Genomic DNA, 66,274 nt, shown 5'->3' on the forward strand with positions numbered 1-66,274 from the left:
ACTGTCCCCCCTCTGAGGGTGATAACCCAAGAGGATATTGATTTAGTATATGTTGTTCTTTGAGGAAAGTATAATTTTAGTTACTTTGTATGCATTTCTAGTTAATGCCATGCCATGCCACACCAGAGAAGTTTAAAAAGGCAACCTTAAAACCTTGTCCAAACACACAAGCCTGTCATTCTCCCTAATCCAGAATATGTATATACAGAACACCCCAGTCATTTCTTATATAGCAACAAGAAGTATTACAAGTTAGCAGATTAAATTTGTCCCTGCTTTAAAACCAGCAAATCCACAGTAATTGCTCTAGGGGATGAAGTCAACCTGGTCTATCTATCAGTTGTTCGACAACAGTGCTAAATTTGCAAAGATGACTCAAATCATTTAGGCTTTAGAAAACATCTACAGGCCAACATAAACAGATTATAACTTCCCCAGGCTCAATAGAAGCAATTAGTTTCTGCAGTGAAAACCTCTCCCATAATGTGCTGTTCTGTGGAAAACTTAAAGATGCATCTAATTACAGCTCTCCCTGAAACATGTTTTTCTGTGTACCTACAATTTCAAAATACCCAGGAGGCAGGAAAACACTATCCCATTAAAGATGTGTGGTCCTTCACAAGCAGGAAAGCAGCTTTAGGAAAGCTTTCAGTCCCTGAGCTATATCGGTGCAGAAAGTACATGCAGCTTCCCTCATCATGCCCTACACTGAATTTTGTGATTACTCCCAGGGTACCTTTCTCAGCACTTCATGTCAGCCACTGTCCTATAACATCAGGCCTTGTTAAAGACATGTTGATAGACAGCGGAACAGAAAAAAAGGTCTCAGGAGGCAGTTCATATGGAGAACTTGCTCAGCATCCAAGAGGCAGCACTGGAGAAACAAGCATCTGCTATTCAGCTGTTCAAGATTATATTATCAGCACAGCAAGGAAGCAGAGAATGAAATTAAGGACAAGGATAAAATAAGATTGCAATATTTGTTTTCAAGCATGAGTGGGGATAGACAACAACAAGAGAGACAATAAAAGAAAGAAGAGCATGGCTGTAAGGAGAATCCAGAGAGGGGATGTCTCCTTAGGTAAGGCAAGAAGAAAAACAGGATTTGTGAAAGCATCAACTTCTGGAATGGCAAATAGGGAGTATATCTCTGAGATCTTACATGGGTCAAAAAGCGTCAGGGAAAAGAGAGGGGGAAAAAAAAAGTAGTCTAACCTAAGATACATAGCACATTTTAGTTAAGAAATAGAACAACTACTGCTTTTTTCTTTATATATCCTCCAAATACCAACACAAACATTATTTCAAGTAGTGTTGGTTCGAGTTGCTACTAGCCTGTTGCCACAAAAACATTTATAGAAGTATTTCTTTAGTCAGTTTTGTAAGTTTCTTGCATGGTATCATTCTCACCATCACTTTACGTCCTACTCCTCTAAGATGATTCAGTTCTTCCATAGGGATGTGGCCTTCAGGGTAAAGCAAATTGCATGGTCATGAGTCATAAGAACCTCTGTAGAACTGGTCAGACACACTATAAATTCAGCTTACCCTTCATATAAACTGCAGAATCCTTGGAGGCATACAGAGCAGCGTTATTACTCCCTGCACAAAACAAGGTACTGTAACTATTTCTAGAGAATATTTAATTCATGTACTTTTGGGTTATGTTGTTCATTGATAAATGATGGGGGGAAAAGGCAGCAGGGATCTGAATTGGAAACAACAAATGTTTGGAAATGTATTTTATTAAGATATCTCAGGATGATCTAGAATAGAATCTTAAAAATATATGAGAAAATAAATTAATTGTAAAGAGCTCTATAATTTCTAGAGCCCCTGGACAGCATGCATATCACAGCACAACAGGAACCACTGTGTTTGCTTACGTTAGGTAATTTGTTGCTGGGTTCATTAGTTCTTATGTAAAGCAGGTCAGTTCCTGCTTTGCAAGCTACTCAAGGCAAAAAAATTCTCTATTCTGTGGTGACCCTATGCTGAACATATGTTAGTTAGTCATGGCTAACACAAGTTAGTTACCTATGCCTATGGCTCTCAATGACCTCTGCAATGGAAAGAAATATAGCAGGACTTGTAGTCTACTAAATATGGGAACTTGTCCTGCAGACAACCAGGGAAGCTACAGTCTGGGCTGGCATTGTAGGACAGAGCTTCAGGAGGTTTTTGAAAGTCAAAGAAGGACTCTAGGATGCTTAGCATAAAACATAGCCTGGGCAATGTTTACCCCCAGTACATCAGAAAGTGGACAGATTTTCTCCTGTCCTAATGGAATAGTTTGACTGTGTTTGTTCTCAGCGTATTCGCTCACTACAGTTACGAGTATTAAGAGGCTCTTGCAAAAAAACTGAATTGTCAAAAAACTCATAGTCTTATCTGAGCATCCTCAAGTGCAGGCATCGGTGTCTAATGCTATGAACTGTCACTCCAAGATGCTGTAAGGATGGTGCCTGGTAAACAGATGCAAGAAAAGTTGGAGGGAGCTTATTCCCAAACTCAAATGACAGCTAGTGTCATCGGTGATTCAGGATAGGCTAATTTTTAGAAGATTTTATAATACATGTCAATATGAAGGATGAGGAAGATCAGGTACCATCTTTCCAAACTAAGTTCTTTTTGACTCTGTTACATTGTTTACATAGAATTTCACTGGATAGTTATGAATTACATGGATTTTTTATTATTTTTTATTTAGTATCACAACATTACCATCCTGTTTCAACGAATATCCATTTGTTCCTCCTGGTTGTGCCTTGCATATGTATCTGTCTCCCTAGGTGAACTTCTGGTCAGTCTAGGAACATTCATTCACTATGAATAGCAAACACAGTTGGCAGAAATAGACAGTCTGCAGGCACTGAAAAGTCAGAACACTTTCACTTACTTCCTTAAGATCAGAACCAAAGAAAATACTTGACAGGCCAGATTTTCCTTTTGGACTAACCTGCTTATACTCAGTAAGTCTCAGTCACACAGAGGATTACTGTGCTGCACCATCAGCCCTCTGAGAAGCAAAGTTTTGAAAATCCTTCGGAGAGAGAAAGTTTTGAAAATCCTTTTAGAAAGCCTCTAAATCATGGAAGAGACTTCAGAAACTGGAGAAACATGGGCACACACAGAGCAATCTCTGTTAGTTCCTTACAGTATCCTTCCTTTCTGTGCAGGTTTAGGACAATGGAAACTGTGAACACAGCAAACACGAGGTTTGCTCTCGACTTTTTCAAACATGAGTGTCAGGAAAATGGCGACAAGAATATTTTGTTCTCCCCATTCAGTATTTCATCTGCCTTGGCTACAATATACTTGGGAGCCAAAGGAAACACTGCAAATCAGATGGCAAAGGTAAGTCTGGGCTGTAAAATCTGGTTTTCTGAAAGGGTAGATCTCTTGGATTAACATATGCAATAAATTCGTCATGATGGATCAAAGAAAAACTGCAAGAAGGAAAATTAACCAAAGTCATACGGTCATATATGCCTGTATCTATTTCTCCTCTGACGTGCAATGCAGTGAGGAGACTAGTTTTCTTACCTATCAGAAGACAAAGCCTATCATAGCCTATCATAGCTTCTTCAAAGGTTCCCAACAAAGGGGAGTGTTGCAGTGGTGACATTACCTCCTTTTAAATTACATCAGAAGAAATAAAGAATGTTTATACCAGAGCTCAGTAACCTGAGCACTTGCCAGGGAATGGGAGACCTGAAGTCTCTTTCCACCCTGCCACAGACAATACTCGTTTCCCTGGGAATGACCCCATGCAAAAACACTCCCCCTGAAGCTCTTGTAGATTTTGCAAATGGCTGACAAAAGTCAACATTCATAAGGTCAGATTGGAAATGCTGTTGGGGTGAAATTACACCTTCTCTTTGAGGTGTGGATTTTATAGGGAAAATCACCTAAACTAAATCAAATCGTACTTGTCTAAGTGTCATAACTTCAATAGGTGGCAGAGAAAACAGCTCCAATATGATAAGACCAGGCTCCTGCCCTAGGAGGTGAAGCTTGTGAGCTGACATCTGCTATGACAGAAAAAGTTGTCGCACATGCTGAGGCAGTGATCTATCTACCTAGATACAGGATTCGAGAGCGCTGGCAGAGTTACAAATAAAGGAAAGATTTCCTATTAGGAAGAAGGGAAAACAAATAAAAATAGGTCTTCTGAAGAATTTTCCAAGTTTTGAATTCTGCTGAAGGACATATCGCTTTAAAACCTAGGTAAGGTGCACATGTCCCCAGTAGGGAATTTAAGGCACACAGCTGTCCCCAGTGTTATCCTGCTGCCTGAAATACAGGAACTCTCCATTTAGAGTGCCGTTTCGGTGTTTTCCTCTTGGAGATAGCTGGTTCTTCTCATATTTTACCCTGTCAGCCTAACAGCTAACTCAAAGGAGATTAATTCCTTTGGAAAGGCACACGAGAGTTTTGCCCTGCAACCCTCAGCTGCATGTGCTCAAGCCATGTTGTACGCATAAGCCTAAAAGCTTATTATCCCATGTTGAATCAGGAATGATACAAGAATAAAATTTGATCTTGACTTGTTATAGGATCACCAATCCCATGACAAAATTGCAACATTTTACTGAAAGAGCACATTTTCTAGCATCGTATTTATTATCACATTTCTGCCTATAGGTACTTCACTTTAACAAAGCTGAAGGAGCCAGTAATGTCACTGCAACCATAAAGGTGCAAGTCTATTCCAGAACAGAAGAGCATTTATCAAATCGATGTGCCTGTTTCCAGAAAGTATCTCACCAAGTAAGTCTAGTCACCTAGCTATGGGAACTGTCGCATCTTATCTTGCTTTTATTTTCCTTCCACATTTGTATTTGACTAGGTGTACCTTCCTCAAAAGTAGTGTACATAACTAGTTGGTACAGCATCCTGAGAGGCTTCCTGTAATATCTTCACATAATGCAATGCTTAAGACACGCTTCCCCTTTTTAGGCAGAATTGCAAAATTTAACCTCAAATTTGCAGAATTTAAAATTTAACATGACCATTCTCTGTCACTTAGTTTCCCAGTCTTTTTTTCTTTAACTTTGAGGAGGGATCTCTTTTTTCATTTTTTACTGTTCAATAAAAAGCTATTTAACAACATAGTCTTTGAACAGACACCATCCCTATCTCAAAGAACTAATGGAAGATTATAGTAGACTGCCTCCCACATATTTGATTGCAGTATCAAGATTACAAAAAAATGAACTTGTACAAGCTATATGTGGTTGATGCATTTCAGAAAATAGTTTCCTTTTCAGTGAAAAAGTTAACAAAATCAACTGAGAAAATTCCTGAGGTGGATTAGTTTATTGTAGTAATTCAGAAAATTTAAAACTATTATATTCACCAGATATTTTTAGCAGACCTTTACAGATATCTTTTATTAAAGTATATCTTATTTAACATAGCAGAAAAATCTGAAAAAGCAAACTGTGTTCTTCTATATCAATAAAGGCTTTTTTATTTCTGCTGACAGAGTTCTGCTAGTTGAGCAAAAGGATCTAACTGTTTAGAAACTTCTATCTCTGTCCATGCCTCTGATTCTGAAGTAATGGCAAGATTAATAGAGCATAGGTCTAAATTTTGGGTTGACTAATTTATAGCTTATTTTCCTTGAGCTGGTTTGAGAATCTGAGTCTACATCCATTTAATCCTATTAATTCCTCAGCAATTTAAAGAATCTTCAAAATCAGAAAATAAAATTAAAATTTAGACATTTAGGCGGCAATTCTCATAAAGTTGAGAGGAGTCACATGGCTAAATCTCCATGTATTGTGTTACAGTTACATTCTCTCACTCTTTGGATATACTTGGTATTGCAGAAACCCCTTTAGAGGGGGTTTCTAACCCCTTTAGAAACCCCCTAACTGTTTTACAAAGTTCAGGTTCTTCTCACTTGTGCATTGAGGCTCACAGAGAGCCTATGCTATGTCTACAAATTTTAATATTTTGAAAATATACTTTTAATAGCTCTCTTAGAAATTCTGAACTATTTTACACAGCAGATGAATAACATTTTTTTTCTCATTTTACTCAAGACAGAAATTGACAAATCAAGTAATATCCATACTGGATTTAAAGCACTTAACTTAGAAATCAACCAACCAACTAAAAGTTACCTGCTTAAAAGTGTCAACCAGTTATACGGAGAAAAAACACTGCCTTTCAGTAAGGTATGTAGGTCATTTATCTAGGTAACATCATGCCACTCAAATTTTATGATCACTCTACGACAAGATAGTATGAGGTATGCATTTAAATACTATGTTGTTATTGTTAACCTATACATTTTCTATGAGACTCTTTCTGACTCTTCAGACAGTAAAATTTTACTTTTATAGAGTGTGTGCCTAATTTCAGTGCCATTTCTAAGTTTGCTTAACTGAATAATATGACTTATTAATCATAACTTAATATGATTAACTGAAAAAAATGAAGTATTTGCCACTGGAAAATGCTTTGTTTAACAAACATTTTAAAAAATGCAGTGCTGGTGGTCTATATCATATTTATGATGGATACTCTTTACATGGCTATAATCAATTACTAGCACTCATATTGGCAGGCAGCAAACATAAAGTAAGTTCTCTCTTGCCCCCTGCAGGAATACTTACAGTTAGCTAAGAAATACTATGATGCAGAGCCAGAATCAGTTGACTTTGTGGAAAGAGCAAATGAAATCAGAAGAGAGATCAACTCGAAAGTCGAATACCAGACTGAAGGTAAGCTTTGGTTTCTCTTCTTCCAACTGAAAAGAAAAAGGCCATGTGAAAGAGAAAGAGAGAAGGAAAGAAGGAAAGAAGGAAAGGAAGGGAGGGAGGGAGGAAGGAAGGAAGGGAGGGAGGGAGGGAGGGAGGAAGGGAGGAACTCTATAGACAGGTAAATAATCCATTTCTGAAAGTGACATTAAAGCATTTTTCCTGAAGCATTCATCTACTGATAAGCCCTCACTGAAACTGAAGCCTTCCATTTGAACAGGGGAGGAATATGGCTTATTTTTCTTTACTAGTCAAGGTCACCCACAATCCATCCCATATATTTATGGATAATTTCCATAGCTGCCATACCGGCGTGTACAGCTTCCCTAGATTATATCTGCAGAAACCACATCAACATTTACTCCAAAACAATCAAGTTGCACAAATATGTAAATGTCATTCTGTTTTCTATAGGTAAAATTCAAAATCTGCTGCCTCCTGGATCTGTTGACTCGCTCACCAGGCTAGTCCTGGTAAACGCACTCTACTTCAAAGGAAACTGGGCAACAAAGTTTCAGGCAGAAGCTACCAGACAAAGGCCTTTCAGAATAAATACGGTATGGGAATATACTGTCATATACCCTGGACTGGAGATGGCAAAAATAGTGAATAAGATGAGGGAGAGACAGTCCTGTCTACCTTCAGACCTCCACAGCATGAACATTATTTCCCTTAAAGCAGGCAGTATATTTTCCTCACCATATCTTCAGTACCAAACCTGTACACACATAATAGCACTGGAGCCAGAAGTATAATCATCAGAAAGTGGCTCACACAAACTTCCAATCTCCTCTCAAGATGAGGAAAAGAGGTTAACAAAACTGTATTCTGTAGTTCCAAATATTTTCATTTATAGCCATAAAACAAACCAGAGTGTACTGCAGTTTCCTATGAATGGGATTGAATTTAGACTACAGAGATATCCTAGCCTCCAAGCAGCTTTCAAGAAGACTCTGGTCCTCTGCAGATCCTGTGTCCCCTCCCCTAGAGCCATAAGGATATCTCAGACACGTTGGACAACTTGTGTAGTAAACAGAGTAAACTTCTACTGTGCTTTTAACTCAGTCCTTTACTGTTCAGTCAACTCACAAATGACAAGTTTTTCATTTTATTTGTTGCAGAATACAACTAAACCAGTGCCAATGATGTTCCTGAGTGGTAAATTTAATTGGTGCTACATTGAATCAGTCCAGGCCAACATTCTTGAACTTCCATATGTCCACAATGATCTCAGCATGTTTATACTGCTACCCAGTGAGATCACTGGCCTACAAAAGGTAAAGCAACTAAAACTCAGATCATGTGAAAATGAAGAATGTTGTTATATTTTTATTTACTTCACATCAAGCCCAAGGAAAAGGAAATCCCTAACTCAGTCTAGCATTTTAGAAACTTGAACCTCTTTGAACTAGACTGTTAACTGTAGTAGCTGGCACTTTTACATTTCCTAATATTGATCAGTCCTAGAAGCAATTTCCTGAAGCCCAGAAAAACAGCTCCTCTTCCAGCCAAATTAAAATAAGGATGGGGTGGCATGTGCGAAAGATTGCTAGCCCCAGGGAGATTCACTGTATCTATCCATATACAGTTTTGTTCTAAGAGAAAAGCACTGCTTGGACAGCCTCCTTTACTTTCCAGGATGTCCAAAGTTCATGTATATGGACTTTGCCATCTTCTGTGGGACTGATACATACTATATCTTTACATTAATAAGTGCTCTGAAGAAAAAAAAAAAAAAAAAAAAACAACTCTGGTGAATTCTAAGATGTAGGGAAGATGGAAGTGGCAACAGTTAATCACCCAGAGTATTGCTATGTGACATTGCTGTTATTATACTACAAATGCTTAGATCTGAATGTGCAGTTATATTCCCTGAAAATTACTGAGAGGAGTTAAAATACTACAGTTACTCCATGCAGAGTAATGTACTCTTTCTGGTAGAAATGATCTCCAGAGTTATCTTTCACGACTGTTATTTTGTTTTGTTTTGTTTTGTTTTTGTTTTTTGATATTTGTACTTTTAGAGCATCTTGAAAAGTTCTCTGTTTAGAAAAAGAAATAGCCCTTTGGGCAGAGGTTCTGGTAAACTCCGTAATTTTCTGATTCTGTTTTTAACTAACTGCAGCTAGAAGAAGAATTGACTTTTGAAAACTTGTCTGGATGGACGAGCCCGGAATTAATGGAGAAAACGAAAATGGAGGTTTATCTGCCCAGGTTCACTTTGGAAGAGAAATATAACCTCAAATCCATCTTGAGCAGGATGGGGATAGAAGATGCCTTCATTGAAAGCCGAGCTGATTTCACAGGGATGGCAAAGAACAGTGATCTGGTTTTGTCACAGGTTTTTCACAAGTGTTATGTAGAGGTCAATGAAGAAGGCACAGAAGCAGCAGCTGCCAGTTCAGGAGTTTTAGCATCACGAAGTCTTGGTGCTACTATTATTTTTGTAGCAGATCACCCTTTCCTTTTCTTTATCAGGCACAACAAGACCAATTGTATCCTCTTCTTGGGAAGGTTCTGCTCCCCATAGAAACTCAACTATTACCTAAACAAGCCTCTCAACAATGATAAATATATATATATATATATATATATATATATATCACAAGGTGTATTTAAATATTTTGGACTCTTTCTTCATTTTTCTACACATTTGATACCTTTCTGCATGTTAGAAGAGAGCATGTATTAAAAATAATCTATAATTTGTGTCTCTGGGTTATTTTCCTCGTCAAAGAACCTGAAAATGGTAATACCATTCTGTAAGCCCAAACTATGCACTGAAGGACACTGATGCCTCTTTGCAGAGCTTTCAGAACCAGAACTGCTGCCTAACAATGATCTTGTGTCCCTCCATGCTTCTCAAGCACTTTCTGATGTTCCTCAGATATAAAGACACAAAAACCATGATGGAGACGGGGGGGGCAAGGCAACGGAGGAAAAAGATCTTGATAACATGCATCCATCATTCGTAAGCTTTTAAAGTTAATAGAAATCTCAGCCACTTTTCTCTTTCCTTCAAGCATTTTAAGAATGGCTGCAAACATGACAGAGTTAACATCCTCCTGCTAGTGCCAGACTAGTAATGAGGAACAACGACCATGAGGCTTGGGAGCTTCTGTTGGACATTAGGAAACAATTTCTCCCCAGGATAGCTACCATCTTGAGCAGATTGTCCCAAAAGACTGTGGAATCTCCATCCTCAGAAGATTTCAAGGCTCAGCTAAACAAAGCTGCAGCTGACCTTGTCTACTGATGATCCTGCTTCAGGCAGGAGGTTGGCCTCTGAATATCCCTTTTAACCAAAATCCTATGATGAGAGATTATCTTTCTGGTTCTCTATTGTCAAATGCAACTCCCATTCTGTCTTTCCACCTCCTTGTTTTCATCCTCTCTGGCATCTTTGCATCTTCAGCTAGCTAATAGAGTTAGCTCACTTGCTCTTGGCATACTTCTTTGGTACTCATAGTCTCTGGCTTATGTTTACCACTCACTGCCTAACCATTCTGTAGACCTTTCTCCTACCCTGCTTTCTTGATGACTTCACTCACCTTACTGAAACCACTGCTTGTTCAATTTCTGGCATTTCTTCATTGACTTACACAACACTGATTTCTGCCACTTTTCAGAATACTTGGCCCATTCTGTTCCTGTAACCAGGTTTGCAGGGAAGTCCTTAGCACATAGCACAGCATATACTTCCCCTCTCTTCTTTTCTGGGATAGTATCAATGACAAGCACTAGGCTATGTCTGATAATATGGCTGTATTATCTCACCTTATCTTTGCTTAAGCCCTCCCAGAGAGGTTACTCTCATACTTGCCCTCCTCAATGCATGCAGGTGCAGTGCACCAACTCAGTGTTTTGCACTGTTTCTCCAAGTATTTCTTACCATGATTGTAATGAGATCTCTTCACCAACAGATTGGGTGTTCAACCATTATTTCGAATGCTCCCTCCTGACCTTGCTTCTGCTCATGCTTCTAGCGGTCTTCAGTTTTAAGCTGGACTCTTATTCAGTCACTGGCCTCTTCCTACTTCATACTCACATATCTCGTTCAGAGCTAAAGCGTAACAGCCAGGCAAATCTGGAAAATCAGGCCTACATTATCTGCTTTTGTCTAAAAACCCAAATCGTGTGCTCTAGTTCTGTGACTTTTTCATTACATTCATTTATTATAAACAACAGTTGTCTCCACAGTATTAAAGGACCTTTGGAATGAATAAAACATTTTACTACCCAAGAAGTGATATTAAAATAAAACTGAGATTATAATTCATGTTGTCCTTCTGGTCTAAGACTACTAAGTGACCATCTTGTCAACAGAAATGGTAAACTTGCGTAAGATCTTTTTGGGATTTGGTAGAAATTAACTTCTCTAGGGTAGGCAGGAACAGCCTGGGTGTAGAGGAGAAGGAAAGGGAGGTGCAAGCTGCACTATATTTCTAAATTTATTCATTGCCTAACACAGACAGAGGACCTGGCTAAGGACAAGAGTTAACTCTCCTCTCTCATAGGATCAGAGGTAACCATTTAAATCAACTTTTTCTTTTCTCATTCTTTTGTAAAGATGCTTTATAAGGATTTGTGGCTACATGACTGCATAAGTAATTTACAACATATCAGTATTATATTGCGATTGCTGGTTTTGACCATGTTTTTTTCTGGATGTCAACTCTTAGAGAAAATGAACTCATAAGACTATGGCAAGCTGCTAATTCAGGGCAGAATTAATCACAGGAAGTTTTTTTTTTAATTATTTTTTGAAGCAGTAACTCTTATACTAATTAAAATCTTAATTTGCTAAAGAAGTCCTATACTCCAGGGGAAGCAAGGCCCTTTTCATTATGCAAAGGCACAGCACTGCACGTTATCAGGTCTGGGAGTTAGAGTGGTATTCATTGGGGGAAAACAAGATGGATTTCTATTCTCATGGTATTTTAGTCATATTCTACAAGGAAAGGAATCAAATATGTGGTACAGATTTGGATACCTATTTACAGCACACTGTCAGAAAAACTGTAGTGATTTTTGCAATTAAACATGCCCAGACTCTCAGATATCCCTCAGCAATTTCTGTAGCTCCATTCCATAGAAACTAATCATTCCATAGATACAAACCTTTGTTTAAATAATAATAGTGATAATAATAATTGTAATGGTCTGTAGCAAAGAAAAGACTGAGAATCAACATCAGGCAGATCCTACTGAGCAGATATCTGGAATAATCATAACTTTAAGGAATCTGCCATTTTCTAAGAAAAATAAGATTGCCAGAAGATAAAGGTTGTAGATAGACACCACTAATAAAACTGTAGTTCTCTAGAAACAAATAGCATCTTTGCTATACTGTAAATAGCATCTTTGCTATGCGCATATATATATATGTGTGTATATATATATATAAGGTAATAGCTAGGGAATTCAAAGGATTTTAAGAAATACGTCTAATTATATTTTTAGAATCAGTGCCTAATTCTATACAGATCTAAAATGAGGTAGTGGGAAATTCAGACATTCTGCAACACCATGTGCTAAAATTACAGAGATATTTAAATTCCCCTGGGAGTATTATTTTGAGAAATCATTGGTTAAGGAAGAAATAGAATAAAATATGCAGCGTAAGAATCTGCACATTTTTGAAAACCAAAGGCACAAAGAAGCCCAAAGAAATCTGCAGCTTCATAAAAGAGGATCTATCTACAACTATAGGGAGATATTAACACATAACAAAAAAACTAAAATAAACTGCTAATCCTGACAGGTGGCAACAGTATCTCTGTGTAAGAGAAAACATACAGTTAGGCTATTAGCTTTAGCGGTTGCCCAGGCAATATATTGTAATTGCAATATTCCTCACTGGTATGCACTGCATCCACCATTTTAAACAGTCATGTTATACTCTTTCCAGGCTGAAGCAATGGAGCTGCTCTCAGCATCAGTTGGCAACTTTTCAGTTGATCTTTTCAACAAGTTGAATGAGATCAATAAAGGCAAAAACATTTTCTTTTCTCCTTGGAGCATCACAACTGCTTTGGCCATGACGTACCTGGGTGCAAAAGGTAACACAGCAAAAGAGATGGCAGAGGTAGGTTGCTCTGTAGAGCATGTACTCTGATACCATGCCTGTTTCCTGTATTAGCTGCAAAATATGCTGTGTTAAATAGAAAAAAAAAATGCCACCACAGTGACAGGGCAAAAAAAAGCACAGTGAGCAGCAAATTTTGTTTATTTCATATCACGTATCACCTTCCTTCAGTAGAAGAAAGTGTCCTATGGGCATCATGACTCTGAGCTCATTGAGCTTCTCTGAACCGACTTTTTAAAAATTATTCTACACCTTATAATTTTTCTTAACATTCTGTCACAGATGGGATGTTGCCTTTGAGAAAGAGTCTCTGAGGTAGCAAACAGCTGGAGCCAGGAGCTCCTGGCTCATTTAGCAAGAGCCTTGCAGATCCCAGCACCATCTCCTGCACCTTACCTCCCCTACCTCCATATTTCTATCTTGATTTACACTTTCCTAAATACCTCTCTGACAATCTAGAAGGAAAACAGGAATGGCATACATCCCAAGGGCTCTGCTGTCTCCACATTCTTCAGCACAGTTGCTACTGTAATGTAACACTGCCAGACAGATTGCAGGAAGATGCAAAGCAAAGAAACCAAGGCTTCAGCTGGGAGATCTCAAGATTAGAAGTGACCATGACTACATACCTGACACTCAGACAATTAACTCCTAAGAAGCACTTTTCTCAGCTTCCTGGACTCTTGGGCCTCTCATCAGGAAAAAGCCAAGGTGGCATATTTCAACTGCCAGCAACCAAATCGTGGCCCCTAATCAGCCGAAGAAGTATTTGTCAACCCAAACCTTCCCCCTGAACAGCTTCAGGCAGTGTATATGCCTATAGTTTTGAAAATAAAAGTACACTATAGCAAGAGAAAGCACCCAGACAAAAGTGGCTGTTGTGCTCAGCACTGTCCAGCACTCCCCTCTGGGTCACCACGCTCCATTTCAGGAGTCTTTGCACATTTGCCCTGGGGAGAACCATTTGGGTTTGCACATATGCATCGCTGTTACTGAAAGCAACAGCTCTGGAAAGGGGCTCAGTCTTGCAGCACGTAGACTGGAGCGCTGCGTTGAATTAGCTGCTAAAGCAACAACTAGCACAGTGAGTTATCATAAGGAGTAAAACAAGATAGGGACAACACTTGATCCAAATGTGATTTTAAAGCACACAAGTTCTCTTATGCCTGTTTCTCACCTTTGGAAACTTTGCTTGCAGGTTCTCCATTTCCCTCAAGCTGCAGGAGATGAAGGCTCTTCTTCTGTGGCCAGACCTTCTCGGGGAAGACCAAAGAGAAGAAAAATGGTATCTGTTAGAATTAAAATTCCAAAGGAAAGAATCTTTGGGACCAGAATGCCCAGGCATAGCTTTAGGAGGCTAGTATTTCATATTTGAATTACTCTCTATATTTAAAGTACAAAATCCAAAATCAAATCCAAAATCAAAATTCTGTTCTCTTCAGGCACTTAAACTCAAAGGGCGGTCTGTAGGACGGGCTGGAAAGTTTGCTATAAATCAATTAACCCGGTGATAAACAGAGCCCTGAAAACTGCAGTGATGGTAGACTTGGAAAGCTGAAAAGGGAGAGGAAACCAATGTCCTCCTCAATTGCATCACTTAGTATGTTTTGAAAACTTTATACAAAAATTCAATTGCCAATATATGGTATGGTGTCTCTTTCCAAGGATCCTGAGCACAAGGAAGCTGATGACATCCATTCTGGCTTCAAAGAGCTCCTGACTGCCTTCAACAAACCCAGAAATACCTACTCACTAAAAAGTGCCAACCGAATCTATGTGGAAAAAACCTATCCATTACTGCCTGTAAGTTGAATAGTTTTATTAAGAGAGGAGCAAAAAAAGTTGCAAAAAATATTACATTTTTAAAGTACTTTTCATTAATAGAAACTCTCTTTAAATACAGTTTTCCTCTGTAAATGAAGAGCTATGGATTCCAATTATAAATGTATTGGAAAACAACAGCTGATCCACCCACACCACTTAAGGATACATTCTCCTTTAATTGAAATGTAGAAACTCCTCTTAATGCAATTTAGCTTTATTATTGGAATGCTTAATATACTCAATGAGACTAATTGAGACATGAAAATAAAAACACGCACTGAATATGCACAGTTTTCTTCCCTTTCCAAATAAATGCTGGAATAAGGGCACAGAATTTTCTGATACTGTGCTACTTCTTAACTGCCAGCTCACAAGCCAGTGCAGAGTAAAATGTTAAATCCTGCAGTATTCCATGTCATGGGAGGCCCAGAAGCTAAGAACTTCCCTTTGAGACTGAAAAATGCAGTATCATAAAGAACTTCTTTTTCTTCTATATGATGTTTTTCAGAAGTACTTACAGCTCAGTAAGACCTACTACAATGCAGAGCCACAGAGGGTTAACTTTAGGACAGCAGTGGAACAAGCCAGAAAAGAAATAAATACCTGGGTTGAAAAACAAACTGAGGGTAAGCTGAGCTCAACCCCAACATCTTTTCTCTCTTACTAACTCCGTCTGCTGTTTCTTTTGGATAAATGGCCTTGTTTCTACAGTGCTAATGCTGCAGCCCAGTGGAAACTGGGCAAATGGGCAGCAGGAGACAAAGAGCAGCACTAGAACAGCTTCAAATACCTGACCCAGAGCCCAGTGAGTTCCCTGGGGAAATTCCCATCAACTCTACCGAGCTGTGCATCAGCTGCCCCTCAAACAGGATTGCCAGTGAGGTGTTGGACCCATGTACCACAGGCAGAGCAGAGAAAGGGGAGAAACAACTCAGTGACGGGTATGACTGAGCACCTTGCGTGCTCATACTCCAAGGCAAGTGGGAAGATCTGCCTAACTGTACTACCTGCCACTGGCCAGAAGAAGAGACCTCCTTTCGCCTGGCATAACCAGCTGGCAGGAGGACTGTCTAGTTTTTTTCTTGCAACTAGTTGCCAAGAAGGTGTGACTTTTTTTTTTTTTTTTACAAAGGAGCAAATTCCTGTCAGCCAGTCAGAAATGGACAAGAAGCAGCTTTACGAACAGTAAACAGACCAATTCATTTATGACAGGAAAGTCTTTTAGAGTGTAGTGAACTGAAGCACGGGTATTTTCACTCTGGATCTTTGGATTGGATCTTTGTATTGAGGAAATGCCCAGTTGAAACATGACATGCACTGACATACATATATATATATATATACATACTAATATAAAACCTACTCTTTTGTTTTCCAAAAGGCAAAATCAAGAATTTGGTGAATTCACAAAATGTGACAAACTTGACCACGTTGGTCCTGATAAATGCTATTTACTTCAAGGCAGACTGGGAAGTGAAATTTCTGGCAAGAAACACAAACTTGCAACCTTTCCGACTTAGCAAGGTAAGCTCTTCTGACAACCTCCTCACAGTGAACAGCCTGGTGTCCACAGCCACTGCTGAAATCTTTCTAATGTTTCATAAGTAGTTTAGTTATCCCTGTGGTAGCTAAACTCTCTGAAAAACTAGTTACTACAAAGTGTGTCAGTGATCAGCTCACCTATAACATTTATGCAACTATGTGAAACCATAACTTGTGTCTGCTGGTCACTAAATACTCACAAATTTTAGAAAATACATTAAGATGCTGCACAGGTAAATGTTAGCCAGCTCCAGATAACAAACATCTACAGTTTCTAAAGGCGACTTCAGAACTTTTTTTTTTTTTTTTTTTTAATGATGCTAGTAGGGCTAGATTGTAAGAAAATATGATTTGGGGAGTCCATGTACAGTCAAAGATACTTCAGGAACCACATGCCATGTCATAACTAAGAATGGTACTTGGGCTTCTGTACTGTCCAGCCTGGCTAAGCATGACCATAGCATCTCAAACACAGGCATAGCAGGGTTTTCCTGAATGACTGGGAGATATTCGATTAGTAGAAATGTTAATGTCTTGAATCCCAAAGAGATGAGCAGCTGAAGCTTCTGCTTTCTGCATAGCACTTATACACTGACTGCTTATCTGAATGAAGGGAAGGATATACTAAGAGATGTTACATACTCCTGCAAAGGTAATTACCTATCAGCAATTCCACTCACTGGGGGCCCCTATACAGACACTAGTGTTATCTTCTGCCAAAAACTGTGAAGCACAGAGCAATCAACAAGCCATTTTTTTTATCTCCAGAGAGGAAAGACCACAGAAAAATTGCAAATTGCTCTCATCTTCTAAAGCCGGAGCTGTTTTTACTACCATAGGATTGAAAGGTCATATCTCATACTCACTCTATCCCCTAATCCTTGCTGACTTTTCTAAATCACTTCTACTCTCCTCTTGGGTTACTGAGCACACTCTGAGAAGAAAAGAAAACCAGACTGTTCAGGCAATAATAAATCTGTGTGGGAAAACCCCCAAGATAAGAAATACTGTCTGCTTTGAAAAAGCTTTGGAAAAGAAATGACAAACCACTATTTTCTCTTTCTCTACTGCCTTGAGTCATATTCATCCTTCATTTCAAGGAAAAAAATCTTGCTGTTTCTAAGTCAATAAATAAATACTTCACAGAACAAGACCAAACCTGTGAAGATGATGTACATGAGACATGCGTTTCCAGTTCTTATCATGGAAACAATGAATTTCAAAATGATTGAGTTGCCATATGTGAAACATGAACTCAGTATGTTCATCCTCCTTCCTGATGACATCAAAGACAACACTACAGGCCTTGAACAGGTAAAAATATATATTTAACTTTCCCTTTTCTATATCCAAGACAAATTCCGTGTTTCTTTTACTAACATTTCCACATACAACACTGTAAATATTAAACTGAAAGATGTATCTTCAAAATATATATATATATACCTTCTGGTGGGTAGGATGAGTACTAGCAAATTCAGTTGAATGTTTCCCAGCCAGACCACAAATGGTGCAGTCTTAAAAGGTTAGCATCAGCATCATCTTTTGCTCACATATAAACAGTGTCTAAAACTGAAAATTTTTCCATGGCCAATAAGAGGACTGTGACCGAAATTTCATGATTTTTTTTAATCCCATGCCAGGTGTGTTTTACGAACAGAGGGTTGAGATGAGGAAGGAAGATCCTTATAGCAGTAATATGGGTGGTTTCACTACAAATATATTCGCTTAGCTTGATGAAATTTGTCAATATTAAAAGAATGAGTCATCAGGAGGAGAATGACAGAAAGGAATTTATGGTCACAGGGAACTGTAGAGTTGATTGTTTTTTGACGCTTTCCTTGGACAGATAATCTTCTCACAAATGAATGGTCAGAGGGAAAGAAAAGGAAGAGAGGAGAGGAGAGGAGAGGAGAGGAGAGGAGAGGAGAGGAGAGGAGAGGAGAGGAGAGGAGAGGAGAGGAGAGGAGAGGAGAGGAGAGGAGAGGAGAGGAGAGGAGAGGAGAGGAGAGGAGAGGAGAGGAGAGGAGAGGAGAGGAGAGGAGAGGAGAGGAGAGGAGAGGAGAGGAGAGGAGAGGAGAGGAGAGGAGAGGAGAGGAAAGGAAAGGAAAGGAAAGGAAAGGAAAGGAAAGGAAAGGAAAGGAAAGGAAAGAAGGAAAGGAAAGGAAAGGAAAGGAAAGGAAAGGAAAGGAAAGGAAAGGAAAGGAAAGGAAAGGAAAGGAAAGGAAAGGAAAGGAAAGGAAAGGAAAGGAAAGGAAAGGAAAGGAAAGGAAAGGAAAGGAAAGGAAAGGAAAGGAAAGGAAAGGAAAGGAAAGGAAAGGAAAGGAAAGGAAGAGTGGTCTGGAGTTCTGGAGATCTCGTGGATTTTAATTTCCTCTACTAACTGAACTAATGTCTTTTAAAACCTACCTAACATTGTCTCAGAGATCCTGGGTTTACCTGCATTGTGTACCCTTAACTTGGTAAGAATGGAAAACACACAGCACTGTGCATGAACAGATGCTTAGCTCTGCAACAGGCCAATGCTTTTCACTCAATACTTCATGAACTGCAAGAGATAAATGTCTCTTCTCTACACATTCAGGAAGGACAGTACTGCACAAGAAGTCAGAGCCCCTTCTTAAGCCAATGTGTGTGGAACCTCTTCTCTCTGACCTGAAATTTTGTTCTGATACTGTCTGCTTCTAAACACATACATCTGTTGTCTCAAAAATAAGGATTTTGTGAGATTGCAGTCTTACTACGACAGTAAGATCCACCATTGTAGTGACTTAAATTACAAGGTTGCTTACTCCTTGAATCTATCATGTCAAGCATACCATTCATTGCTCTCCTCCATCTGATATGAGCTGAATCCAGGTAGCACAGTGCCCAGGAAGGACAGTCGCATTGATAGATCCTGCTGGAAACAGCTTGTTTTAAAAATTCAAAGGAAATATGTGGAAGAGCTGGTTCTATGGAATTGGGCCAAACCATATGCCCCACAGCCAGGCACCAGCAGTTTTGTTCACACTGGGCAAAAAGAAATATTCTCACTCAAGACTGAATTAAAAGAGAGGAAGAAACTACTTCAGATGTTGGCAGATAAGGGAAGTTAAGTGCCCTGTCTTTATTTTGCAAAGAATATAGCAGAGGTGGTACTCAAAACCTTGCAGCAGTAAGTCTCATGCTTGTTGCAAAACAAACTTTTTATCATCAGTAATACCAGGTTATATTTCACGCTTTCAGCTAAGTGTTAAAACAGTTTTTAATACTTTTTGTTTTGTAATTATTAAATCTCCCTCATTCTTAAACTGTAGCTGGAAAGAGAATTGACATATGAGAAGCTGTCTGAATGGGCTGATTCCAAGAAGATGAAAGAAACTACTGTTGATCTGTACCTGCCTAAGTTTACAGTGGAGGAGAAATATGACCTCAAAGATATTTTGACCAAGATGGGAATGATCAGTGCCTTCAGCCCTAACGCTGACTTCAGTGGAATCAATGCAAAAGGTGGTTTGATGATATCCCAAGTTGTGCATAAGTCTTTTGTTGCCGTTGATGAGAAAGGTACTGAGGCAGCAGCTGCTACAGCTGTATCTGTAGACCTAACAAGTATGGGTATTGACGTGGAGGTCCTGCAATTTAAGGCTGACCACCCTTTTCACTTCTTTATCAGATACAACAAATCCAAGACAATCCTATTTTCTGGCAGATTCTGCTCCCCATAGAATAAGTTATTCCTCATGCCCAGACAGCTCCCAAAGTTCATTGTTCTATGGGAGAACATAAACTGCAGCTTTTAATCATTTAGCCATAGGTATTGAAAATATACATACTTAAGTCTTTGCCCACCATGTATGGCACCACCCAGAGATGACCCCATGCCTCAAAAGCCATCACTGTAAGTGCCCTTTCCCACTGTTCTAATGAGATGGTCCTTCATTGAAGCAGGGGGCAGAATTTTGCTCCCCTGCATCAAATCTGCTTTTCTGGCTTGTTGTTTGAGAGTGAGGCTCTCTGCACACAAGCTGTCCACTACCCTCAGGTCTGCAACTGACTAAGAGCATGCAGTCCATCTTCCTAAGTCTTCCAAGGGAAAAAATCACAGAAAGGGAAAATACTTAGAGAAATACATATGCTCTCTTTTCCTCCATGGGAAAAACGTGTTTGCATTGTTTCCTCATGTTCCTTTCAAATTTAAAGTCTTTTGGAAATTACCAAACTTTAATAGAAATTCAGAATCATCTCAAAATGCCACTTATGTCCCTCTGAGTCCCCTATATACACAGACAGATGGCCTTCATTCTCTACTGCCCTCGCAGCTTCATGCAAAATTGAAGCAGCAAGGGGAAAATCATCCAGCACATGATGTTCATCTGCTGACTTCTGATCACCTTGAAAGATTCACACCATACTGATAGGACCTCACAACTAATGGTTCATCTCTGTCTGATGCACAGCCACTTGTCATCATGAACTACTAAGTATTTTGGGGTTTTTTTGAGGGGGAGGTGATATGGACCTGTCATACCCATTTTATCCTCATTTCCCTGATCTGTATAGGTTAAGATTGCTAAGAATTCCAGTGAGCAAAATTTACCAGCAAAATGCTTTCTTGCTAATCCTTATAGATATTCAGTCCAAAATCTCAGTGTATAAATCTGCTGCTTCTTTCTTTTTAGTTCAACCTAATACCTGTTTCCTAGTTTAGTCTGTTTGGTTAGTATCTGCATATTTTTTATTGCTACTTGTATCACTGTTCAATGTAGGATTTATAATTTAGGAGTGCATTGGGCAAATGCACTCCTAAGCAAGGAGCCTTGCAAAGTTTGTCATAGCGTTGACAGAAATTGGACCGGAGGGATTTGCTTTACTTCATAATTTTTGCCACGATCTGCATTGAAGCCAATAAATGAAGTTTTAAGTTGTGTTTGTGCTATTCAAAACCCCTGATTCTCTTAGAGCATCCTGTAAACTGCATGGCTGATGTAGGTTTCCATTCCTGGCATAAATCAAGAGCTGTATCACACTAACAGATGAGGAGCCAAGGCACTCTAACACACCAGCATCTTGTTTCCATCAGACTCCGAACAGCATACGCTATCCTCGACATTTACTAAGTGTACTAATTAAATTATACTCTCTGAGAAGCAAGTCTTTGTTCACTGAGTCAAGGCATTTGAAGTTTTCTTTCTTTGGATGCATTCAGTACACCACTGTAAACCAGTACTTACTGCACTGCTGGACTCCCTGGGAATTACTGAGAAGGGTTATTTTCCTGTTACAACACATTAGAAATACAAAGTCTGACTAGTGCCTATAGAACAGAAGAGTAGCTTCCAGCAAAACCTTTCCTCCCTGTGTTCAAATAATGAACAAGAAATCCTGTATTGACAAAATAATTTCTGACTCTTACACTGACTTCCTGACACAGGTGATAGAAGAGCCAATGAGGAGATGTGTTCTGCTGGACCTCGTACTTGCAAAGAAGGGCTGGTTAGAGACATGAAGGCTGGGGACAACCCTTGCTGTAGAGAGCATGAGATGGTGGAGTTCAGGATCCTGTGAGGAGAGAGCAGGGCAAAAAGCAGGATCACAACCCTGGGCTTTAGAAGAGCACACTATGGCCTTTTCAAGGATCTGCTTGGAAGAATGCCATGGTATAGGGTCCTAGAAGGAAGAGGGGTCCAAGATACCTAGTTGATATTTAAGGATCCTTTTTTTCAAGCTCAAGAACAATACAGCCAAAGGACCATGAAATCAAGCAAAGGGGGCAGAAAACTGGCATAGATGAACAAGGAGCTCCTAGCAAAACTCAAAGAGAAGAATGAAGCATAGAGAAAGCAGAAGCAGGGACAGACCACATGGAAGGACTATAGGAAGGTGGTCTGAGTATGCAGGGATGGGGCTAGGAGGCCAGGGTCTGTCTGGAGTTTAATCTAGTGAGGGATGTCAATAAGGGCATCTCTAAATAAATTACTAACAAAAGGAAGACTAGGGGAAATGCAGGACTGCTGAATTACCAAGGACCATGGTAATAAAGAATACAGAGTCTGGAGAAAGGAAGACTTCCCCTTGGAGGAGGACAATTGTGTTCCCTCAAGCACACTGGACATACACAAGTCATTTTGCCCTGATGGGATACACCCATGAGTGCAGAGGAACCTGCCTGATGTGATTGCAAGGACAGTCTCAGTTGTCTTTGGGAGATCATGGTGATCAGGAGAGGTGCCTGAAGACTGGAAGAAAGTACTGTCATTCCAGTTTCAAAAAGGGCAAGAATGAGGAACCACAAAGATTCAGGCCACACAGTCTCACCTCAATGCCTGGAAAGGTGATGAAGCAGCTCATCCCAGATGTGAATCCTAACTGTGTGAAGGATAAGGTCATCACGAGTAGTCAGGTGGAATCGCAAAGGAGAAATTATGCTTAAACAACCTGATAGTCTTCTCTGATCTGGACAGATGAGGGGAGCGATTGACTTTAACAAGGCTTTTGACATTGTTGCCCATAACACCCTCATAGGCAAGTTCAGGAAATGTAGGCTAGATAAGTGGATGGTGAAGTGGACAGGGGGGTGGCTGAATGGCAGAGCTCAGGGGGTTGTGAATCATGGTGCAGAGTCTGGTTGGAGGACTGTAGCTAGCAGTGTCCCCCAGGGGTGAATACTGTGTCCAGTGATTTTCAGTTCAGTCATCAATGGCCTCAATGAAGGGACAGAGTGCATCCTCAAAGTGCACTAGATGAAAGGACAGAGTGAACCCTCACAAAGTTTCCTGATGATACAAAACTGGGAGGAGTGACTGATAGACTAGAGGACTGTGCTGCCATTCAGGAGGACCTCAACAGGCTGGAGAGATGGGCAGAGAGGAACCTCATGAAATTCAACAAAAGGCAGTGCAGAGTCCTTCATCTAGAGAGGATTAATCACATGCACCAGGACAGGCTGAGGGGTTCACCTGCTGGAAAGCAGCTCTGCAGAGAAGGAGTCATGCGGGACGGCAAATTCTTAAGCACATTTCTTAAGAAATGAACCAGCAATGTCCCCTTGTGGCCAAGAAGGCCAATGGTAGGGAGATGATCCTGCCCCTTTACTCAGCCCTGCTGCAACCACATCTGGAGTGCTTGTCCACCTCGGGGCTTCTCAGTACAGGAGAGAAATGGAGCTACTGGAGTGAGTCCAGCAAAGGGCCACCAAGATGGTGAAAGAACAAGAGCAACTCTCCTTTGAGCAAAGGCTGAGAATGCTGTGCTTTTTCGATCTGCAGAAGAGAAGCCCGAGGGAGAATCCTATTAGTGTGTATAAATACCCGAAGCAGAGATGTAAATAGATGGGATGAGACTCCTTTCAGCGGTGCCAAGAGATAAGGATGAGAGGCAACAGGCACAAACTGAAACATTGGAAGTTCTGTCTGAACATAAGGAAAAACTCCTTTGCTGGAATGGTGACTGAGTGCTGGAACAGGCTGCCCAGAGAGGTTGTGGAGCCTCCATCACTGCAGATACTCAAAAACTAAGGGACAGCAGGGTCCTGGACAACATACTGTAGGTGAGTCTACTTGAGCAGAGGGAATGAGACCAACTGATCTCTAAAGGTCCCTTCCAAGCTCAGCCATTCTGTGATCCTGTGACTTGGGAGGACAGCAGTGGTCATCTCCTGTGGCCATGAGGAATGACACAAAGCTTTTTAGTCACTATGATACCAGGCAACTATCTGACATAGAACATTATCTAAGGCAATATGATTTGAATTCAGGAAAAAAAATACCATAAAAATATTTGCTCTGCACAAACTTCCATCCGAAGTTCACTGTCCATCTCAACTAAAGGTAATTTACACACAAAAGAACACACTTTTCAGTAGTAAGATATATTAATGTGGGGATAAAGGGATCGGGAGGAGGAAGCAAAAGGAGCCAGTTGGAGGAAACACTCTCTAGAGCTCATCTACTGTGAACTTTACCAATATTTTTAAGGTCTTATTTTGCCATTAGTAACAGACACAAGGAAATGACTTTTAAAATGTTACTTATATTCTGATCCCATCAGATCCTATTGCAATATACGTGATATTTGCTATCGTTTTCTTCCTGAATGTGAACAGAATTTCTGGTAAATAATGTTATGAGATCTAGTCTATTACGGATCTAAATGAACAAGGAGCCAACTGTTTTTTTTCACTCTGCTGCTTTTTAATTATATGTAATTCAAATAACTGATCTTCAAGAAATGCTCAGATGATCCACTCAAACTACAGAGTAAACTGAATACTGATGCAGGAGAAAAAGACTCAAACAGGCAGAGAGATAGAGCCCCACGTTGATGCTGAGAAAAATGGGGATGAGAACTGGCTTCAAATAAGACCAAAAGGACTTCATCAGGACGCCTATGTAAAAGGACATATGCTTATCACAAGACTTTTTTATGACTGTTTATCAAAGTTCAATACTCCCAGCATCAACAGATCATGTGTTCTGATGCTGTGAAACCTTGTTTCTATCATTCTGTTTGCAGCAAGCTAATATTTTTCTCTTCCACCTGGCACAAAGTCAAGAGTACCTTTTCTTTGGCAGATTTGTTCCCCTTTTAAACTCATCTCTCACTTACTAAACAGGATCTTGCAGCAGCTGAACATGCCACAAAGACTCTCTACATAGTTTGGGCACCCTTTCTTCATTTTCCTGTATTTTTGGCCAATCTTTGAAGGTTGTGATATAGTAATTTTCATCCTAAACCACTGTTTTTTTTTTCTCCTATTAAATTAGCTAAAGAACAGACAACAGTAGTTTCATATATGTAGCAGAAACATTTCTTAAGCATATTTACTTGATGCTGTTCCACATTTAGTGAAGCACTGTCAAATATAAAATTGAAGTAAGAAAACAAGATAGATATTCCAGGCACAGAAAATGCACATACTTAGAAAATGTGAAAAAAAGAGGTACTTAGAGTATTCTTCAAACCTCATGTGTCATATGTACCAGTTAGATTGAAAGTGAATATATGCACATCATGGAATTCCAGGTCAAAATATGGGCTTGTATTCTTGAGAACAGTGCTTTTTCCTTATGTTTTGACTGCATGCTAGCAAGAGGTTTACTCTGCATGTGTGAAGTGGCCACTCAGAAGTAACTGTAGGTATAGGAGAAAAGTTATAAAATTTGCAAAGGATATTTATCAGTGCAGTTTGATCTAAGTCCCAAGGACAAAAGCAAAAGAAAACAATGGAACTGCTAGTTATTCTGGTTTAAAGTAAAACATTTGTATACACGTAACTGGCTTGTATTATGCCTTTGGTGATCTATAATTTTACATTCTACTATTTTACACAATCTATTCTAATTTTTCAGATTTGATTGTTACAGTTTACAGCCACAATTCTGATAGAATAAATCATTTCAAGTAGAACTTATAAGCAGTTTTGATGCTAAGTCCCTCAGCTGAGAACAGAGAAAAAATAAACTAGGGACAGGGTTGGGCCTACAGGTATCTAAAATGCCTTCACCTTCAGAATTTTTGTTAGGACCAGTCTTTTCTTAAAACAACACCCATTAATTTAAATGAGTCAAGTGTTTCATTTCTTTTAGGTTTCATCTTATAGGTTTACATTTCATCATTTCTTTTAGGTGATTGTGTAAGTACCCTCTGAGCCTCAAAGAAGATCTTTCTGAGCAAAAGAGCACAAATCTAAAATAACACAAAATAAGGGCTTTATGTGACCTATAGACCACAAGGATTAAATGAATATTTCTCTCACAACAGGATGAGTGTAAACAACAGCCTACTGTAATATTCTTTTTCAGGCATATCTTGAAGATTAGTTTCTCAACACTTCCCATGAAAAGAAAAAAAAAAAAAAAGAGAGAGAGAGAGAGAGTTTTCAAATTACTTCAACATGTCCCCTGCCAGTGCAGTGTGGTCGATTTTTTTTTCTACAACTTCTACATGTTTCCAGGCCAAGCATCAAGGGTGTGGAGAAAGACATGCTGCCCTATATATTTCAGGATACACATGAGTTAACACCAGCGTTGAAGGGAGGAACACTCCCTCTCTCTCTTTATCCTCTAGACTTTCTGGTCCTAACAGCCATATACAAGGTCAGCAACCTACTTACGCTCTGAAGTGTAAGTTCCAAAAACAGACGATGGAAAGAAGTAGTATGAATAAGTAAAGGAGCAGGCACTTTAATACGAGATGATATAGAGGAGAAAAGGGAGGTACAAACAGTTCTGTATTTCCAAAAGTATTTATTTCCTCACAGCCACAGACCCTGACTGAGGAACATCTTAATTCTTCCTATTGTCATGTTTTCAGCTATGGTCATATCAAAATAACTTGCTTTATTCTGATAGTTTTTTTTAAAAAATCATGTAAGTCATTTGGAACTAAGCAGTTCAATGATGACATAAATGTAATGCAGGGGAAGGCAGTGTTCATTGTTTTGTATAAATGACAGACTTTGGGAAAACAGTGCGTCAAAACACAGTGACCGGAATGCAAGCCTAAGTTAGCAAGACTTGAACAGCCGGAGAGGGCTGAAAGTTCCAACTCCTACCTTTAGGAAGGGTGCTTAATCATCCAGCTAATGATTGACTTAGGATCAGAGGACTGAGTACAGACTGTAGAAGACAGGACTTTCCATCTCTTCCTACTGATGCTGAAACTAAATGTACAAGAGAGCATGACTCTATAGTGCGGTGTTCTGGACAGTCAGCACGGGGTAAAATGGTTCAAATCTTCACTTTATTAATACCTAAATGAGTATTGGATAGGGCATCTAGCCTCTTCTTTTCCAGGACGAGCAATGTGACAAGTGGACTGTAAAACCTCACACACATGCATGCATGCAAATTCTGAAGCCTGAAGATTTTTGATTCTTCCATGCAGATTTGATTCAGGTATTCCAAGGGAATAATGGCCACTTGTTTGAAATTCCTCTGCCAAAAACATTCAGCTCAGCCCTGTTCCCTCCTGGAGGAAGAGGGGGCTGGGATGGAGGGTTATCTTTGTTTCTATCTTTTTTTTTAGGGCATGAAGAAGAAGAGTCATCATCATCTCTCTCTGACATTTCTTTTTCTCAGACTATAAGAATGGAGTCTCTTTCAGCATCAACATGCAGCTTCAGTCTGCCCCCATAGAAGAAGCTGAATGAAACTTCCAAGGGAAAAAAAAATTTCTTTTACCCATGGAGTACTGCAACTGCTCTCACCACAAGGTGCATAAGGGGACACTGCAAGGCAGATAGCTGAGGTAAACTCTGAAATTAGGAATGTATCACCTTACAGCTGGTTCTCACATAAGCTGCATTATCTGCATTAACTGTCTATAGGAACATTTGCCCTCACCACTGGTTTTTCATATTCATTAGATTGCAAGAGAAGAAGATCTTTCTGAGATGACAGTGACTTCTCAAGGGGAGACCATCGCAACACAAGACTCAGAAAAAAAAATCTCTGAGAACAGAAAAGTTCAATAACTACTGCTTTACCCTTATAACACATATATAACTGTTTCCTTTCAGTCTACATGTACATCTCACTTCAGTAAGAAACATATGCAGAAAGAATGAACTAGTAGACAAACTACTACAGAATTCATGAACTCAGATCTTTGAAAGTAAAAGATCCTAGCTGATCCTAACACTGTGTTACTTGGTTCTAGTCAGTCTATGCAGGAAACTCCTGTTTATCCTTTTCCCTGCTGGTTTCATTATTTCTTTGGTTCCTTTTTCCTCCAAAGGAAGCTTCTCTGCTTTTCTCATCATCGTTGTCCCTCTTCTCTGTATCTCTTACATCTCTGAGACGGCAAGACCGGAGCTGCGCAAGAATCTGTGGAAGCACAGGGCTTTGTAGAGTGGAATATTGATATTCTCTGTGTTTCCTACTCCTTTATACTCCTTTATAATCTAAACTTATATTCGCCTTTTTCAAAATTGCAATTTGGGCATTTTTTTCATGAAAAGGTCTATTATAATTCAAAATCTCATTCCTAAATATTAATATCATGCTATATACACTAACCCTTTTATTAGTTCATTTATAAATGCTGTAATATTTATATTCCATTATAAGTATTTATATCCATTTTTATATTCTTATATTTTAGTGAGATCCCTGTGCAACTCCACTGTCCCTTCCCCATGGACACTATTTCTTTTGACCCTTGGTTTCAAATCTTTCAGACAAATTAGTACTTTCTCTATACACTCATGGGTGTTTGTCTTGTTCAAAAACCTTTGGTGAGAGGTCCTACCAAATACCTTTGGGAACACCAAATAGACCGCACAGGCTGAACTGTGCTTACTCATATGCTTCATGACACCTTAAAAAACTTCCAACGTATTGGTGATGTAGGACTGCCTATTGCAAAAGTACTGTTGATTCTCTTCCAATATGTCATGTGATTCATGGATACACTAAGCCTATTCTATTCACTGGCTCAATAAACGTATATGCTTGTAACACCCTTTGTCTTTGCAATCTTTTTAAAAGCTGTCAGCACATTAATCATCTTCTAGTTTCCTGGAAGGAGGTTTTAAATGAGAGATTACTATTCTTTCAGCTTTGAGTTGATTTAGATCCCCTGAGTGATTACTAATTAGTCCTGGCAAATGCTTATTGCTCATTTGCTTCATAGTCTCTTGACTGTATGCTTTGGGCTGATACAGAGCATTTCCAACTGAGAATCTCTATCATCTCTTTTATGGAAGACAATAAGGCAAAAGTAAATTTCTGCTATAACATTATCATATCAAATGTTCTCTTCATGCCTGCCTCTTTATTGTCCTCACAAATTCCTCACAGATTCCTTTAATCTAATCATCTTATTTCAACTTTATATCAGACTACTATTTTCTCTTGTACAGGAATCTACCTCACAAAAGAGAGAAAAAAAAAGGTGCTCTGATGTTATCAAAAAGGTCATATAGAGAAATTCAAAACAAACTTTTCAAGCCCCAGATGTTCTTTCCTCATGTAGTGGAGTTGTATAAAAACCTCAGATGTAGCTTTCAATGGAGTTTGTCATTATAGTCAAGGGCGTGAGGATGACGCACACAGCATACAATGAGGGCACATGATTGAGCTAACAGAACTTAAATCAGTTGTGTGTTAACAACATACAGTAGCTGACTGAATCTAGGATTAGCCTGTGTCAAAGGTAAGTAAAATGATTTCTCAGTAAGAACTTCTACCATGTTTGACATAGATTACAGTACAAACACCTTTTGTATGTCAGGTGATGTGAGACAAGTGTGCTGATATTGCAACTGTGCATTTGAAACCTACTACAATACTTGTGTAATTTTAGGAACTGTACAGTAAATGATGTACAAAGACAGCTTAACTCATGGGGTTAGCAAAGCCTGCTTTCCCATTTGAACATGACAATGAAGGGATACATCATAGTAGTTCAAAAGAAAATTGGGTAATCCAAGCCCAAGAAAAAAGACTCGCAGACCAAGTCTAAACAAGTACAGATTTTGATGCGGCATATAATGACTGTGAAATTCAAAATCATTGAGCTGTCATATACAAAAAATGAACTCAGCATGTTTGTTCTCCTACCAGATGACATCAGTGATAACACTCCTGGTCTGGATCTGGTAAAACTGACCTCCTGTTGCATCACAAAAAACAGTAACAAAAGTCGATAAAAGGAGGGAGGAAGCTGCAAAATTCTAGGGAAGCGGTTTTGATGTGTAAATACTTTGTTCGACAACTATAATGCCTTGAATTCTTAGCCTTGAATTCAGAGCATGTAGTAGGTATACTGGGAGGCCAAGAAAGTGGGGATTCCTACTCACAACCTTGTGTTGAAATGTTGCATACAATTGGATTAAAAGCATTGATTTTCAGCAGGCAAGAAAAAAAAAAAAGTTGTGTCCTTTGCTATACCCTAACTTTTCATGGAAACCCTACAAAAACATCCCAAGTAACACTATGCAGTGCCATCCCCAGTGCTGTGCCAGTGCTGATCAAAAGACCTTGACAGGGTTTGATAGGGATCAGGAGAGCAGGAAAATTCTGTTACTGGGGATAGTTAAGGTGAATTTAAGACACTGATGGCCTCTGTTTGTGCTGAACAGTAAGTTTAATTAAATTACTGTGTTGTTTGAAGTGGAACTGGAGAATTGTTTCCAACTAAGGTTTCTTTTTTTTTTCTTTCTTTTGTAGTTGTGGGAAAAGAGAAACATAAGAAAAGTTGCAGCCTGTGTAGTCTATAGCAAAGCTGTTAGTAAGAATTTTTCTTCCATACAGGTAAATCATGCATGCAGAAAGAACTTGTTCTCTCCACCCATTTGTTTGAGATAAGGTGTCAGTAATATTAATTAGCCATTAGGTTTGTATTTCACAGGAACAGACCAGCAGTAGGCACTGCCTTAAGGAAAAAAAGAACAGAAATCTTCACTATCGATCGGCTGCTATCTTAGAATCTTTGGTGATACTAATCTGCACTTAACTCATCATTTTAACAATTACTGTTCACGTTGCAGGTATATAGCTGGTGACCACAGGTTAGTTAGCTGCCTACCGCAGTGATATCTGTAGAGTCCGACAATCTGTAAAACACACATACGGAAGCGTGCATGTACACAATGATAATCTGCTGCCATGGTCACTAAACAGTTTTCTTTTTGTTAATCTAGTAGGCCACTTCATTCTGCTGACATCTGCCAGCCACGCTGCTACCTATAAAACACAGCCTGTGCGCTTACAAGTCACCTGAAGACACCAAGGGAGTTAAGCGGACTTAGAGCAGGTAAGAGTTTGCCATTCCGATGCTTATCTTCTGGCCCCTTTTTTTTCCCTAAAGACCAATAACTTTCCTCGAGAAGCGAGAGGAGACTTTTTCCATTTAAACAATTTCTAAACACGTTGCTCACTGCCAATATATTATTACTTCAAAAGATACACTATATTTACTCACTGAAGAGCCTAGTGAGACCAGTGGAGACTGCTGTCTTTGTTGCAAGTATGGTACGGTAAAATATATAGATATATTGGGAAATATGAAGACAAAAATAATTTGTCAATTTGGATTTAAATACATTTAAGCCTCTCTTATATTTTATTTCCCAGGTTCTCAGCCATGGAATGCCTCAGTGCAGCAAATACCACTTTTGCCCTCGACCTCTTTAAAAAGCTATGTGAAAAGAACAGGGTGCAGAACATGTTCTTTTCGCCATTCAGTATTTCTTCTGCTCTGTCTATGGTTTTGCTGGGTTCCAAAGGTAACACTGAAGCCCAGATAGCAAAGGTAAGTCTAAATGAAAGGTTTCAAATTTGGCATGAACACATGAACCACCAATCTCTTGTTTAAAGTCTGTGGCCTGCGCTCATGCTCAGTTGTTGTTGTCCTTCAGGCCTCAGGGAACAGAGGTCTTCCTTTAGTATGGACTTCAGCAGTACCTTTTATTTTTTAATTGGTATGTATTTGAGTAGGTGAAACTTCTTTTAATATGCAATTAGGAGATTCTTAGGTGTTTTTTTCATTTCATTTGTTTTTGAGTGGTGTTCCTTTTGAATGTTAGTAAGAGAGAGTGGGTAGGTTTTGTGTTTGAGGTTGTGCAGATGGATGTCCAGCTACAGAAATATATGTGCTGTTGTGCTGTTCCTTGGGAGCAATACCTGAATACATTTTGAAATCCACATTTTGAAAACGAAGACAGGTGCATTTGGAAAAAAAAAAACAAAAAAACTCACTCTGTAAATACGTTATGTCAGACATGCCAAAATTGGAAGAAATCATGAAGAAAATCACTAGTCACTTGTCTAGTGATTTCCTCTGTTCTCACAATCCCCAATTTTAATGTGTCAGCACTTGGGCCATCTGGAGGAAGGAAGTGGCGCTGGGCTAAGAGTACATCTCTGAAGTCCCAGTGCATACCTGAGCCAAGGTTTAGAATGGGGAAAAGCAGAGTGGCCAGTGAAATGTAAGATCGATGGTGCTCGTATGTAATCGAGTTGCCGAAAGCAGAGCTGGTGAGTGGAGTGAGCAGTGTGCCAGGGGTGTGACAGTGGGGACTGCCCTTGCAGGCACCTAGCCCCCTCAGTCACTGCAATACAGCTGATCCCATGTTCACTAAGGGGCTCCCTTCCTCCCTCCGCTGCTTAGAACTGTATGCAGCACTGAGGAGAAAGTAAAATAGGTCTAAACTCAGAATCCTGAAGGGGCTGGATGGATGTCTTAGCAAGGTATTGTTGAGATTTGACTTTTGTTTACAAAACAGCTCTGCATTGTGTTTTCAAAGCTTTATATATACTGATGTGTAGGAACATTCATTCACTTGTTTTCTGATAGTGTCCTGTTCAAAATATGCAATGCACAGTTCTCAAATGTCATGATATTTATACCATAACATTCTTTTGTAACAAATAGAAATTATTTTACTTTAGGCAACCATTTAAGTGGAATAAAATGTCACGCCTTGTTCCATATCACTTCTTTTGAATCTTGCTTGAGGATTTAAGGATTCCATCAGATATTTAGGATTGACATGCAGCTAAGAAAAAAAGTGCACTACTACCTTGGTGTCAATCTAGAATGACTCCTTTGACTTCTGTGAATCATTTCAGTTTTAAATCTGTGTGGAAAAGGCAGCACTAGATTTGTAAAATGTTGGTGAGGAAGTCTTATCGGGTAAAACTAAACATGCCAAATATTTATCTTGGTTGCCACAGATTTCATACGAGTGAGCTGACTGAAATATATCCTCTGAGAATTTAAAACATTCGTTTATGCACACCATACTCAGAAATTAGATCTTTAAAATAAAAGTCATTTATTTTATAAATGTTTTCATATAAAGTAAGTCGTATGCACCAAAATTTGTTTTTAATTGTATATCCCTAAATGGTTGGATAGAGAGATGGGAGCTGTGGAAGCACTGACCCTTCTGCATGCTAACTATTACTCACACAACATCCTGCTGTGCACACAACATGTGCAACGTTCACAGTAAGTGCCAGATGGGAGCTGTGAAGAAAAATCTGCTCTCTTCCATGGCTTGCTATGGGTGACCAGGTCACTTTTTAATTTCAAAACTGGTAAAAAGCATTATGCTGAATCAAGTGCTTCAAAGATGTGGACTGTGCTGAGGATGTTGATCTTTCTACAGGTGCTTTACTTGAACAAAACTCCAGATGCCCACAACGGATATCAGTCACTTCTTTCTGAAATCAACAATCCCAACACCAAGTACCTGCTTAGAACAGCCAACCGCTTATATGGAGAAAAGACACTTGAGTTCCTTTCAGTAAGTAAACCTCAAAGTTGTGGGGTTTTCATGTCTAACATGTGCACTACTTCTTCCCTGTGGAGGGCAGTTAAAGGCATTATCACTAGTTTTTTTTTTTTTTTTTTTCTTTTTAAGACTTGAGATGCCAGTACAGATTTTGGGTTGACCTGCTGGAAAGCAGCTCCGCAGAGAGGGATTTGGGAGTCCTGGTTGACAACAAGTTAACCATTAGGCAGCAATGTGCTCTGTGGCCAAGGCGGCCAATGGGATCCGTGAGGAGGAGCGTTGCCAGCAGGTCCAGAGAGGGGATCCTACCCCTCTCCTTAGCTCTGCTAAGGCTGCACCTGGAGTATTGTGGGCAGCTCTGGGCTCCCCAGTACCACAGGGACGTGGAACTTCTAGAGAGGCTCCACTGTAGAGTAACAAAGAGGATTAAGGAAATGCAGGATCTATCGCATCAGGAAAGACTGTGCGTGCTGGGGCTGTTTAACCTGGAGAAAATTGAAAGGGGATCTTATCAACATAGACAAATACCTGAGGGGAGAATGTGAAGAGGATGGGGCCAAACTCTTCTCCATGGTGGCCAGTGACAGGACAAGGGGTAACAGGTACAAGCTGAAACACAGGAAGTTCCACCTCCATGCGAGGAAGAACTTCTTTCCTGTGAGGGTGACAGAGCCCTGGGACAGGTTGCCCAGAGAGGATGTGGAGTCCCCTTCTTTGATCTTCCAAACCCACCTGGACGTGACCCTGTGCCACATACTCTAGGTGTTCCTGCTTGAGCAGGGCAGTGGGACTAGATGGCCTCTAGATGTCCCTTCCGGCCTCAACCATTCTGTAATGCAAAAGACTACTCTGAATGACAGTATCTCAATTTGTTCATGAAGCTCCTGTTTGATAGCCCTCTGATGGTGCAAGGCCCTCTAAATACTCTAAAAACAATTCACACGTTTTTTGCCTAGGGACCAAATATCTGTCATTTCTCTTTTCCCTTGATCATGTGTTAATATGGTGAAAAAGAGAATTGTTATTGCTGTCCAGCATACACAGTATTTTGTAGTATGTCATCCAGACATGTCTCTGTCATCCAGAGCCTATACTGGAAGAGGCACATGCTTTTTAATACTTTCCTTATCAGAAGGCATAAATATGAATAGTAGGTACGTATTATGGGTGTTCCTTAAGTAATTTCCATAGAAATACACCTATGGGTTTCATATTTATTTTCAGGGAGTGTAGGTATTTATATCTAAGAGTTCTTGTAATGCTTTTTATTTTTTCACTCTTTTACAATCCTGTTTTTTCCTTCCTAATTTACAGTCTTTTTTTTTGTGGAGGAAAAATGTTGTAAATAAGCACCAATAGTTTCATCTCTACTGTACTGAAAGTCCCCATACTAAAAACTGAACTGTAGTATAAAGATCAAAATATATGAAATTGGAGGGAAGATATGTTTTTTCTCTGTATGAAAAATCAATGGATCACCTCTGTTTCTAGTTATGTTTGGAGTCATAAAAACTAGTTTTATGCAGAAACAGACTTAAAACATTGTACATTCTCTAACTGAAGCCAGAAGAACATCAACACTGTTAGAGTCTCCATCACTGCACTAGACAGTACATTGGCTCATTTACATAAAAAAATGGAAGGCAATTTGTTGTTTGATTAGTTGAAAAAAAGAAAAAAATAAACAGAAAAAAAATATGTAAAGCTGAGGAAAGACAGGAGGCAGATTTTCTCAGCGTTTAACAAGAGTCTGTGAGTGAACAGGAGTAAAATATGTTGCTGAAATTCTGTGCTTAATGTTCAATTGCAGTCATTTACAGAATCAAGTCAGAAATTCTATCACGCTGGATTAGAACGAACTGACTTTGTGCACTCTTCAGAGGATTCCAGAAAAAAAATAAATGGCTGGGTGGAAGAGAAGACTGAAGGTAAGTATTTTACAAAGCTCCATGTTGCATTTAAAGGCAGTCAAGGCTTAGATAAACTGCTATTTCAAGATAAAACATTTTGGACTTTTTAAAAATCCTGAGCTCTCACTATCAGATTGATATCATTATAGAGTGGGTGCTATATTTGTTAAAAATTAGATATATGTCTTGCTGTTAACATTTGTTTTCCTTTGAATTAATCTCAAAGGTAAAATTCAGAACCTGCTGACCAAGGGAATGATTAATTCAACGACCAGACTTGTGTTGGTGAATGCCATCTATTTCAAAGGCAACTGGGAGGCCCAGTTCGACAAATGGAGGACAATGGAAAGGCCATTCAAACTTAACAAGGTATGGTACCCTGCAATGCTGACAGCACAGTGTTACATCTTGCTTGCTTAGAAAAATACATTAGTGCAGGGGAACTACAAGTAAGATTAACAGAATTACTTAATGGCCTTTGATAACTAATCACCCTCTTTTTCAATTTTCTGTTGTTTTACATACTTTCTAGATGTTTCAATGTCAAAATGGATGTAATGTAACAGCCTTTTGCAAATATTTCCAGCTCCTTTAGAAAAATACTGTCTTCCACTTGATTCCTGGTCAGGCCTGCTTTTTGGAAGTGATCCCAAACTCTGGGAATGTTACCAGATGTCCTTAACAAGAGCTAGGAATGTGACTCTCGAACTGAAATGGAGGATAACAAGGAAGTAAACATTAGTAACTGATGGTCCGTGTTAAAAAAGGAACGGAAGGAGGCAATGGGGAAAGAATGGGGAAGAAAAATCTCCCCTCTCCCTAATGTTCCTGTGATTTTTAAGGACTCAAAATAGTGCCATCACTTTGGTTTTTTTTTTGACATTTTAGTGGTGCTTTAAAATAATATATTTAATATTATAGTATTAAAATATTTTAATAGAGCCACACAAAAATGAAACTATCTAAATGGAGATTATTGCACAGTCACATAAAGCAAGGAAGACAGACCTTCCTAGCAGCTCTATTAAAAGGAATGCTAAAGATCATGTGTGTAAAAGCATGTTCTTGCCTCTCGGCTCTCACTTCACATGTACTTCCACATTAACAATGCAAAACTAAAACCCAGGGAACCTTAGTCATTATCCATTGCTTCCCTAAAAGCAGAGACAGGCCTGTACCCCACAGCATGTCCTAGTTCTCTGTACAGGCAAATCTCAAAAAGCTCCGAGTAACTGGATGCCCATCTCTTATTTTAAGACCCACATACTAGCTCAGGATTAACTGTTGTCACACCTTCTTTTCAGAATAAGAGCAAACCTGTGCAGATGATGTTCAAGAAACATAAATTTAATATGGCCTATGATGTGGACTTGCAGACCAAAATCCTTGAAGTCCCTTATGTTGATAATGAACTCAGCATGATCATCCTGCTCCCTGATGAAATCCAGGATGGATCCACTGGCTTGGAAAGGGTAAGTTGTTAAACTAAATGCAAAGATTGTTTTTATCCTGCCAGGGAAGAGTTTGATATTGATATATATATGTATATATGTATTTCTTTTTAGCTGGAAAGAGAACTTTCATATGAGAAGCTGATGCAGTGGAATAAACCTGAAATGATGAAGTATACAGAGTTGATTCTGTATTTACCCAGATTTAAACTGGAAGAAAATTATGATCTGAAAGGCATTTTGGGCAGCATGGGAATGCCCGATGCGTTTGACCCGATGAAAGCAGACTTCTCAGGAATGTCTTCTGGCAACGAGTTGGTGCTCTCTGAAGTGGTTCACAAGTCCTTTATAGAAGTCAATGAGGAAGGCACTGAAGCTGCCGCTGCCACTGCAATAGGATTCTCTCAGTCGAGCCTTTTAATGATTGCTCCAGAATTTACTGCTGATCATCCCTTCCTCTTCTTCATCCGGCACAACAAAACTTCTACCATTTTGTTCTGTGGCAGGTTTTGCTCTCCTTAAGCAGGAGACGTCTTGGCTGATGAGCCCCTATTACTGCAATAAGTTTAGGTGCCTTTACAATAGGATTACTCTCGTGTGCTCACTGCCTTTTCCAACAGTGCCTGAATCCTCTTTACTGGTCTTCATCTCAAGCTTGCATAGAATAACAGAGCCACTTAGAAATGGATAGAGACTGCCATTTCTAACACACCTTTTATGCAATGTGCTTAAATAGACACTATTCTAACATCCTGGAGGCATTAAAAACAAAACCAAAAAAAAACCCAGAAAACAAAACAAAAAAAAACAAAACAAACAAACAAACAAAGCTCAGTGAATACATCCATCCACGCTTGTGGTTCACTTCACTTTTTCTGGCCACCAGACAGTAAGTGAGAGAGTCAGGTCTCATAGACAATGAAGAAATAAATTTTGTTTCTTGGAACTCATTTCTCACCCTTGTCCTCTTTTTCCTTACATTCTCTACAGATGGAAGGAGGGTTTGGCAGCCTGCTGTACATGTCACTAAGCATCCTAACTGGACAGATTTTGGCGGGGTAGTAACCAGACAAGCACTTGGCCAGGTGTGGGAATAAATGTATGACCTGTGTAAGATGTCCTTACAAATCTTCAAGGGGCCAGGATCACTTTTTTACCGCCAGCTGACACCAAGATTTATTAGCCACTGTACATGGAGGCCTCTTATGGAGTAGGACTGATATTTCTATCATAACATAAAAAGTATGTAATTTAATAGAAGTTACATGGGGCCTATGCATATTTAAATGACAAACATTTTTTATAGCTTTATCCTTTCCTATTCATGTTTTGTTGAACACGCTTAGTAAATAATACCATAAGTATGGTTGAAATGACTTTCCAAATACAGTTATTTGTTTTAGTTGCTTCTGTTCCCAACATAATTAAAGAACTAATTAGGAGTGCTGTGGGATTTGCATTCCTTTTTGATCCATAAATAGTGCATTTCTTTTTCAGCTGTTCAGTGAGAACTTCTGGATGGATGACAAAGCTTTCCTGTACCTGGTTAAGACCTCACTGTTCTATGTCAGGTTCCCTGAATACTGTAAAATACAGTTTACTTCGACTGCCATTTCTCGTAACACCATTTGCAGACAATGTGGGAGAAATGGATTAGTGAACCTGGTCCATGTAGGGAACTTCCCTTTCTCTTTCTTTTCTTTCTGTGCATGCGGAGTAGTGCAATACAGCACGATGCAGTGACAATATAATGCAGACAGCTGAGGTAAACTCTAAAATTAGGAATGTATCACCTTACAGCTAGTTCTCACATAAGCTGATTACCTGCATAACTCTTTTTATGAACATTTGTCATCACCACTGGTTTTCCATATTCATCAGACTGCAAGTGAAGAAGGTCCTTGTGAGATGACAAGGATTTCTCAAGGGATACCAAAGAAAAGGAAGATAGTATACTCAGAAAAAAAAATCTCTCAGAACAGAAAAGTTCAACCACTACTGCCTTTCCTTAAAAAAATGCTTGCTTTCAGTCTACACGTACATCTCATTTCAGTACGAAATATAGACAGAAAGAGTGAGCTAGTAGATAAATTACTACAGAATTCATGAACTCAGATCTTCGAAATCAGAACAGAGACAATACCTGATCTGTGCAACTTGGTTTTACTTTGTCTATGTAGGCAACTCCCCTTTCTCTTGAACATTCCCCCTGCTGGCCTCATCATCGGTTCCTTTTTCCTCCAGAGGAACCTCCTCTGTTTTTCAGACCATCCTTGTCCCTCTTCTCTGTATCTCTTACACTTGGTCATTTCTGAGATGGCGAGACCAGAGCTGTGCAAGAATCTGTGGAAGCGCAGGGCTTTATAGAGTGGAATATTGATATTCTCTGTGTTTCCTACTCCTTTACTTATATAATCTAAAATTATATCTGCCTTTTTCACAATTGCAGTCTTGGCCTTTTTTTCATGAAAGTGTCTATTGTTATTTAATAATCTCTTTGCTAAATATTAATATCGTCCTATATACACTAATCCTTTTATTAGTTCATTAATAAATGTTGTAATATTTGTATTCCATTGTATTCCATTATAAATATTTATATCCATTTTTATATTCTAAATATTTTAGCAAGATCCCTGTACAACTCCACCATCCCTTCCCCATGGACACTATTTCTTCCTACCCTTAGTTTTGAATCTTTTAGACAAATTAGCCCTTTCTCTGTACACTCATAGGTGTTTGTCTTCTCCAAAATCCTTTGGTAAGAGGTCTTACCAAAGGCCTTTGGGAATACCAAATAGACTGCACAGGCTGAACTGTGCTTACTCATAGGCTTCCTGACATCTTAAAAAAATTCCATGAACTGCTCGGAGGGTTTGGGCCTGTCCTCACCACCTTCAAGGATGACGCACTCAGAATTTTGCAGGAGCATGTCCTGTGAACACAGAGCACATTCCAGCTGCACTACAGGAAGACGGGCTTTGGTTTATGTTTTCCTGATGAATTTGGGACACCAAAACCAAGCTGAATGGACCAGACCAGCCAACGTGTTAGAAGTTGAAATTGAAGCTGGAAGAGAATTACAACCTTAGGTCCCCTTGGCACAGCCGCAGAGGCAGCCAGCACTGCTCCCTGTCCTGCCGCACGCCCCAGGGTGTCCAGCACCGCTTTGGCTTTGCCCACGCTTCTCTCACACCCTGAGGGGACAGTCCTGCACTGCAGCGCCTGCACGAGTGCAACATGCCTTGCATGGGCAGAGCAGCCCTGGGCAGTATTTGGGTCGGACCATCCCGGATAGCCCAGTGCCCCCCATGGTCCACTGCCAGCAAGGGGCATATCCATACCCTTCCCTGGAGTGGGCTAAAACAGGCCCTGGTCCCCGTGACTGAAGCCCAGGATCCAAAGCTGAACATCTACTGCTAGCCCACCTCGGAGCCTGCCTAACCTCCTCTTCAGCACCTGATCAGCTCCTTGCATTCCACCTATGACACCTTCAAGGAAGGGGGGACAACCCTCCTACCATCATATGCCTTGCTTACAACACCCAGCTGTATGACTGAATCAACTCTTAATTTTGCGTCCGTTACCTTTGCACTTACTTTAAAGATTCCCTTCATATATCTGCATGTATGCGTGTGTATGCATCTATATGCACTTTTCTTCAGTCTATTCACCAGACCTAGAGCTTCAAACACACTGGGACTGCACAGAGCAGTGCAGCTCTGCCACCACTATGCAGGCACCAAAGAGTCTCCAGGTGGCTGGCTTGTGTTTACAGCAAATGCCAATCTATATAGAATTAATTAAATTATTAAAATCCTCAAGCCCTGCTGCTTTTTTTCAGGTAGCTGTGGCCTCGCTGCACCGCTGAGCATGTGGACTTCCACGTGTGCCAGCCACTTATCCGCATTGTGGTTTCTGCAGGAAGGTTATCTGAGAGGGCAGGTCAGAGGAGAGCTGCACCTTGTTTGAGCCACATCCCTTCATGGCAAAAGCAGGAGCTGCAGCGATGCCGCAGCATGTGTGCTCTGTTTAACGCACACACCTCCTTTGGAAGGATCTGTGTTTTAAAAACAGGCTTTCTCTTCCAAAAGTGTGTTGTTTACACGAGTGTCCATGTATGTTAAGAAGACGTGAGCACATTCACAATGTGACCAGCATGCAGAGTCAGGTCACCCAGAAACTTGTTCAAGTGGCTTGCCAGTGACCTGTGCTCTGCCCCAGAGAAATGGGAGTGAGGAATAAGACGCTGCAGGCCATAGAGTTAAACTAGCCTCTTGTTACCAGCTTTATCTCTGATCTCTAAGGGCATTTTGGGGAGCAATGTAAAATCAACTCACAAATGCATGCTTATGTTATGCGGGAAAGGGTGGTTGTTGCATGAAAATGTGGTCATTCGGCATCTTCTCCTCTAAATCACACCACTTTGAGGACAACGGTGTCAATAGCTGCGTTACTGGGAGGCCAAGAAAGTGGGGATTCCTACTCACAACCTTGTGTTGAAATGTTGCATACAATTGGATTAAAAGCACTGATTTTCAGCAGACAGGGAAAAAAAATGGTAGAGTCCTTTGCTACACTCTAACTTTTCATGGAAACCCTACAAAACCATCCCAAATAACACTGCATAGTGCTATCCCCAATGCGGTGCCAGTGCTGGTCAAAAGATCTTGACAGGTTTTGGTAGGGATCAGGAGGGCAGGTAAATTCTGTTATTGGGGATAGTTAAGGTGAATTTAAGACACTGATGGCCTCTGCTTGTGCTGAACAGTAAGTTTAATTAAATTACTGTGTTGTTTGAGGTGGAACTGGAGAATTGTTTCCAGCTAAGGTTTCTTTTTTTTCTTTTCTTTTTTATTTTGTCTATAGAGTCTGACAGTCTTTGAATTATACATATTGATGCATGCATGTACAATAATATTCTGCCTTTTGTACTGTATGCTTGTGTTTCATAGGCAATAAAATGCAGCTTAAAATGGACTTTGATTTTTCTCTCTTTATTGCAACAGGAAATTATAATAACCTGCTGTCATGGTGACTAAACAATAACTATTTTCCTCTTATTAATCTAGTAGGTCAGTTCATTCTGCTGACTTCTGCCAGCCACGCTGCTAGCTATAAAACACAGCCTGTGCGCTTACAAGTCACCTGAAGATACCAAGGGAGTTAAGCGGACTTAGAGAAGGTAAGAGTTTCCCATTCCGATGCTTATCTTCTGGCCTCTGTTTTTCCCTAAAGACCAATAATTTTCCTAGAGAAGCGAGAGGAGACTTTTTCTATTTAAACAAATTCTAAACAAAATAGTCACTGCCATATATGGGATCCTGGCCTGCATCAGGAGGAGCGTTGCCAGCAGGTCGAGGGAGGGGATCCTGCTCCTCTCCTCCGCCCTGCTGAGGCTGCACCTGGAGTATTGGGTGCAGTGCTGGGCTCCCCAGTACAAGAGGGACGGGGAACTGCTAGAGGGGGTGCAGCGGAGCCACGAAGGCCATAGATGCTGCAGTCCGTTAATTGTATGAGGGAAAACTAAGTGAGCTGGGCCTGTTGAGCCTGGAGAAGATTGAAAGGGGATCTTATCAACATATACAAATACCTGAGGGGAGAGTGTGAAGAGAATGGGGCCAAACTCTTCTCCGTGGTGGCCAGTGACAGGATAATAGGTACAAGTTGAAACACAGGAAGTTTAATCTCCACGTAAGGAAGAACTTCTTTCCTGTGAGGGTGACAGAGCCGTGGAACAGGCTGCCCAGAGAAGTTGTGGAGTCTCCTTCTCCGGAGATCTTCCAAACCCGCCTGGATGCCACCCTGTGCCACGTGCCCTAGGTGTCCCTGTTGGAGCAGGGGGGCTGAGACTAGATGATCTCTAGAGGTCCCCTCCAACCTCAACCATTCTGTGATTCTGTGTGATATATGTTACCTGAGCAGATAGGCTATATTTACTCACTGAAGAGCCTAGTGAGACCAGTGGAGACTGCTGTCTTTGTTGCAAGTATGGTACGGTAAAATATATACAAATGAGTATGCTGGGAAATATAAAGACAGAAACAATTTATTGTTTTGGATCGAAATTCATCTGAGGCTCTCTTCTTTTGTGTTTCATCTCCCAGGTTCTCAGCCATGGAATGCCTCAGTGCAGCAAATACCACTTTTGCCCTCGACCTCTTTAAAAAGCTGTGTGAAAAGAACAAGGCGCAGAACCTGTTCTTTTCACCGTTCAGTATTTCTTCTGCTCTGTCTATGGTTTTGCTGGGTTCCAAAGGTAACACTGAGGCCCAAATAGCAAAGGTAAGTCTAAATGAAACATATCAAATGTGGCCTGAACACATGAACCACCAATCTCTTTTTTTAAGGTCTGTGGCCTGTGCTCATGCTCAGTTGTTGTTGTCATTCAGGCTTCAGGGAACAGAGATCTTCCTTTAGTATGGACTTCAGCAGTACCTTTTATTTTTTAATTGGTATGTATTTGTGTAGCTGAAACTTCTTGTAATTAAGAGATTTTTTTTTTAATTTCAGTTCTGTTTGTTTTTGAGTGGTGAGTGTGAGTGGTTGAGACGGTGTGGGTAGGTTTTGTGTTTGAGGTTGTGCAGATGGTTGTCCAGCTACAAAAATGGATGTGCTTCTGTGCTGTTCCTTGGGAGCAATACCTGACTGCATTTTGAAATCTGGGTAGAAGAAGCAGCACAAGACTTGTAAAATGTTGGTGAAGAAGTCTTATCGTGTAAGCCAAATATATTGAATATTTTTCTTGGTTGCTGCAGATTGCATTTGATCAAGCTGAGTAAAATACATCTGTGAGAACTGAAGACACTGGTTTTAGCACACCATACTCATAAATCAGATCTTTAGAAAAAAAAGTGATTTATTTCATAAATGTTTTCATGTCATCAAGAAACTCTCCTTTCATGTGAAGATTTCAAATCAAGGAATAGCACCTGTACTCATGAACATATTTCCTATAATAACTTATGACAAGTGTAGCATTATTACATACCATAGTTAATTTACTTCTTCAGTAAAATTGAGATGGGAGAGCAGAATGATGAAGACAAAGCAAAAAAAAAGAAGGCACCTGACTGACAGAATAAAAATATGATCCCCATTTGGGAACACAAACAACAGCAGTTTCATTGTCATAGTTATTTGAAGGCATTATAGAAAAGGTGGCTTTCAATTCTGAGAAATGGGCTGGAAAAAGGGCTATTGTTACCACAGAAGAAAGCGATAACTGCACAACCGGCTGACATTTTTTTTTAACTTACTCAAGTAGAAAATGCTACTTGCACACTTCTCTGTTTATGCAGCTGACAGCATTAAATGCATAGTCATTTTCCTATTTATGCATAACTCATTTTTGTAGAGGAGGATAAACATATGTTTTGTTCTCTTTTAACGCTATGAAAGGGCCTGGACTTTTTCAAAACCAGATATGGTGAATGATATTATTTAAACGTACTGTATAAATAAGTTAGTATGGATTGAAGTTTTTGGTTTTAATTGTATATCCCTTGATGCTTGGATCACTAGTGAGATGGGAGCTGTACAGCCACTGACCCTTCTGCATGTTAACTATTACTCACACAACATCCTGCTGTGCACACAACATGTGCAACGTTCACAGTAAGTGCCAGATGGGAGCTGTGAAAAAAAATCTGCTCTCTTCCATGGCTTGCTATGGGTGACTAGGTCACTTTTTAATTTCAAAACTGGTAAAACGCATTATGCTGAATCAAGTACTTCAAAGATGTGGACTGTGCTGAGGTTGATCTTTCTACAGGTGCTTTCCTTGAGCAAAGCTCCAGATGCCCACAACGGATATCAGTCACTTCTTTCTGAAATCAACAATCCAAACACCAAGTACGTGCTTAGAACAGCCAACCGCTTATATGGAGAAAAGACACTTGAGTTCCTTTCAGTAAGTAAACCTCAAAGTTGTGGGGCTTTCATGTCTAACATATGCACTACTCATTCTCTGTGGAGGGCAGTTAAAGGCATTATATTTTACTTCGCTAGTTTTGGGGTTTTTTTTAGATTTGAGACCTAGTGAGACCTCCAAATGATAGTTATCTGAGTTTGTCCATGAAGCTGCTATTTGATAGCCCTATGATGGTGCAAGGCCCTCTAAACACTGCCAGCTTAAATCTGCACAATTCACATGTTTTTGGCCCAGGGACCAAATATCTGTCATTTCTCTCTTCACTTGATTGTGTGTTAATATGATGAAAAAGAATTGTTATTTTCCTTTAGCATACACAGTATTTGTAGTTTGTCTTTTCTTTGTCAATCCAGAGCATGTGATTTTTAAGACTTCCATTACCAGAAGGCATAAATCTGAATCTGTGCTTAATGTTCAATTGTAGTCATTTACAGAATCAAGTCAGAAATTCTATCACGCTGGATTAGAACGAACTGACTTTGTGCACTCTTCAGAGGATTCCAGAAAAAAAATAAATGGCTGGGTGGAAGAGAAGACAGAAGGTAACTATTTTGCAAAGCTCCATGTTGCATTTAAAGGCAGTCAAGGCTTAGATGAACAGCCATTTCAAGATAAAATACTTCAGAATTTAAAAAAAAAAATTCTCACCATCAAATTGATACTATCTATCACCTATCAAAAACAGAGGGGATACTACATTTGTTGGTAATCAGATATATGCCATGCCGTTAAAACTAGTTTTCCTTTGAATGTATCTCAAAGGTAAAATTCGGAACCTGCTGACCAAGGGAACTATTAACTCACTGACCAGACTCGTGTTGGTGAATGCCATCTATTTCAAAGGCAACTGGGAGGCCAAGTTCGACAAACACATGACAAAGCAATGGCCATTCAAACTTAACAAGGTATGGTACCCTGCAATGCTGACAGCACAGTGTTACATCTTACTTGCTAAGAAAAATTCATTAGTGCAGGGTTACCACAGGTAAGATTAATAGAATTACTTCTGTGCCTTTGATATCTAATCACCCTCTTTTTTGATTTTCTGTTGTTTTACATACTTTCTAGATGTTTCAATGTCAAAATGGATGTAATGTAACAGCCTTTTGCAAATATTTCCAGCTCCTTTAGAAAAATACTGCCCTCCACTTGATTCCTGGTCAGGCCTGCTTTTTGGAAGTGATCCCAAACTCTGGGAATGTTACCAGATGTCCTTAACAAGAGCTAGGAATGTGACTCTCGAACTGAAATGGAGGATAACAAGGAAGTAAACATTAGTAACTGATGGTCTGTGTTAAAAAAGGAACGGAAGGAGACAATGGAGAACAGAATGGGGAAGAAAAATCTTCCCTCTCCCTAATGTTCCTGTGATTTTTAAGGACTCAAAATAGTGCCATCACTTTTTTTTTGTCATGTTTAGTGGTGTATTAAAATAATATATTTAATATTACAGTATTAAAATATTTTGATAGAGCCACACAAAAATGAAACTATCTAAATGGAGATTATTGCACAGTCACATAAAGCAAGGAAGACAGACCTTCCTAGCAGCTCTATTAAAAGGAATGCTAAAGATCATGTGTGTAAAAGCATGTTCTTGCCTCTCGGCTCTCACTTCACATGTACTTCCACATTAACAATGCAAAACTAAAACCCAGGGAACCTTAGTCATTATCCATTGCTTCCCTAAAAGCAGAGGCAGGGCTGTACCCCACAGCATGTCCTAGTTCTCTATACAGGCAAATCTCAAAAAGCTCCGAGTAACTGGATGCCCATCTCTTATTTTAAGACCCACATACTAGCTCAGGATTAACTGTTGTCACACCTTCTTTTCAGAATGAGAGCAAACCTGTGCAGATGATGTTCAAAAAACATAAATTTAATATGGCCTATGATGTGGACTTGCAGACCAAAATCCTTGAAGTCCCTTATGTTGATAATGAACTCAGCATGATCATCCTGCTCCCTGATGAAATCCAGGATGGATCCACTGGCTTGGAAAGAGTAAGTTGTTAAACTAAATGCAAAGATTGTTTTTATCCTGCCAGGGAAGAGTTTGATATTGATATATATATGTATATATGTTTTTCTTTTTAGCTGGAAAGAGAACTTTCATATGAGAAGCTGATGCAGTGGATTAAACCTGAAATGATGGACTACACAGAGGTGAGGCTGTATTTACCCAGATTTAAACTGGAAGAAAATTATGATCTGAAACACATTTTGGGCAGCATGGGAATGCCCGATGCGTTTGACCTGAGGAAAGCAGACTTCTCAGGAATGTCTTCTGGCAACGAGTTGGTGCTCTCTGAAATGGTTCACAAGTCCTTTATAGAAGTCAACGAAGAAAGCACTGAAGCCGCAGCTGCCACCGCAATAGCATTGATTGGGTCAAGCCTTGTAAGGATTGTTCCACAATTTACTGCTGATCATCCCTTCCTCTTCTTCATCCGGCACAACAAAACTTCTACCATTTTGTTCTGTGGCAGGTTTTGCTCTCCCTAAGCAGGAGACGTCTTGGCTGATGAGCCCCTATTACTCCAATAAGTTTAGGTGCCTTTACAATAGGATTACTCTCTTGTGCTCACTGCCTTTTCCAACAGTGCCTGAATCCTCTTTACTGGTCTTCATCTCAATCTTGCATGGAATAACGGAGCCACTTAGAAATGGATAGAGACTGCCATTTCTAACACACCTTTTATGCAATGTGCTTAAATAGACACTATTCTAACATCCTGGAGGCATTAAAAACAAAACAACAAAACAAACAAACAAACAAAGCTCAGTGAATACTTCCATCCACGCTTGTGGTTCACTTCACTTTTTCTGGCCACCAGACAGTAAGTGAGAGAGTCAGGTCTCATAGACAATGAAGAAATAAATTTTGTTTCTTGGAACTCATTTCTCACCCTTGTCCCCTTTTTCTTTACATTCTCTACAGATGGAAGGAGGGTTTGGCAGCCTGCTGTACATGTCACTAAGCATCCTAACTGGACAGATTTTGGCAGGGTAGTAACCAGACAAGCACTTGGCCAGGTGTGGGAATAAATGTATGACCTGTGTAAGATGTCCTTACAAATCTTCAAGGGGCCAGGATCATTTTTTTATCGCCAGCTGACACCAAGATTTATTAGCCACTGTACATGGAGGCCTCTCATGGAGTAGGACTGATATTTCTATCATAACATAAAAAGTATGTAATTTAATAGAAAGTACATGGGGCCTATGCAATATTTAAATGGCAAACATTTTTTATAGCTTTATCCTTTCCTATTCATGTTTTGTTGAACACACTTAGTAAATAATACCAAAAGTATGGTTGAAATGACTTTCCAAATACAGTCATTTGTTTTAGCTGCTCCTGTTCCCAACATAATTAAAGAACTAATTATGAGTGCTATGGGATTTGCACTCCTTTTTGATCCATAAATAGTGCATTTCTTTTTCAGCTGTACTGTGAGAACTTCTGGATGGATGACAAAGCTTTCCTGTACCTGGTTAAGACCTCACTGTTCTATGTCAGGTTCCCTGAATACTGTAAAATACAGTTTACTTCGACTGCCATTTCTCATAACACCATTTGCAGACAATGTGGGAGTGAACCTGGTCTATGTAGGGAACTTCCCTTTCTCTTTCTTTTCTTTCTGTGCATGCGGAGTAGTGCAATACAGCACGATGCAGTGACAATATAATGCAGACAGCTGAGGTAAACTCTAAAATTAGGAATGTATCACCTTACAGCTAGTTCTCACATAAGCTGATTACCTGCATAACTCTTTTTATGAACATTTGTCGTCACCACTGGTTTTCCATATTCATCAGACTGCAAGTGAAGAAGGTCCTTGTGAGATGACAAGGATTTCTTAAGGGATACCAAAGAAAAGGAAGATAGTATACTCAGAAAAAAAAATCTCTCAGAACAGAAAAGTTCAACCACTACTGCCTTTCCTGAAAACACTGCTTGCTTGCAATCTACACGTACATCTCATTTCAGTAAGAAACATATACAGAAAGAGCTACAGTGAGCTAGTAGATAAATTACTACAGAATTCATGAACTCAGATCTTCGAAATCAAAACAGAGACAATACCTGATCTGTGCAACTTGGTTTTACTTTGTCTATGTAGGCAACTCCCCTTTCTCTTGAACCTTCCCCCTGCTGGCCTCATCATCGGTTCCTTTTTCCTCCAGAGGAACCTCCTCTGTTTTTCAGACCATCCTTGTCCCTCTTCTCTGTATCTCTTACACTCGGTCATTTCTGAGATGGCGAGACCAGAGCTGTGCAAGAATCTGTGGAAGCACAGGGCTTTGTAGAGTGGAATATTGATATTCTCTGTCTTTCCTACTCCTTTACTTATATAATCTAAAATTATATCTGCCTTTTTCACAATTGCAATCTTGGCCTTTTTTTTCATGAAAGTGTCTATTGTTATTTAAAAATCTCTTTCCTAAATATTAATATCGTCCTATACACACTAATCCTTTTATTAGCTCATTAATAAATGTTGTAATATTTGTATTCCATTGTATTCCATTATAAATATTTATATCCATTTTTATATTCTAAATATTTTAGCAAGATCCCTGTACAACTTCACTGTCCCTTCCCTGTGGACACTATTTCTTCCTACCCTTAGTTTCAAATCTTTTGGACAAATTAGTGTGTTCTCTGTACACTCAGGGATGTTTATCTTCTCAAAAAACCTTTGGTGAGAGGCCTTTGGGAATACCAAATAGACTGCACAGGCTGAACTGTGCTTACTCATAGGCTTCCTGACATCTTAAAAAAATTCCATGAACTGCTCGGAGGGTTTGGGCCTGTCCTCACCACCTTCAAGGATGACGCACTCAGAATTTTGCAGGAGCATGTCCTGTGAACACAGAGCACATTCCAGCTGCAGCACAGGAAGACGGGCTTTGGTTTACGTTTTCCTGATGAATTTGGGACACCAAAACCAAGCTGAATGGACCAGACCAGCCAACGTGTTAGAAGTTGAAATTGAAGCTGGAAGAGAATTACAACCTTAGGTCCCCTTGGCACAGCCGCAGAGGCAGCCAGCCCTGCTCCCCGTCCTGCCGCACGCCCCAGGGTGTCCAGCACCACTTTGGCTTTGCCCACGCTTCTCTCACACCCTGAGGGGACAGTCCTGCACTGCAGCGCCTGCACGAGTGCAACATGCCTTGCATGGGCAGAGCAGCCCTGGGCAGTATTTGGGTCGGACCATCCCGGATAGCCCAGTGCCCCCAGTGCTCCACTGCCGGCTAGGGCATATCCATACCCTTCACTGGAGTGGGCTAAAACAGGCCCTGGTCCCCATGACTGGAGCCCAGGATCCAAAGCTGAACATCTACTGCTAGCCCACCTCGGAGCCTGCCTAACCTCCTCTTCAGCACCTGATCAGCTCCTTGCAGTCCACCCACATGACACCTCCAAGGAAGGGGGACAACCCTGCTCCTACCATCATATGCCTTGCTTACAACACCCAGCTGTACGACTGAATCAGCTGGGTGATTCAGTCTCAGCAGTTAAAGATTATCTTTATCTATCTGCATGTATGTGTGGGTAAGCATCTATATGCACTTTTCTTATGTCTATTCAGCTGACCCAGAGCGTCAAACACACAGGGACCGGCCAAAGCGGTGCAGCTCTGCCACCACTATGCAGGCACCAGAGAGCCTCCGGGTGCGTGGCCTGCGTTTACAACAAACCGCCTTTGAAATAGAGACAGACAGACGGACAGGCCCTGGCGGCCCCGCCGGGCGGCGCTCGCGGCGGTTAACGGCCGCTTGCGGCCGCGGCGAGTCCCGCCTCAGGGGTTGGCCCGGCCCCGGCCCCGGCCCCGGCCCCGGGCGGGCGGGGAGGCTTCCGGGGCGAGGCGAGGGCCGGCGGCGCGGGGGGAGGCCGGGCGCCGCCAGCAGCGGGGGAGCGCGGTGAGTGCGGCGGCTCCGCCGGCCTGAAATGTTCCTTCTCAGGGGAAGCCGGGTTGGTTGTGAGCCGGGTTTGCTCCTCACCCCCTCCCGAGAGCAGGGCGGGAGTTCTTTGCTGTTCTTTCCTTCTGCCTTTCTTTTATTTTTTTTCTCTGTTTCTTTACTGCACTTGCTTCTTTTTCTTTTGCCACTTGCATTGCACTGCTGCATAGGGAATGCGTTCCTGACTTCGTTCCTCACCAGTAATTCTGAACTTCGGCGTGCTTTTGCGCTGCCCCCTCCCTAATTCCCTCCCGGGTTCCAAGGAGACTCTCTGGCAGCTTCCTTATTCCCCAGCCCGCCCCCTTGGGCATCCCATCCACCCGACTGGGCTGCTCGGGCTGGCCTTGCTGCAAAGGAGCCGGATCTTAGGCTCCCCATCCCTGAAGAGCCCCAGAGGCTGGTGGGGAGCAGCCAAGCTCCAGCATCCCCGCTTCGCACCAGCTCATCCCAGGAGGGAGGCGACGCGGGGCGCTGCAGCGGGTGATGCTGCCCCGCAGGCCCGTGGCTGTCAGGTTACTGCGAGGGCTGGAGGCACCCGAATCTGCAGCCTGATGCCGTTCTGCATAGGAAGCGAGTGGGAGATGCTCAGGTGCCCAAGGAGGCAGTGATTTAACTCTGTGAATGTCTCGTTATGCTTTTATGTGGCTTCAAATTCGAAATGAAGCTCCTCTCTGTGGGAGAGGGCCCTTGAGTTACAAGTGGTTTCGGTCCAGGTGTGCACTCTACACCCTGAGGTCACTGCTGACACTGATGGAGTCAGGTGCTACAGGTGGTTCAGCAGAGCCCCTCTGCCTTCTGGCTGTGTCAAAATGGGGAGCCTGAGGGCTCCTGGGAGGTGGCAGAGCTGTGAAGGAGAGGCTTCCACGTGTGCCAGCATTAATCCACGTTGTGGTGTCTGCAGGAAGGTTATCTGGGAGGACAGGTCAGAGGAGAGCTGCACCTTGTTTGAGCCACATCCCTTCATGGCAAAACCAGTAGCTGCAGCGATGCCACAGCATGTGTGCTCTGTTTAACCCACACACCTCCTTTGGAAGGATCTGTGTTGTCAAAACAGCCTTTATCTTCAAAAAGTCTGTTCTTTACGCATAACTGTCCATTTATGTTAAGAAGACGTGAGCACATTCACAATGCGACCGGCATGCAGAGTCAGGTCACCCAGAAACCTGTTCAAGTGCCTTGCCAGTGACCTGCGCTCTGCCCCAGAGAAATGGGAGTGAGGAGTGAGACACTGCAGGCCATAGAGTTCATCTAGCCTCTTGTTACCAGCTTTATCTCTGATCTCTAAGGGCATTTTGGAGAGCAATGTAAAATCAACTGACAAATGCATGCTTGTGTTACGGGGGAAAGGGTGGTTGTTGCATAAAAATGTGGTCATTCTGCATCTTCTCTAAATCACACCACTTTGAGGAGAAGGGTGTCAATAGCTGCGTTACTGGGAGGCCAATAAAGTGGGGACAACTACTCCCAACCTTGTGTTGAAATGTTGCATACAATTGGATTAAAAGCACTGATTTTCAGCAGGCAAGAAAAAAGAAAAAGGGAATGTCCTTTGCTACACCCTAACTTTTCATGGAAACCCTACAAAAACATCCCAAGTAACACTGCGCAGTGCTATCCCCAATGCTGTGCCAGTTTCATAGAATCATAGAATCATAGAATGCTTAAGGTTGGAAGGGACCTCTAGAGACCATCTAGTCCAACCTCCCTGCACACGCAGGGTCACCTAAAGCACGTGGCACAGGGTGGCACCCAAGCGGGTTTTGAAGATCTCCGGAGAAGGAGACTCCACAACCTCTCTGGGCAGCCTGTTCCAGTGCTCTGTCATCCTCACTGTTAAAAAAAAATTCCTTAAGTTCATGTGGAACTTATGGTGCTTCAGTCAAAAGACCTTGACAGGGTTTGATAGGGATCAGGACAGCAGGAAAATTCTGTTACTGGGGATAGTTAAGGTGAATTTAAGACACTGATGGCCTCTGCTTGTGCTGAACAGTAAGTTTAATTAATTTACTGTGTTGTTTGGGTGGAACTGGAGAATTGTTTCCAGCTAAGGTTTCTTTTTTTTTTCTTTTTTATTTTGTCTATAGAGTCTGACAGTCTTTGAATTATACATATTCATGCGTGCATGTACAATAATATTCTGTCTTTTGTGCTGTATGCTTGTGTGTCGTAGGCAATAAAATGCAGCTTAAAATGGACTTTGATTTTTCTCTTTTTATCGCAACAGGAAATTATAATAATCTGCTGTCATGATGACTAAACAATAGCTATTTTCCTCTTATTAATCTAGTAGGTCAGTTCATTCTGCTGACTTCTGCCAGCCACGCTGCTAGCTATAAAACACAGCCTGTGCGCTTACAAGTCACCTGAAGATACCAAGGGAGTTAAGCAGACTTAGAGAAGGTAAGAGTTTGCCATTCCGATGCTTATCTTCTGGCCTCTGTTTTTCCCTAAGGACCAATAATTTTCCTAGAGAAGCGAGAGGAGACTTTTTCTATTTAAACAAATTCTAAACAAAATAGTCACTGCCATATATGGGATCCTGGCCTGCATCAGGAGGAGCGTTGCCAGCAGGTCGAGGGAGGGGATCCTGCTCCTGTCCTCTGCTCTGCTGAGGCTGCACCTGGAGTATTGGGTGCAGTGCTGGGCTCCCCAGTACAAGAGGGACGGGGAACTGCTAGAGGGGGTGCAGCGGAGCCACGAAGGCCATAGATGCTGCAGTCCCCTAATCATATGAGGGAAGGCTAAGTGAGCTGGGCCTGTTGAGCCTGGAGAAGATTGAAAGGGGATCTTATCAACATATACAAATACCTGAGGGGAGAGTGTGAAGAGAATGGGGCCAAACTCTTCTCCGTGGTGGCCAGTGACAGGATAATAGGTACAAGTTGAAACACAGGAAGTTCCACCTCCACGTGAGGAAGAACTTCTTTCCTGTGAGGGTGACAGAGCCGTGGAACAGGCTGCCCACAGAGGTTGTGGAGTCTCCTTCTCCGGAGATCTTCCAAACCCGCCTGGATGCCACCCTGTGCCACGTGCCCTAGGTGTCCCTGTTGGAGCAGGGGGGTTGGACTAGATGATCTCTAGAGGTCCCCTCCCACCTCAACCATTCTGTGATTCTGTGTGATATGTGTTACCTGAGAAGATAGGGTATAATTTACTCACTGAAGAGCCTAGTGAGACCAGTGGAGACTGCTGTCTTTGTTGCAAGTATGGTACGGTAAAATATATACAAATGGGTATGCTGGGAAATATAAAGACAGAAACAATTTATCGTTTTGGATCGAAATACATCTGAGGCTCTCTTCTTTTGTGTTTCATCTCTCAGGTTCTCAGCCATGGAATGCCTCAGTGCAGCAAATACCACTTTTGCCCTCGACCTCTTTAAAAAGCTATGTGAAAAGAACAGGGCGCAGAACCTGTTCTTTTCACCGTTCAGTATTTCTTCTGCTCTGTCTATGGTTTTGCTGGGTTCCAAAGGTAACACTGAAGCCCAAATAGCAAAGGTAAGTCTAAATGAAACATATCAAATGTGGCATGAACACATGAACCACCAATCTCTTGTTTAAAATCTTGTTTAAAGTCTTGTTAAAGGTTTAAAGTGACTTGTTTAAAGTCAGTTGTTGTTGTCATTCAGGCCTCAGGGAACAGAGATCTTCCTTTAGTATGGACTTCAGCAGTACCTTTTATTTTTTAATTGGTATGTATTTTTGTAGGTGAAACTTCTTGTAATTAAGAGTTTTTTTTGTTTTTGTAATTAAGAGTTTTTTTAAATTTCCTTTCTGTTTGCTTTTGAGTGGTGTTCCTTTTGAATGTTAGTAAGAGATAGTGAGGTGAGACAGTGTGGGTAGGTTTTGTGTTTGAGGTTGTGCAGATTGTTGTCCAGCTACAAAACTGGATGTGCTTCTGTGCTGTTCCTTGGGAGCAATACCTGACTGCATTTTGAAATCTGGGTAGAAGAAGCAGCACAAGACTTGTAAAATGAAGAAGTCTTATCGTGTTAAGCCAAATATATTGAATATTTGTCTTGGTTGCTGCAGATTGCATTTGATCAAGCTGAGTGAAATACATCTGTGAGAACTGAAGACACTGGTTTTAGCACACCATACTCATAAATCAGATCTTTAGAAAAAAAAAGTGATTTATTTCATAAATGTTTTCATGTCATCAAGAAACTCTCCTTTCATGTAAAGATTTCAAATCAAGGAATAGCACCTGTACTCATGAACATATTTCCTATAATAACTTATGACAAGTGTGGCATTATTACATACCATAATTAATTTACTTCTTCAGTAAAATTGGGATGGGAGAGCAGAATGGTGAAGACAATGCAAAAAAAAAAAAAAAAAAAGGCACCTGACTGACAGAATAGAATATGTTCCCCATTTGGGAACACAAACAACAGCAGTTTCATTGTCATAGTTATTTGAAGGCATTATAGAAAATGTTGTTTTCAATTCTGAGAAATGGGCTGGAAAAAGGGCTATTGTTACCACAGAAGAAAGCGATAACTGCACAACTGGCTGACATTTTTTTTAACTTACTCAAGTAGAAAATGCCACTTGCACACTTCTCTGTTTATGCAGCTGACAGCATTAAATGCATAGTCATTTTCCTATTTATGCATAACTCAGTTTTGCAAAGTGAATGAGGAGGATAAATATATTTTTTGTTCTCTTTAAATGCTCTGAAAGGGCCTGGACTTTTTCAAAACCAGATATGGTGAATGATATTATTTAAACATATTGTATAAATAAGTTAGTATGGATTAAAATTTTGGTTTTAATTGTATATCCTCTGATGCTTAGATAGTGAGATGGGAGCTGTATAGCCACTGACCCTTCTGCATGTTAACTATTACTCACACAACATCCTGCTGTGCACACAACATGTGCAACTTGCACAGTAAGCGCCAGATGGGAGCTGTGAAGAAAAATCCTCTCTCTTCTTCTTTTCTGTGAAGAAAAATCCTCTCTCACTGGTCTTCTTTTGCAACAAACAGAATTTATTTTACTTTAGGCAACCATTTAAGTGGAATGAAATGTCACGCCTTGTTCCATATCACTTCATTTGAATCTTGCTTGAGGATTTAAGGATTCCCATCAGATATTTAGGATTGACATGCAGCTAAGAAAAAAAGTGCACTACTACCTTGGTGTCAATCTAGAATGACTCCTTTGACTTCTGTGAATCATTTCAGTTTTAAATCTGTGTGGAAAAGGCAGCACTAGAATTGTAAAATGTTGGTGAGGAAGTCTTATTGGGTAAAACTAAAAATGCCAAATATTTATCTTGGTTGCCACAGATTTCATACGAGTGAGCTGACTGAAATATATCCTCTGAGAATTTAAAACATTCGTTTACGCACACCATACTCAGAAATTAGAACTTTAAAATAAATGTTTTCATATAAAGTAAGTCGTATGCACCAAAATTTGTTTTTAATTGTATATCCCTAAATGGTTGGATAGAGAGATGGGAGCTGTATAGCCACTGACTCTTCTGCATGCTAACTATTACTCACACAACATCCTGCTGTGCACACAACATGTGCAACTTGCACAGTAAGTGCCAGATGGGTGCTGAGAAGAAAAATCTGCTCTCTTCCATGGCTTGCTATGGGTGACCAGGTCACTTTTTAATTTCAAAACTGGTAAAAAGCATTATGCTGAATCAAATGCTTCAAAGATGTGGACTGGGCTGAGGATGTTGATCTTTCTACAGGTGCTTTCCTTGAGCAAAGCTCCAGATGCCCACAACGGATATCAGTCACTTCTTTCTGAAATCAACAATCCAAACACCAAGTACGTGCTTAGAACAGCCAACCGCTTATATGGAGAAAAGACATTTGAGTTCCTTTCAGTAAGTAAACCTCAAAGTTGTGGGGCTTTCATGTCTAACATCTACACTACTCATTCTCTGTGGAGGGCAGTTAAAGGCATTATATTTTACTTTGCTAGTTTTGGGGGGTTTTTTAGATTCGAGACCTAGTTTTGCAAAGGACTGTCCTCCAAATGATAGTTATCTGAGTTTGTCCACGAAGCTCCTATTTGATAGCCCTATGATAGTGCAAGGCCCTCTAAACACTGCCAGCTTAAATCTGCACAATTCACATGTTTTTTGCCCAGGGACCAAATATCTGTCATTTCTCTCTTCACTTGATTGTGTGTTAATATGATGAAAAAGAATTGTTATTTTCCTTTAGCATACACAGTATTTGTAGTTTGTCTTTTCTTTGTCAATCCAGAGCATGTGATTTTTAAGACTTCCATTACCAGAAGGCATAAATCTGAATCTGTGCTTAATGTTCAATTGTAGTCGTTTACAGAATCAAGTCAGAAATTCTATCACGCTGGATTAGAACGAACTGACTTTGTGCACTCTTCAGAGGATTCCAGAAAACAAATAAATGGCTGGGTGGAAGAGAAGACAGAAGGTAAGTATTTTGTAAAGCTCCATGTTGCATTTAAAGGCAGTCAAGGCTTAGATAAATTGCTATTTCAAGATAAAATACTTGACAATTTAAAAAAAAACTCTCACCATCAAATTGATACCATCTATCACCTATCAAAAACAGAGGGGATACTATATTTGTTAATAATCAGATATATGCCATGCTGTTAAAATTAGTTTTCCTTTGAATGTATCTCAAAGGTAAAATTCAGAACCTGCTGACCGAGGGAATAATTAACTCACTGACCAGACTCGTGTTGGTGAATGCCATCTATTTCAAAGGCAACTGGGAGGCCCAGTTTGACAAAGAGAGGACAATGGAAATGCCATTCAAACTTAACAAGGTATGGTACCCTGCAATGCTGACAGCACAGTGTTACATCCTACTTGCTAAGAAAAATACATTAGTGCAGGGTTACCACAGGTAAGATTAATAGAATTACTTCTGTGCCTTTGATATCTAATCACCCTTTTTTTTGATTTTCTGTTGTTTTACATACTTTCTAGATGTTTCAATGTCAAAATGGATGTAATGTAACAGCCTTTTGCAAATATTTCCAGCTCCTTTAGAAAAATACTGTCTTCCACTTGATTCCTGGTCAGGCCTGCTTTTTGGAAGTGATCCCAAACTCTGGGAATGTTACCAGATTTCCTTAACAAGAGCTAGGAATGTGACTCTCGAACTGAAATGGAGGATAACAAGGAAGTAAACATTAGTAACTGATGGTCGTGTTAAAAAAAGAACAGAAGGAGACAATGGAGAACAGAATGGGGAAGAAAAATCTCCCCTCTCCCTAATGTTCCTGTGATTTTTAAGGACTCAAAGTAGTGCCATCACTTTTTTTTTGTCATGTTTAGTGGTGTATTAAAATAATATATTTAATATTACAGTATTAAAATATTTTGATAGAACCACACAAAAATGAAACTATCTAAATGGAGATTATTGCACAGTCACATAAAGCAAGGAAGACAGACCTTCCTAGCAGCTCTATTAAAAGGAATGCTAAAGATCATGTGTGTAAAAGCATGTTCTTGCCTCTCGGCTCTCACTTCACATGTACTTCCACATTAACAATGCAAAACTAAAACCCAGGGAACCTTAGTCATTATCCATTGCTTCCCTAAAAGCAGAGACAGGGCTGTACCCCACAGCATGTCCTAGTTCTCTGTACAGGCAAATCTCAAAAAGCTCTGAGTAACTGGATGCCCATCTCTTATTTTAAGACCCACATACTAGCTCAGGATTAACTGTTGTCACACCTTGTTTTCAGAATGAGAGCAAACCTGTGCAGATGATGTTCAAGAAACATAAATTTAATATGGCCTACGATGTGGACTTGCAGACCAAAATCCTTGAAGTCCCTTATGTGGACAATGAACTCAGCATGATCATCCTGCTCCCTGATGAAATCCAGGATGGATCCACCGGCTTGGAAAGGGTAAGTTGTTAAACTAAATGCAAAGACTGTTTTTATCCTGCCAGGGAAGAGTTTGATATTGATATATATATGTATATATGTATTTCTTTTTAGCTGGAAAGAGAACTTTCATATGAGAAGCTGATGCAGTGGATTAAACCTGAAATGATGGACTACACAGAGGTGAGGCTGTCTTTACCCAGATTTAAACTGGAAGAAAATTATGATCTGAAACCCATTTTGGGCAGCATGGGAATGCCCGATGTGTTTGACCCGATGAAAGCAGACTTCTCAGGAATGTCTTCTGGCAACGAGTTGGTGCTCTCTGAAGTGGTTCACAAGTCCTTTATAGAAGTCAATGAGGAAGGCACTGAGGCCGCAGCTGCCACAGCAGGGGTGATGATGCTGCGCTGTGCAATGATTGTTCCACAATTTACTGCTGATCATCCCTTCCTCTTCTTCATCCGGCACAACAAAACTTCTACCATTTTGTTCTGTGGCAGGTTTTGCTCTCCTTAAGCAGGAGACGTCTTGGCTGATGAGCCCCTATTACTCCAATAAGTTTAGGTGCCTTTACAATAGGATTACTCTCTTGTCCTCACTGCCTTTTCCAACAGTGCCTGAATCCTCTTTACTGGTCTTCGTCTCAAGCTTGCATGGAATAACGGAGCCAATTAGAAATGGATAGAGACTGCCATTTCTAACAAACCTTTTATGCAATGTACTTAAATAGACACTATTCTAACTTCCTGGAGCCATTAAAAAAAAAAAAAAAAAGAGGAGAAAATTATTTGCTCAGTGAAAACTTTTATCCTTGTATGTGGTTCACTTGCTTGACATTTTCTGGCCACCAGACACCAGAGATCTCATGGAAAAGGCAGAAATTAATTCCATTTTTGAAGCTGTATCCCACCCCTGTCCCCTCTTACTTCTGCTCCCACTCTTTTTTCCTTTCTTTTTTCTTTTCTCCCACAGACAGGTCCATTTGTTGTTTGATATATTCTCTACAGATGAAAGGAGGGTTTGGTAGCCTGCTGTATGTGTTACTAAGCATCCTAACTGGACAGATTTTATGGGGTTAGTAACCCGACAAGCAATTGGCCAGGTGTGGGAATAAATGTCTGACCACGTAGCAGATGTCCTTACAGCTCTTCTTGGGGCCAGGATCAGTGTTTTGTCGCAAGCTGACAGCAAGGTTTATTAGCCACTGTACATGGTGGCCTCTCATGGAGTAGAACTGGTATTTCTGTCATATATAAAGAACATGTCATTTAATAAAAGGTATATGGGGCCTACGCAATATTTAAATGGCAAAGATTTATTTTTGTGGCTTTATTTTCTTATTCATGTTTTGTTAAACAACCTTAGTAAATGATGCCAAAGATATGCATGAAATGACTTGTTCTAGCTCTATCTGTTCCCGATATAAATAAAAAAATATTAATTATGAGTACTGTGGGATTTGCATTTCTTTTCCATCCATTTTCAGCTGAAAAGAAGGTTATTCTGGATGGATGACAAAGCTTCCCTGTTTGTTGTGCCCAACTCCAAAACAAATCAGGATCCAAACGGTGCGAAGTTGCCCTCCCCTGAACTCGTGACGTCAAGGAAAGGTTCCCAGAACCAAGGCACAACCGCGGCTGGGGGCACCCGCGCCCCCCGCCCCGCTCCGGGCACTGCCCCGATGGGCGGCGCGGGCCGGCGCTGCCCTCCCCTCTGCCCTCTCCCCGCCCCAGGGCGGCCCCGGCGGCTCGGCCGGCCCTTCCGCTCCGCTCCGCTCCGCTCCGCGCAGGGCAGGTAGGCTGCGGGAGGGAGGGAGGGCGGCGTGAGCGCCGGGGGTCCCTTCGGGGTGACTGCTGCGAGAATGGGTGAAGAGGGTCCCCTCCTGCGCGCCCGCGCGGGCTGCGGCCGCGTGAAGAGTCCCTTTAGTTCTAAAGCAAAGTCTCTTTTGGCAGGATAGGACTTGGTGCAGACAGAGCCACCTTTTTCCAGTCAGGGGGCTGGCTCAGATACTAAGTTCGATAATGTTTTAGACTGCCTGGAGAAAGGCTGTGCCGACAACAAGGAGGTTCCAGGACTGACTCATTCCCGGGGCAGCCACAGTAACGGTGCTGCCGGGGAGCCCCCTGATTTCTGAACACTAATGCGCGAGGTGTCGGTGTCTAAAACGAAACTTTGCAAGGAAAGAAGCTAGAAACAGCACAAGTCACGCTGCCAGCAAGCAGGGAGAAGCGGGCATCTTGTGCTGGGCAGACAGGAGGGTTTGTACTATATACTATAAAGCAGACGGGCTGACTGGCAGAGGTCTCAGGGTTGTTCTCAGTGGAGTAAAGTCTAGTTGGAGGCCTGCAGCTAGAGATGTCCCCCATGGCTCAGGGAGTGCCGAGTCTGCTGTTGTTCCACTTGTTCATCAGTGTCCAGCAGAAGGGACAGAGAGCCCCCTAAGCAGTTTGCAGATGACACCCACCTGGGAGGAGAGGCTGATGCACGACAGGGCTGTGCTGCCACTCAGAGGGATGTCCACAGCTTGGAGAGATGAGCAGGGAGGAACATCGTGGAGTTCAGTAAAGGGAAGTGCAGAGTCCTGCACATAGGGAGGAACAACCCCACACAGCAGTCCAGGCAGGCGGGTGACCTGCTGGAGAGCAGGTCTGCAGAGCCCTGGGACCTGGGAGCCCTGTGGGACTGCAGGCTGAGCATGGACCAAGAGGCAGCAGTGTGCCCTTGTGGCCAAGAAGGCCAGTGGTGTCGTGGGGTGTGTTAGGAAGAGAATCACCAGGGGTTGAAGGAGATGATCTTTCTCCTCTGCTCAGCCCTGCTGCAACCACATCTGGAGTGCTGTGCCCTGTTCTGGGCTTCCCGGTATGGGAGAGAAATGGAGCTACTGGAGCGACTCCAGCAAAGGCCACCAAGATGATGAAGGGACTGGAGCGTCTCTCCTCTGAGCAGAGGCTGGGAGCTCTGGGCTTCTTCAGCCTGCAGAGGAGACGTCCAAGGGGGAATCTTTTGGTGTGTATAAATACCTTAAGCAAAGGTATAAATAGATGGGGTGAGACTCCTTTCAGTCGTGTGCAGAGATAGGATGAGAGGGAACAGGCACAAACTGAAACACTGGAAGTTCTGTTTGAATGTAAGGAAAAACTCCTTTGCTGGAATGGTGACTGAACGCTGGAACGGGCTGCCCAGAGAGGTTGCGGAATCTCCATCCTTGCAGATATTTAAACGCCACCTGGACAAGGTGCTGGCCACATGCTCTGGGTGAGCTGGCATGAGCAATGGAAGGGTTGGAATAGATGATCTCAGAGGTCCTTTCCAACCTCAACCATCCTGTATTACTGTCTCCAGCCTTGGCCTGCCGGGGTGGTGAAGCTCCCACCAAAATGAATCTGTGCTCGGGTTATGCTTATCAGCCCTGGTCTGCATTTCACCTCTGCTTTCACTGGCAGTTGCATTGCCTTCAGTTAAACCAAAACCATGGCCACTGGAAGAAACTGGAAGAAAGCTTCATGACGGAGCTTTCTTGAGTGTGCTGGGTTTGTGGAGAAGAGAGATAAATTCACAATCCTGCCAGTGCACATGCTTCCCATTTCAAGGTAGAAGTCAAGTACTTTTTTGGTTATAATATCTTCAAAGTTAGTGTGTCTGTGACTTCACTTTTTGTTTCTTTTTTGGATGAAGGACGATGATTCATCGACAGTAAAATCTTCACTATCCCTACATATTTGATTAAACAAGTTACTTTATGACTCATTAAGCATTGGATTTTGTAGAGTGTTTCCTGGAGTCCTTACTGAATGTTTTATTTTTCAGCTGTAACCATGGAGAACTTGAGCAATGCCAACTGCAGATTTGCACTCGACCTGTTCAGAAGAGTTAGTGAGGCCAACCCAACAGGAAATGTTTTCTTCTCACCCATCAGTGTTTCTGCTGCTCTGGCCATGGTCGTTTTAGGGGCCAGAGGTAACACAGAGGCCCAGATGCTGAAGGTTAGCAAACATTTTTCTCTTTTGCTTTATTTTATTATATTAAAATAGATAACTCTGTTTTTTTGGAAGAAAGAAAAAGAAAGAATAGTAAATGTAATATTATTTTGTCATGCTCCCTGAGTCTTCTTTGACCTGTTTTTGCCAGTATCTTCTGCCTGCCCTGCTTCAGAGCTCTCTTTCTGTCTTGCCATGGCCGTTCTTCAGTTCTTGGAGAGTTAACCATGTCAATATCATCAGATATGTTTCAAATATGTGTCTTTTAATATTAATATTAGATTAATATTATTATTTAATATTAATATTAATAATACAGCTCTCCTTAGTTGACGCAATTGCCATTGTCAAGGCCTTTTAATATCTAAGACTGCAATAGGAGCTAGGGCCCCAGGTATCTTTAAGGAGCTGATCCTATTCTTATAATAGTTGTATGTTAACCAGGCATAGTTTTTTTAAAAAAAAAAAAAGTTTACTTTCAGTTTTGCTGTGAACTCGCTTCATCAGCCCTTCCACATTGCACTGCCTGGTTGAAATCTGGAGCAAATAGCATCTGTCTTTAAATGTATTATTCTTTTAATGGTCAAGGATTTCTCAGAACTGACTACAAAAGGCAAAAACGGTGTGCAGGGGAGTGTGCTACTTTCCCCTGAGGCCTGCTGCATGAAAGGAGCTCAGTCACTACTGCTTCTCATTTTGTTAAGCTGCTGTCTGTCCGTGTGAAGAAGTATGGGAGAATTATGTTTGCAATTATCATGATATATTTGTCTATGAATAATTTCACCTTTGTATTGTGGACTTTAGGAGGAACTGTCCTATACTATTACGCAATGCTGGGCTTACTGAATAGGACAGTAAAATTACTTTCTCACACCATATAACCAAACTGACAGCCCCACCCAGGATCAACATACTGAGAGCAGAAATAATACAAAAAAGCTTTGAAAAATATGCATTCCAACACAGTGAATTTCAGTAATGCATGCTTTCGTACCCTAATGCTTAGGAAAATATGTCTATTAAGGAGGCAGTGGCTGATAAACTGTCAAGGGTTGTTTACGATCATAGAGAAATTTGTTTTTGTGGTTACAGTCCTATTGCAGGGTGTTGCTGTTCTTGCTCAACTGTTCATATGTTCATCGCCTCACTTATTGTGGGCAATTAGACTAGAGCTAAACCCAGAGATAGAATGAGGACATTTCCTTTGCATTCAGTGCATGTACCACAGCAGATTTCCATATTGAGAAATATGATATAAATTTGAATGCAAATGTCCTTGCCTAGGTTTTCTCTTCTCTATTGCTGATACAGGCAAACTAACACTAAAAAACAGATTAATTGATTCTTAGGCTTACTGAAATCTCTAATAACTCCCAGCCTCTTTTTTTCTTCCCGCTCTTCAGCCTGGCTACCTGACTGTTCAGACACATCCTATAGATATAATGTACATTGTTTTAAAAACAGCATTAGCAGCAGCTGGTTGATTTCTTCTGTTTCAGATACTTCATTTGGACCAGGTCAAAGATATTCATTCAAGATTTCAGACTCTGACTGCTGATATTAATCACATGGATGCTCCCTATCTCTTACGTCTTGCCAGTCGTCTCTTTGGAGAGAAGTCGTACAGTTTTTTGCTGGTATGTTTGTGCAGAATGTAACTGCGTGGTTGAACCCTGTAGGAAATTTTGAAACTCAACCATCAGTTCCTTTCCTATCTACAGAACACACCATGTCAAAAAAAAAAATACAACTAAAACTAGAACAGATGTAAATGTAAGCATTGTTACTTTTGGCTCTCCTTTAGTTAGCTGTGCAATTCACATGTCCCTGATTTATTAAAAAGATGTATTTGCAGCCATTTGGATGTATGTAAAGTAAAAATACTTCTGTATATAGGCATATTTGTAAATGTTGCTGGGCAGCAGACTGAACTGTCACATATGTGCATATGTCTATATCTGTGTGCACCTGTGCATCTTTACCAAAGGATGTTACTCAGGAAAATGCCTTTTCTTCACATAGTTCTGCTGCTCTTGGGCCCAAGTGAATAGGCAGTTGCCTCAGTTCAGAGCAGGAAAATAACTCTCATAACATCCTACTCGTTCAATGCGGAATCCAAATCTGTTGCCAGTAGCTTTTAATGATTTTCGGTATTAGGGTGCAACTTTACCCTACCCATAGTAGGTATATTGTTGAAACCATCTTATTTATCTGGGAGGGAACCCCCAACATGTCCCTTAACGAGAAGATTGTACCTTGGCATGAAGAGCCCTCTCAGGGCAAATTGCTGCTTATACCCTTGTCAGAAGCTTCTAGGCATCTTGTGGCAGCTGGTTTCAGTGCAGTGACAGGGCAGAATGCCCATAGCGAGCACCGCGTTGCGGGTACGCGTGGCAGATGCACTAGGAGGCTTGCTCTGACACGAACGGAAAGCAGGGCCGTGGTAGGACCCCACCTCTGGGACGGTGATGGACTCTCTGACCTGGACATTATCTGCATCATAAAGAGACATTTTCTTATCTATAGGCAATGAAAGCTATTTCTTATCCTTCCAAAATCTAGGATTTCCTGGCCAATACTCGGAGATTTTATGGAGCTGATTTGGCTACAGTTGATTTTCTTCAGGCTTATGATGAAGCCCAAAAGGAAGTTAACAAGTGGGTAGAGGAGCAGACTGCAGGTAAGTTATTTTGGTTATGTCTTGGGAGTAGGAATAGTTTTTATTTCCTGCTGTTTTTAAAGCAGTTTCATTTTGCCCTGAGATACTCAATTGCTCGACTTAGACACACAACAAGAGAGTACCTAAGCAAGACATTTAAATGGCTACATAGGTTCAGTGATATTTCCATTTTTGTGCATTAAGGCCAATAAATGCAGAAGAAACACCTGAAAATAGGTTTATACCCCTGCGTTAGGGAATTGTTTCATGTAAGCTGATCAATAACATACATGCTTCTACATCCAGTGATCATAAATTTAGGTATACCCTAGCTCTCGTGTCGTTAGTTGCAGTGAGTTGTCCTCATTGGCTTCTTTCTAGATCGATAATGAGAACCGAATCTTCAGAGATTGAACGTCTGAACATGTGACAGTTCAAACTGAAAACAATATCTTTTCATCAAATTACTGTATATCCAAAGTGACAGCAGTGTGTACAACGGAAAAGTGTGATGGATTAAAAAGACTGGTCCTAGAGTATATTTTTTATCAGAGAAATAGAGTTTCCCATTTCTATTATTTCTATGGCATTAGGGATGTTTCATATGTAGTCAACATGTAAGCTTTTGTTGTGACTTTTTTCCCCTCTCCTTCTGAAGGTAAAATCCCTAATCTGCTGTCCGAAGGCTCAGTTAATAACCTGACTAGGCTTGTACTGGTGAATGCTATTTATTTCAAAGGGAACTGGGCAAAGAAATTTAAAGAAGCTAATACTGCTGACATGCCATTTTGGTTAAATAAGGTAAAATAGATCCATCTTGGTAGTGCATATCTAATGGAATTGTCAAATAATGTTGGTCCTGAAATTAAGCTTAATTTACAAATCAGATTTAAAAAGCAAATATAAATGGAAATACTTCCATGAATATTTTCAGTTCTGCCGAAAGTTTTCATATGTTTTTGTATTTTTCTGTATTCAACAAGCTCTTTATTCTTGTAGTGTTTATTGAAATGGTATCAGGAAGACTTTCCATGCATAAACTAGGA

General features: G+C 40.7%; 6 protein-coding genes across 6 annotated transcripts in view; all 6 read left to right on the top strand.

The window, feature by feature from the left end:
- Positions 1 to 3,189: 3,189 nt before the first annotated feature.
- On the top strand, positions 3,190 to 9,303 carry LOC104570170 (serpin B10). Its single transcript, XM_010217168.2, has 7 exons — positions 3,190 to 3,357; positions 4,648 to 4,761; positions 6,054 to 6,188; positions 6,620 to 6,737; positions 7,188 to 7,330; positions 7,895 to 8,050; positions 8,899 to 9,303. The coding sequence occupies exons 1-7, from the start codon at positions 3,190 to 3,192 to the stop codon at positions 9,301 to 9,303; spliced, it is 1,239 nt and encodes a 412-aa protein (XP_010215470.2).
- A 1,945-nt stretch (positions 9,304 to 11,248) lies between these two features.
- Positions 11,249 to 20,006, top strand: LOC104570169 (heterochromatin-associated protein MENT). Its single transcript, XM_010217167.2, has 8 exons — positions 11,249 to 11,298; positions 12,685 to 12,861; positions 14,060 to 14,146; positions 14,527 to 14,664; positions 15,194 to 15,311; positions 16,067 to 16,209; positions 17,374 to 17,541; positions 19,527 to 20,006. The coding sequence occupies exons 2-8, from the start codon at positions 12,694 to 12,696 to the stop codon at positions 19,935 to 19,937; spliced, it is 1,233 nt and encodes a 410-aa protein (XP_010215469.2). The 5' UTR covers positions 11,249 to 11,298; positions 12,685 to 12,693; the 3' UTR covers positions 19,938 to 20,006.
- An 11,287-nt stretch (positions 20,007 to 31,293) lies between these two features.
- On the top strand, positions 31,294 to 37,550 carry LOC148592110 (serpin B6-like). Its single transcript, XM_088535663.1, has 6 exons — positions 31,294 to 31,467; positions 33,329 to 33,466; positions 35,265 to 35,382; positions 35,591 to 35,733; positions 36,669 to 36,836; positions 36,930 to 37,550. The coding sequence occupies exons 1-6, from the start codon at positions 31,300 to 31,302 to the stop codon at positions 37,335 to 37,337; spliced, it is 1,143 nt and encodes a 380-aa protein (XP_088391789.1). The 5' UTR covers positions 31,294 to 31,299; the 3' UTR covers positions 37,338 to 37,550.
- A 4,323-nt stretch (positions 37,551 to 41,873) lies between these two features.
- LOC148592111 (serpin B6-like) lies at positions 41,874 to 47,466 on the top strand. The gene is made up of 7 exons (XM_088535664.1): positions 41,874 to 42,000; positions 42,923 to 43,100; positions 44,590 to 44,727; positions 45,173 to 45,290; positions 45,511 to 45,653; positions 46,585 to 46,752; positions 46,846 to 47,466. The coding sequence occupies exons 2-7, from the start codon at positions 42,933 to 42,935 to the stop codon at positions 47,251 to 47,253; spliced, it is 1,143 nt and encodes a 380-aa protein (XP_088391790.1). The 5' UTR covers positions 41,874 to 42,000; positions 42,923 to 42,932; the 3' UTR covers positions 47,254 to 47,466.
- Positions 47,467 to 50,663: 3,197 nt separating this feature from the next.
- LOC104578839 (serpin B6) lies at positions 50,664 to 59,360 on the top strand. The gene is made up of 8 exons (XM_088535662.1): positions 50,664 to 50,679; positions 53,006 to 53,118; positions 54,041 to 54,218; positions 56,440 to 56,577; positions 57,034 to 57,151; positions 57,370 to 57,512; positions 58,443 to 58,610; positions 58,704 to 59,360. Exons 3-8 carry the CDS (start codon positions 54,051 to 54,053, stop codon positions 59,106 to 59,108), a joined length of 1,140 nt encoding a protein of 379 aa, XP_088391788.1. The 5' UTR covers positions 50,664 to 50,679; positions 53,006 to 53,118; positions 54,041 to 54,050; the 3' UTR covers positions 59,109 to 59,360.
- A 3,028-nt stretch (positions 59,361 to 62,388) lies between these two features.
- The window catches only part of LOC104578836 (leukocyte elastase inhibitor), a 5,918-nt gene continuing 2,032 nt past the window's right edge, over positions 62,389 to 66,274 (top strand). The window contains exons 1-4 of the mRNA XM_010226412.2: positions 62,389 to 62,575; positions 64,069 to 64,206; positions 65,132 to 65,249; positions 65,887 to 66,029. Of these exons, the coding sequence (XP_010224714.2) occupies positions 62,408 to 62,575; positions 64,069 to 64,206; positions 65,132 to 65,249; positions 65,887 to 66,029 (567 nt within the window). The 5' untranslated portion in view covers positions 62,389 to 62,407. The remainder of the gene's footprint in view (positions 62,576 to 64,068; positions 64,207 to 65,131; positions 65,250 to 65,886; positions 66,030 to 66,274) is intronic.

This window comes from Tinamus guttatus, unplaced genomic scaffold (genome assembly GCF_059628265.1).
Source record: "Tinamus guttatus ecotype Peru unplaced genomic scaffold, ASM5962826v1 Tinamus_guttatus_pri_ptg000639l, whole genome shotgun sequence".
NCBI classification, from domain to species: domain Eukaryota; kingdom Metazoa; phylum Chordata; class Aves; order Tinamiformes; family Tinamidae; genus Tinamus; species Tinamus guttatus.

Excerpts from the sequence above, each read along its gene's own strand:
- LOC104570170 (XM_010217168.2), top strand. The coding sequence starts at position 3,190 with ATGGAAACTGTGAACACAGCAAACACGAGGTTTGCTCTCGACTTTTTC. Across the intron at positions 4,762-6,053 it reads GATGTGCCTGTTTCCAGAAA|ACAGAAATTGACAAATCAAG; the intron begins GTATCTCACCAA and ends ATTTTACTCAAG. Across the intron at positions 8,051-8,898 it reads AGATCACTGGCCTACAAAAG|CTAGAAGAAGAATTGACTTT; the intron begins GTAAAGCAACTA and ends AACTAACTGCAG.
- LOC104570169 (XM_010217167.2), top strand. The coding sequence starts at position 12,694 with ATGGAGCTGCTCTCAGCATCAGTTGGCAACTTTTCAGTTGATCTTTTC. Across the intron at positions 14,665-15,193 it reads AAACCTATCCATTACTGCCT|AAGTACTTACAGCTCAGTAA; the intron begins GTAAGTTGAATA and ends GATGTTTTTCAG. Across the intron at positions 16,210-17,373 it reads AACCTTTCCGACTTAGCAAG|AACAAGACCAAACCTGTGAA; the intron begins GTAAGCTCTTCT and ends AATACTTCACAG.
- LOC148592110 (XM_088535663.1), top strand. The coding sequence starts at position 31,300 with ATGGAATGCCTCAGTGCAGCAAATACCACTTTTGCCCTCGACCTCTTT. Across the intron at positions 31,468-33,328 it reads CTGAAGCCCAGATAGCAAAG|GTGCTTTACTTGAACAAAAC; the intron begins GTAAGTCTAAAT and ends ATCTTTCTACAG. Across the intron at positions 36,837-36,929 it reads GATCCACTGGCTTGGAAAGG|CTGGAAAGAGAACTTTCATA; the intron begins GTAAGTTGTTAA and ends ATTTCTTTTTAG.
- LOC148592111 (XM_088535664.1), top strand. The coding sequence starts at position 42,933 with ATGGAATGCCTCAGTGCAGCAAATACCACTTTTGCCCTCGACCTCTTT. Across the intron at positions 43,101-44,589 it reads CTGAGGCCCAAATAGCAAAG|GTGCTTTCCTTGAGCAAAGC; the intron begins GTAAGTCTAAAT and ends ATCTTTCTACAG. Across the intron at positions 46,753-46,845 it reads GATCCACTGGCTTGGAAAGA|CTGGAAAGAGAACTTTCATA; the intron begins GTAAGTTGTTAA and ends TTTTCTTTTTAG.
- LOC104578839 (XM_088535662.1), top strand. The coding sequence starts at position 54,051 with ATGGAATGCCTCAGTGCAGCAAATACCACTTTTGCCCTCGACCTCTTT. Across the intron at positions 57,152-57,369 it reads GGTGGAAGAGAAGACAGAAG|GTAAAATTCAGAACCTGCTG; the intron begins GTAAGTATTTTG and ends TGTATCTCAAAG. Across the intron at positions 58,611-58,703 it reads GATCCACCGGCTTGGAAAGG|CTGGAAAGAGAACTTTCATA; the intron begins GTAAGTTGTTAA and ends ATTTCTTTTTAG.